The sequence below is a fragment of the Pituophis catenifer genome, unplaced genomic scaffold (assembly GCF_029215685.1).
Source record: "Pituophis catenifer annectens isolate HBS135680 unplaced genomic scaffold, rPitCat1.0.hap2 SCAF_3, whole genome shotgun sequence".
In the NCBI taxonomy this organism is placed as follows: Eukaryota; Metazoa; Chordata; class Lepidosauria; order Squamata; family Colubridae; genus Pituophis; species Pituophis catenifer.
This window is the reverse complement of record NW_027256883.1, coordinates 35152887-35224975: the sequence shown is the minus strand read 5'-3', so window position 1 is coordinate 35224975 and position 72089 is coordinate 35152887. Positions and strand designations below refer to the sequence as shown.

Here is a 72089-nt window from a genome sequence, read left to right as displayed (position 1 = left end):
ATATATTATCTTCAATGTAACTCTTAATGGACTTATAGAGGTTTGTCCCAGGATACTTAAGGGGTACTAGTGGGAAATATTGATGTAGAATATGAATTATTTAAATGAGATGAATGAAAGAGTAGATGGAAAAAAGGCCCTGCAGATGCCATTGTCCATAAATTACCTTTCATTAAGTCCTCTTCTTTTAGCTTGGTATTTCTCTTTATTTTGATTCTACCTTCATCTAAGGCTCCCAAGATCTTAGAGGGTTATTTCTCTGCTTGTTTCTTGTCACAACAGGGTTATAGCCTAAAGTAATAGGTGAGTTTTAAAGGTGAACCTCCCAGTCTAGATGAGGAATGAGCAATGGGTAGGTCCTACCTCTTTGATATTGTTGACTTCAGTTCTATTGTCCTAATTCCCATTGACAGTGGAGGCATCTGGTGGGAGTTGCAGTACCACAGAATCGGGTTCACATCCTGTGATTCCTCAGCCATCTGCGCCCTTTTTTATAATAATCGTTGAATACTCAAAATAAGTTTCAAGATAGGAAATAGGTAAACTCTGTTTAGGCCATTAAATATGTATAAAACAATTTTTAAAACTTCAAGGACTAGGTGGCTCAGTGGCTAAGACCCTGAGCTTGTCAATCAGAAAGGTTGGCAGTTCGGCAGTTCGAATCCCTAGTACAGGTCTCCTGCATGAGCAGGGGGTTGGACTAGATGACCTCCAAGGTCCCTTCCAACTCTGTTACTGTTAAAGCTGTTAAAAGCCGCTACAAAGCCTTATGTTGTCAAATTAAAGATGAACGCACCAATTATTTCTGCAAACAAGAGAAAAAGCTGTTCAAACTTAAAGGCTCATAAGTGATTCCACCCCTAAAAGGGCAAAACTGGGTTGATTGTAATGACAATGTTGGTGAGGCCAATCTATTCAGTACATTTTTTTAGTTCAGCTTTTGTGGATAGCAATAGTTGCAATCCCTCATTTGCAAGTCGAACCACAAATAGTTGTAGCAAATTGCTGAATATTAAATTTACAGTAGATAATGCTGAATTAATATTATGTAATCTAAAGCCATTGCTATCCACAGGACCAGATGGATTATGTGCTTTTTTCCTGAAAAAGCTTGCTACTGTCCTAGCTGAACCCTTGTGTACAATTCTTGAAGTATCGTTTCTAACTAATTCTCTGCCTGATCTATGGTCATCAGCTATAGCTATACCAATTTTTTAAAAGGGTGACCCTAGTTCAGTTGAAAATTATAGACCAATCTCTTTGTGCTGTGTTACATGCAAAGTTATGGAATCAATTATAAACCAATTCATCGTTCACCATTTAGAGACAAACAACTTGCTATGTGACAAAAAGTTTGGCTTTAGGAAAAACTCATCCTGTAATTTATAACTTTTGCATTGTAAAAACATCTGGACTACATATCTTGATCAAGGTAAAGCTGTAGATGCAATTTACATAGATTTTTGTAAGGCTTTTGATACAGTAGTAGGTGATAAACTGCTGTTGAAACTAAACTCTTATGGCATTTCTGGACCTTTGCACAAGTGGATTGCTGCTTTCCTGTCTAATAAGACTGCAGAAAGTCAAAATTAGGAACTCGCTGTCTAATCCTGCATCAGTTAACAGTGGTGTTCCGCAAGGTAGTGTTTTAGGTCCCACACTTTTCTTGCTCTATATCAATGATTTATGTGATCAACTTAAACCCAATTGCATCCTGTTTGCCGATGACATAAAATTATTCAATACTACAGATAATTCTGTTGTTTTGCAAAGTGATCTCAACTATGTGTCTGAATGGTCATCTATTTGGCAACTTCAAATTTCGATTAATAAATTATCTATCTTACATATTGGTAAACGTAATCAGAATGTCAAGTATAACTGTCAATAGTTTTGCATCCTCCCAAACTCTTTGAATTCAGCACAGTCCTCATGCTTTATGTGCACCACACCTGCTGTATTAAATGGTTATTACCCACTTGAAGATTTCTGACCTAGTCTAAATCATCATGGGCCTCTACAGTACCCTGTTTTTGCACCCTTTCCACACACCGTCTGCAATCTGGTGATATTATCTTTCTGGACTGAGTGACAACTTGTCCACCTCTCTGGAAGAAACACCAGCGGTCAGCTTGCTTACAGAACTATTTATGTCTTTAGGGCAGACCTGCACAAAATAATGCCCATGGGCCATATGTTGCCTGTCAAGCTGCCTTCTGCTGTTGGCACTTTTTGAAAAATAGTCTACGGCCACCAAATATCAACACTCCCAGGAAAGACCTGCTGCTTCACAGCCATATCTTCCTGAAAGAAACACTGCCAAGCACCTCCAGTGTCTCGAGGCTCATGGACACTGCCAACTCCATTGCTGTCTTGGAGCCACTGGCTATCAATTAGCTGATTGGCATGCTAACTATTTTCTTGCGGCCTACCATTATTCTTAAGATGTAAATCTGGTCCTTTCCTTCTATAAGTTGTGCAGGCCTACTTAGAGCCTAAAGTTACCACAGTACTGTTACTCAGTATTGCAATACGAAAAGGGATACTGTCTTTTATAAAACTGACAAAACAACTTTGCCCAAGAAAGACTCTGGATTTCATGTGGCATGCTGGTTACCCTCTATAAATACACAGTGTAAAAAGTAAGTTTAGAAAATTCCTGAAAGTGAAAGAATAAGTCAATTGAAAATAGAGGAACTCTAAACAAACATTTGGAGGAATACATAGTTATTACTGTATTAATGGAATTTACTTTGAATTAAAAGTGTTTGGGATTTAGAACTGATGACATAAAAAAATTAATAATTCCTGGTTCTCTAGTATTAATGTCTTTTATTCATGTAGTCACCTATTTCTGAGGAAGTTGGAGGTCTAAGCTGCTTGCAGATAAAACCCATTCTTGTATATGATTACTCAGAAGTAAGTCCTACTGGGTTTAGTTTGGTTTGTTCCTCGAGAAGATGATTTTGCATTTCATGTAACATCAACAGACACAAAAGTAGACTGTACACTATGAAATATTCAGGTAAAATGTCAGTTGTGGGGAGGCTGTTTTGAATGTTTTATTGATCATCCCATTCTCTTTTTCTCTTCTTCCTCTTGTTGCTTTTTGAAAATGTGTTTAAAGGGAGTTAAGATGGAAAACACTTAAAATGTTCTTTTGTAACCTGCTCCATGCTTCCCATAATTCCTCTGTCACTGCAGCTTTGAGAAAGGGAAAAAAACACAGTTTAGATGCTGTTTTCATTGCTTACTACTTGCTTTCCTGTCTCTTTCTTCCTGTCTCAAAGATGCACAACAGCTCTGCCTGAGGCACACCTCATACACATTAAAAAAAATCAAGCGTAGGACAAGATCCCAATACACCTACTTTTTTCAGAACATTGTCTTTCATTTTTATGGCTTGTGCAATTGGAAAACAGAACCATTTCTCTCTTTCCCCCAATGTTCATCAGACTTGATTAGGGATAGCAAAGTAGAAATTGTCTTTCCTCATTTAACACTGAGTAAACATGGAAGAGCTGGTCTGCTTTCAAATTAACAGAAAGAAAGGTTGCATTTTCCACTCTGGGATGAAATCCCAAGTGATATGTAGAGGGAAAGAAGCTATTGGCCAGTATTGGATGTTATTGTTGTCCTTCAGGATAGGTTGGACCAGCAGCTTTAAAATATGTAGACTTCAATGCCCAGAATTCCCCAGGCAGCATTCTGCAACTTGAAGTTCACTGTGTTGGAGTATAACTTCTGTCTTTTCAGAGAATGATGGAAGTTTTAATCCCATGTGTTTTGTTGATGCCAGTTTGCTGAAAGTGTTAATACTTTACACTACTATCAAACCTCAAAGTAGCAGAAACCATGCCTTCAGTTTTTAGTAGTATGGTCAGAAGGCCATAGACTCTGAGGATTCGAGAAGAGACTTGGAGGGCATAGTGTTCCTATTTTGGCAATTGGCCAATGTGACTCCATAAGATATAGAAATTAAAGTCACTTAGCTAATTCAATAAACTATGGTGTGTTTTTTTTTACATTAAATGTAAAATAATAATCTTAGTGTGACTGTGGGTAAATATTTATAGGAATATTGCATTGCAGCTGAGAATTCTTTCTTCTGGATAATCTTTTCTTTTTTTGATGATTTGGTTTAATGGAGGTTTGAACTATTTCTAGGCGAAAATTGATGCTTTAAAACTCTATATGTATTATATCACTCTCTGCAATTCTATCCTAATTGCTATATTTTTTTTCTGTAATTTTTAATAACTTTCAATAAAAATTAAAAAAAAATAAACTATGGTTCAGTTGCAAGACATTACCCTGTTGCATATAAAGCACAACTATTATGAAAGTAGTCTCATTAGAACATCTCATCCCAAATATTGGAATATTTTATTTATTAAGTTTCTATGAATATTTTAATGCTATTCACTAGCATTAGTAGGAGTAGCACACTGGACAGTAGTACTGAATTTCTTCTGGATTCTTCAACTATATTTAAACCATTATTCTGTTTTTGTTTTGTTCTGCGGATTACCTTCAGTGTATCGCCTATATAAATAAGCTCAGTTACAGGGATTTATTTCCATGTAGAAAGGTGGCATTTGATTGAAGAGTCTAACAGTATAATGTTTGTAAACGAGCAAATTCCAGAGAATTTAATGAGATTTATTACCAAGTGGGTAGAGCAGAGATTCAACAGGTTTTAGTGGACAGAGGGGAACAGAATTGTGGTGCAGAACATGCAAGGGTAAAATACAAACAGACAGGTTATGATTTTTGGAGCATCTAGATTTTGGGAGTTGGTCTTTATTTTTAAACCATATTAAACATTTTTTAGACCTAAACTACAATTTTGGAGTTTCCTGATTCAGTATAATGGGGAAAAAAACTGTTTTAAAGAGAGCGTTAGTGCCACAAAAAAGATGTTCCTTACATTGGAGAATAGGATGGATGTTTTAACTATGAATTTAAGCAGTTCACATTTTGCTTCTTCACTGAGGTCCCCAGGTGGACGTAGGCAAACCATTATCTTGAAGGCTCTATTCTCCATTCTTTAGTATGGAAGCTGATAATGGTTTATTTCACAGGGTTGCATTACATTTAGAAGTGTGCTGAATTCTTGCAAGGCAGTAATAACATACCATACTGCTGTAATTTCATAGCTGCTGTTCAAGAAACTCTCTCAGAAAACTTCTTTTTTTTAAAAAAATAAGGCTTTTGTCTTGCTTTATTTTTTACTCATGGATTCCTGAAACAGAATTTCTAAGATAAAGGAAAGTTTCTGTTGTTTTTCAGAGCAACCAAGAGATGATGTTACAGTGGCATATGTATAACTTTAATTGGGACTTTCTGTTTTCAAACAGGGCTTCCTTTTCCCTTCTATCTAGCTATGCAAATATAATTTTTTAACATTTAAGAAGTATTCAGGTTTTAGTTCCCTATCCAAGAAGGTTTTTTTTATTATCTGTCTTAGTAGAGATGGGAGGTTTCTGGACAAAAGCTATATGGCAGCAGGGAAAGAAAGAAAGAAAGAAAGAAAGAAAGAAAGAAAGAAAGAAAGAAAGAAAGAAAGAAAGAAAGAAAGAAAGAAAGGAGAGAGAGAGAGAGAGAGAGAGAAAGAAAGAAAGAAAGAAAGAAAGAAAGAAAGAAAGAAAGAAAGAAAGAAAGAAAGAGAAAGAAAGAAAGAAAGCTCGATCCATTTTTTATGATTGCTCAACCGAGGTCTGGTAGTCTTAGAGAGTAGACATTTTAAAGACTGGAGTTGCAGTTTAATACTGAATACTGAATCAAATAAATATATGTATGCATATAATTTCTTTGGGTCTGGCTAAATGTAATGTGCAAACCCAGCACTGTTTTTTTTAAAAAAAATAGTTTTTGAAATCTGAATTCTATAAATGATGCTGTAATCAGTAAAACTTGCTTATAAAAACTGTACCTTAGCATGTTATGCGAACTAGACTATACAGTATAGGAAATAGTCAAAAGAAAACCCAGCATGGATTAATGTAGAGGAGTCAAACTATTTTCTGCTACAGAGATTTTGTGCCTTCCTTCCCATCCTTATTTATGATTTTTTTTCCACTAATTTTTTTTTCTATCCCAACTTGGTGACCTTGCTGGCTGAATTTTGGCATCAGGATCTCAGTGGGCTTTAGGGCTTGCAAACTAGGGCTGGGGGTTTTGTATTCCTTTTTAAGAAAAGAAATGCAGGCCAGCCTAAGAATGTCTGCACCAAACATTTTTCCTGACTTCCAGGAAATGTTAATTCTCTTAATTCTGCACAGCATTGTAGTCCTTGCCTATAGAGGAATTGCTGCAAATTTTTATCCCAGTGCATTTACTCCCAGGTAAATGTGTATTCAAATACCACCAGAATATCTAATTCTAAATCCTAATCAATTCAATAGTTTTGCATCCAAATAAAATTCATAAGGTTACTTGGAATGGGAGGAATTTTGTAACAGTTACATTAAAGCTATATAGTAAACATTAAGCTGAGAAGCTGTTGCTTTCTCATGTTCTGACTAGTGTTTCAGAAGGTCCAGAAAGAGTTGTGAAGCATTTAATATTTCTAAAAATGCATTTTATTGTTGCATAATTTCATTACAAATCCTAATCTATGGATTAGATGTATAGAGTATATAGGTAGTATTCACTGTGTTCCCATTTTTAATTGAATTACATTCAGACAACATTACTAGAAAATAGATTCAAGGAAAGCTTGGCAACGGAATGACAGTGAGATGCTGAGTGACATGCCACAAATACTCATGTGTTCAGAAAAAATACGAAAAAGAAGTCAGATTTGATCTGAAAATATAAAAAAGTAAGGTTCAAGATACATTGATGTAATTGGAGAAATGTTTAACATGTTTCTAAATAAAACTAAATTTGTGCCTGTTGATTGGAAAAATATTTTTCTTCTACAAAAGTAACCAATTGAATGCAAAAATAATAGGGGTTGCAAATTGGTTGCCGAAGGCAATGAGAATAATATATGATGGAAGTAAACATGTGAGGATAAGTGGAACACTTAGTGAATCAACACCAATAAGGTAAAAAGGCAGGCAAGTGTGATATCATTTGGTTGTTTAATGTATTTATAGAAAAATTATAAAAAATGTTTGCGATGACATTAGACAAATCAGTTAGATATGCAAAAATATGCATACTTTTTTATTTAGACAATTCTGTGATGTTGATTAAGAACCCAAATGATTTGCAGTCAGATTAGATGACATAACGATGAGTAAGGTTCTAAAAATTAATATGTGAAAGACCAAAGTAGTTGTGTTGACAGGAAAAATGGAATGAAGGATTGCAGGTAAAAACAACAACAACAAAACAACAACAGCAAATAGAAAAATATGCATACCTTAGTTCAATGTTTATTAAAGGTAGGAAATCAATGGAAACATTTTACAAAATAAAAAAATGTAATCTTTTGTCAGGGATGAATGTTTATTGAAAGTGAAAGTTACTGTGTTTAAGAGTGTTATTTTGCTTACTTTGTTATATGTAGTTAAGAGTTTGGGTAAAGAGAAGCCAAAAGTAAGTTGAATGTAGCAGAAACGGGATACATAAAAGTACTTAAGAAGTTTTCCAGTAAAAGAAGAAGAGATAGGGTCAAGAATTCAAAACACAGTAAGTCCTGTTAATTTTAGGGGCCATTGATAGTTTGATCCTCCCTGAATATATCCAGTCCCTCTTTAAAACCATGCAAGGTGGTTGCTGTTAACATAGCTACTAGCAATGTACTTGGTGAAAAATAATGGCAGTGTAGAGAATGACTTGGAATTGTAATATTGTAAGAGAGGAAGAGAAAGTTCTTCGTATTGTCTAACATGTATGTGGTTTTAAATACAGCACTTTTGTCATGTTTCTTTACCTTCATTTGTTCCAAGCAGAACAACTCCGGTTGCTGCCATAGTTTTTTTTAAAAAGAAAGAAAGAAAGAAAGAAACCACGCTATCCCCTATTTTTGCTCCTTTTCTTTTTCTGATGTGGTAACTGAATTTGTACCCAGGTCAAGTATGTACTCACTACAGAGTTGTAAAGAACATTATTGTATAAGTGAGCCTGTTTTTTAGTTTCTTTTCTAAGCATTGATTTCTACAAGAGCTGCACATTGGTTGACATTTTCAGTGAGATGTCCACCCTGACTCAAGGATCCCATCTCATTAATGCATAGGCAAAATCTGCAATTTTTATGCTAACAGAGATTATATTTGCCATTTAAAAGTCTACTCACTAGGAGAGATCTTTTTGGGTCCCTGCACAATTGCTCTTTTATTTTTCCACTTTGATTAGTTTGGTACCATATGCAAATATGGCCATTTCAGGGCTCAGCTCTAATTCCAGGTTGCCTATATGCAAGTTAAAACACTTAGACTCAACCTTCCATCTTGCATAACTCACCAATGTGAGAATTATCTGTTTATTCCCATTTCTTGTTCTATTAATAGGCATGGCGGTTAATTTTTACATAGAGGAAAATAACCTGATATTATATTCTACTAATAGCAAAACTAAAGACAGATGACAGATGGAACTTCCTTCTATCAAAAGGAAGTTCAGCCCATTCAATAGCTTAAGCAAGAGAAAATGTGCAGAAATTTGAAATTGGATTTCACTATAAGTAGAACTTGTACTTGAGAAATAGCTAGCTGGAATGTTTTCATAGTTCTTGGATTTTTCTACAGTACAGTTAGTCCTCACTTAATGTTTACTTATTCAGCGAGCATTCCAAATTATGATAGTGCAGAATAAGGGGGATTTAAGACAGGTCTGCATAGTTGTGGCCATCACATGATCATGATTCAGGAGCTTGGCAACCAGCCTACTATTATGGCATCACAGCATAACCATGATAATGTAGTTGACATTTGCAACCTTCATTGCTGGCTTCTGAAAAGCAAGTCAATGGGGAAACTGGCAGTAGGTTGGAAATGGCAGTCATGTGACTGCAAGAGGCTGCGACCACATTGGATTTGCTTATCAATGGCAACTGGGACTGCTGGATCTGCCATTGTAATTTGGTGCAGCTGCACCAATGGAGTTCCCAGTCCCAATTATCATTGGTAAGCCTACATTGATAAGCCTAAGGGGACATGGTGTCTCAGTGGCTAAGATGCTGACCTTGTCGATCAAAAGGTCAGCAGTTCAGAGGTTCAAATCCCTAGTGTCACATAATGGGGTGAGCTCCTGTTACTTCTGCCAACCTAGCAGTTCGAAAGCATGTAAAAAACGCAAGTAAAAAAATAGGGACCACCTTTGGTGGGAAGGTAACAGGGTTCCATGTGCCTTTGGCGTTTAGTCATACTGGCCACATGGCCATGGAGACATCTTCAGACAGCACTAGCTCTTCGGCTTTGAAATGGAGATGAGTACTGCCCTCTAGAGTCAGGAACAACTAGCACATATGTGCGAGGGGAACCTTTACCTTTACCTAAGCCTACATTGGTAAGCAATTGATCAGAAATTTTTAAATTTTTGTGTGATTCCAACTTAGTCTGTGAGAAAGAAGATGACACCAGTTGACAATTAGGAGAGCCCCTGTCCTCTTAGGCCATGGGAGCTAAATTTGCTCAGAGTCTTTATTGAGGGATTTGTCAGGAATCTATTGAAAATCTATGTATACAGTATCTATTGGTTCACTCAGTTAGACATCTCTCTCTCTCTTTCTCTCTTTCACACACTCTCTCTCCAAATATATTACTAATAATTTAAACTCTAGTGTATAACATGAAATTTAGGTCAGTCTAAGGTTACAGCTTTGGACCTAAGAGCAGCAAAGAATGTGATTTGTCCAGTCACATAATAGCAATTGAAAGGTAGGCTTTGGATGCCGAGTGGCTTGCTTCACAATGCTTTGGCTCATTGATCTCTTAACTTTATTTTTTAGTAGTATTAATGGTAATTTTATAGGTAGGTTTGTAGTTTTAAATAATGATTAATTTCTTTCTGACATCTTGTTTAAGTGAACCCTGTATGAGAACCCGTCCTTGCATTGCAACTAACCTGAAAAAACAAGTAAAAGAAATTCCCTATTACAGTGATGTTAAACATGAAGTAAAAGCAGGGTTGCATATCCAGTATCTGTTATATGAAGCCAATTCTCGTTGCTTCCTGATTTATTGTTCTAATAGCTACTTTATTTCAGTGCTTATGCAGAACCCTACAGGACGAAAGGATTGTTATTTGTTTGGCTGATAGGTGAATTCTCCTAGAACATTATCACTGTAACATAAAATGCCATACTTTAAGCAAAGGAGTGCATAGTATTCTCATTTTATTTGTATTATATTTTATATTAAAACTTAAAGTTCAATTTGACGAACACCAGATGCCCAAACTGAACTTTGTAGTACACAAATCTAAGTAAATATTCTCAAGGTTGGGTCATGAATGCATTATTATTGTGAAATTCTGATCTGATAACATAACTGCCATAATTGACAGGTGGATACATCAAAAGCAAAACACAAGTGTGCTAAATTTTTAGGTATTTTGTAGATATTTTAAAATATAATTCAATCACTGCGATCGAATCAGGTTTTCACTTTACATTTTCTTTCTTCCTTTTTTTCCTTTAAGTTAAATTCGGGTTGGAATAACACATATAATGTCAAAGCTGAAATCTATCAAACTGAAAGAGCCAGACTACATTTTCAACCCTTTTCCAATTGTCAATTTAAGTTAATTGAAAGCGAAAGGTCTCGGATTCAGGATTGGGCCATTTAAACACAAGCGTGCTGCTTTCATTTCGTAGAAGGGCAATCTCCCTGCACACACGTATTTTTAAAAGGTTCATTCATAATTCTCCCTTCACACTTCTATTGGAAATGACAGAATTCATTATTTTTGAGCTTCAAACTATTTTCCTCCAACTTGGGTGATGAATTGTATGAGATTTACTTCACAACATGACATGGCAGCCCTTGAGATTTTAAAATACTATGAGCTAGCTGCCTGCCCTTTGTAACTTCTGAGGAGCAAGAGTAAAAGGAACTTTAGACTGGCCCTCTGTGTCTTAGGATCCTAGGAAGGATCACAAAGTATTTTTAGGTCATCATGCGAACCATAATTTCAGAACCTTCAGCACTAACAACCAGAAGCTTCTGAGGGACAAGTTGTCCACTTTGTCCTACTTTATTTCCATGGCAGTAACCAACTGGTTAGTTCCCACTCTTCCCAAATATTCCACTTGTAGGCTAATTGTGAAAAATGGCTTATGATTTGGTTTGGTATCTTCAAATTGTTCCTGACAGATATGGATATGTAGGTATGTGTGTATAATTTCTTTAGACGGTTTTTCTGTATACAAATACATCTGCCTGCCATACTACTATTAATATTTAGATGATAAATATAATGGAACAAAATAGATGAAGTTTATCTCTAGGTTTTGGATCCATTTATGTTGTCTTATTGGCCAGTTTTGGAATGTTTCAATTCTACAGAAATTTAAAAGCATTTTACTTTACTTTCACAGCTATAGGTTTGCTCTTCTGATTTTTCCTTAGGTTTGCATTTTACCTTTTTGACAGTCTAAAATTTGATGACTCCTAATGTGCCAAGGTGCCCACAAACGTTTTCCACCAAGTTTCCTCCTCTACTTCTTTGCCTCTCACATACACATATATTTGAAAGTTGCAAAGTTTCACAGTACCCACTTATTAATTTTATTTTAGAAAATAAAATGATGAAAGTCTGAAATTAGGTTTATAGATGTGAAGAAAAAAAAAATACCAAGATGAGTAGGAGGAAAAAGTGTTTGACTGTAATGGGGGCTAAAAGCTGTGACAGGGAGTATACTAATAAATTGAGGCTTGCATGATTATGATTATGATTAAATGATTATGACAGCCATTCTGTGAATAAACAAGGCCAGAGCAGACCTTCTAAGAAAACACTCACAATATCATCTCAAGATTCCAAATGTTTCCAACACATCAAAAATTGGGTATTTTTATCATATAATTTTAATGTTTTCTTTTGATCTAATAGATTAATTCTACTGCTGCCTAGCAATTGATCTCTCTTTGGAATCCTTGAGCTCTTTTAGTGGGAAAATATTACCATAGAAAGCTTACTGGAACTATCCATCCATTGTGAATAAAAAGCTTCTTTGTCATGATTTTGCCTTAAGAGGGACACAGAAACCATCTTGAAATTATCTACTTTCCTTCTTTCCTTGATCTAGTTTTTTTAAATTGAGACTTTATTAGAAATAAAGTTACTGAGACTGAATTTTGCAATCTTGTTTTACTGAATATTTTGGAAGATTGGCTGAGAAAATAGACTTCTTGTTTATGCTAACTTGTCCTATTGTTCTGGCTGATTATATGCTAAGCAAACAGAAATGCTGTTAATCTTATTTGCACTTCAGTCCAGGTTTTAGGAGTGAGACTACTCTCTATTTTACCACAGGAGCGTGCAGTTAGTACACAGACACATGTTCTAAGAGCTCTGAAAGTGAAACTTATTAGATAGTTCCAGATAAACAATTTAAGTATATATCAGTGAGATGATTTAACATTTTGAATATTGTAAATAACATTCTGATTTTAACTGGGATATCACAAGACGTGCACTTTACAAGGCATTCATCTTGATTGTAGGAGCCAACTGGGAAGCCTTGTGTATGAAACATTATAGCAATTCGTCTCATGATGTTTGATTGGTAGCATTTCATTTCTTTCCTTGATAAAGGACAAATGAGGAAAGATATATGGCTACTCTTCAATTAGACAAACCCCTCATTCAGAGTACAGGTCATGGAATCATGATAATAAATTAAGAAAAACTTTCTAATAGTAAGAGCAGCTTGATAGTTGACTCCCCCATCTCATTAGTGGGATATGTTCTAGCAAAATCTGAATAGACATTTGTAAGGAAAGCTTAAATTTGGATTTCTGCATTGAGCAGAAGGTTGGATTTAATGGCCAATGTGGTCCCATCTGACTTTACGCTATAATAAAGTTATGGGCATGCCTTGATTTTCCTTTCTAAACTTATCAAGTGTACAGAAAGCAGGCTGGGTTAGTAAAACAGAGTTGCCAGTAACTAGACTTGGACAGTAATATTTCTTCCTGTGGTACCTAGCCTCATCTCCAGATCTGGTTCTGGATGCTGTATTTCATCAGATCTAACATAAGATTAAGGGAAGGGACTTTGTAGGTCATCTAGTCCAACCCCCACCCAAGCAGGAGACCCTACACCATTTCTGACAGATGGCAGTTCAATCTCTTCTTGAAAGCCTCCAGTGATGAAGCTTCCACAACTTCCAAAGGCAAGCTGTTCCATTGGTTGATTGTTCTCACTGTCAGAAAATTTCTCCTTATTTCTAGGTTGAATCTCTCCTTGATAAATTTCCATCCATTATTCCTTGTCTGGCCTCCGGGTGCCTTGGAAAATAGCTTGACCCCTTCCTCTCTGTGGCAGCCCCTTAAATATTGGAACACTGATATCATGTCTCCCCTGGTCCTTCTCTTCAATAGACTAGCCATGCCCAGTTCCTGTAACCCTTCTTATGTTTTAGTCTCCAGTCCCATAATCATCTTGGTTGCTCTTCTCTGCACTTTTTCTAGAGTCTTAACATCTTTTTTATAGTGTGGTGACCAAAACTGGATGCAGTATTTTAGGTGTGGTCTTACTAAGACTTTATAGAGTGGTTTTAGTATCTCACTTGATCTTGATTGTATCCCTCTGTTAATGCAATTTAAGATTGCATTGGCTTTTTTGGTTGCCACCACATATTAATGATTCATATTTAACTGGTTGTCCACTAAGATTCCAAGATCCCTCTCACAGTAACTGCTATTCAGCCTGGTTTCACCCAGTCTATATATGTATTTTTGGTTTTTCTTGCCTAAATGTAACACTTTACTTTTCTCTACATTGAATTTAATTTTGTTAGATATTATATTAAATAGTAATATTTCTTCCTATGGTACCTAGCCTCATCTCCAGATCTGGTTCTGAATGCTGTACTTCAAGGAGAATGAAAACATACGAAAGAAACTTGGAGGACAGTGTAGTATAGTATAGCACCTATTCATCAAGAAACTCAATAGATTTAGTCTAGATGTTAATGACCTTGTTAAGAAAAAAGTAAATTTCAATTAAACTTTAGGAAACAGTTACACCACTTCAGCAATGAAGCTAGTTATCTTGGAAGATGAAGTAGATTCATTTTGATGGGGAGCTTTATGTATCAACTGAATCAGTGTTTCTCAAACTAGGCAACTTTAAGATGTGTGGATTTCAACTTCCAGAATTAGCCGGCTGGGGAATTGCTGGGGAAGTTGATCTCAATGCAACTTAAAGTTGCCAAAACACTGAGAAACACTGAACTAGGCATAACTTTTTGGAGAGTCTCTACTTTGGATAGGGATATAGAAATAAATGTACTGAGTCTGAGTGCTATATGTAGTGCTAATGTTTCATACTATTTCATTCAGTTTTTCAGTGAATCAGGTATAACATCAAGAGTTTGGGGGTATCTGCAGGTTTTGACATTTGGATTTTCTGCATAACTTTGCATAATAAGTTTTTTCTATGCAACTTACCTAAATACCTGCAATCCACTTTTTTTCTTATAGAAACAGACTTTATGCATATTATATTTACACAATCCTCTCAAATAAGTGCTGCTTTGCACAGTCTTTCCTTCACAATAATAATGGATAGCAGAAGACTGTTTACTATTGCTGCTCATGATGTGGCTAAATATGTTTTGGAGAATTGTAGCATGTTGAGGTAAAATCCATAACTAGGGGTATCTGTAAGGTGTGGTTAAAAAAAGTCAGTGTGGTCATTGTGATAGGTGGATCAACCACACTGTTATAGCTACCTTTTTAAACCCTTGTGTTTTACCTAGTTAGCTCTGGAAACCCAGCATAGAGCAAGGAAGAAGTAAGGCTGGGAATTCCAGGAGTTGAGTCCACACATCTTAAAATAGCCAAGGTTGAGAAATACTGGGTCAGTGATCTGGGTTAGTTAGACTCAATGAACTGCAACTCTCCATGCCTGTGAGCAACATGTGTTCATGTTGATGTTCCCAAATGGTTGCATTACACATTCAAATTCAGCATCATTCATGTTCTTCAAGAAACAGTTAATGATACAAAATTATCCCATAGCTTCCAACACACGTCTCATACTTTGGCACTAACTTATTTTTGTTTTGTTTTTTCATTTATGCACCTTCTAAATGAAATTGTCAAACATTGATTTCTTCCAACAATCTGCCTGTTTATTTTTGACTAGCCCTGATGTATTTTCTTTTCTAATGTGGCTAAGAAATTATGTGTGTTATATTTTTAAAGAATCTAAATCTATCAGTACCTGGATGGAGGGCTGATGTGTGAGATGAGATAGGCCATTGACGATCTCCTCTCACTGACGAGAAGCATTTAATTCTGTTATTGGTATATGACATTCTAGATCACTGTTGAAAATCAATAAGCTGTTAAAGGTCAGCCTTACAGCTTGACCTAAATCCATTTAGAGCCACTTTATATACCTCATTAGTAATGTAATTTAAAGCTAAAATGCCTTACCCACATACTGTTATATAGTGTCATTAGTATGTTTATTTTTATTTTTCCCGTCACAGAGCGTCTTGATAACTCTGTACGTGCCCAGTGGTCTCTAGACACCTACATTTACAGAATAAATAGATCAGAGGTTTTTGCATTGTGGTCCAGAAAGCTTTTCCTGCTGGTTTGCAAACAACTGATGGATGACTTGATGGTATATCTTCTTCCTTATTTACAATGAGTAAATTGTATTAGTAGAAACTAAAAACCCATTTAAATTTTTCCCTTCTCATATTATCTCTATGAGTAATTGCAGTAATTTCGAAACAATTATATGCACTTTTGAGCATGAGAAGTGAGCTTATGCAGAAATGTCTGTCTACTATGAAATAATTCATAGTACAACTTAATAACTTAATAATACAAGAACATCTTTCCACATTTCTAGTGAGTTTATTGAAAATTCCAAGAAAGTGCATCCTGTTAAGAATCAAGCGATGATTAGCATTTTATGTGAAACCTTTCCTTCTGCTTCTCCCAGATTATTGACATATAATTAAGTTGGATAAAAAAAAAATAATTGCAGACATTTCTTTATTTATTGAACATGGGGATAAAAAGACTGATAGAATTTGAGTAGGTTAGCTTTATTGAGAGGTAGTATAATTGTTCCTATGAATTGATCATGTGCTATCATGATCATATAAAGTCTTAGCAACCACACAGATACATTTTTTTTCTGTGATGATCTGTCTCTCAAGTGATCTTTCTGGTCATCCAATGGAGCAGCTATTGCCATTGTTATTGAGTCCATGCCCTAGTGCCCTTATTGAGTCCATGCCCTAGCTTTGCTGGCTGGGGAGTTCTGGGAGTTGAAGTCCTCCAGGCTTAAAGTTGCCAAGGTTGGAGATCCCTGCCCTAGAGCTTGTTGTCCTTTTCTTTTTTCTTGTCCTAGCACGAGACGAGAGCCTTTCCCAGAAGGCTTTGAATAATGTGTCTAAAAGTACCCTGATGACCCATTATGAACCCTGCAGCCTTCCCCAGTGGTGCAATTCAAGCATAGCTGCATACAGTTCCCAAACTCTGAGGTTAAAGCTCACAGAAGTGCAGAGTTAAGGCCATATAGAGCAATGTAATAGACCAGTTTTTGGGAAAACTGCTTATAGATGGAAAGCAGCTTGCTTTGAATCATGCGTGCATTTCTGTTGAAAAATTTCACTGTTCCAGCCCTGAAATGGTAGAAATATACACTTCCCATGCCCTGCAAAAACAGCCAGAGAAGCAGCATTCTATACTAAGTTCTTTTGATAATATTTTGTCAAGTGCCCCAAATTCTTTTGCATAATTAGCTGGTTCATTATCTTATTGTGGATTCAATAGTTGCTCAATCTATTTTTTTTCCAGTTTCCCAGCCATGTTTATTTGATGTGGTTGCAGAAAATATTCCTCATTCTAACCTGCCATCTTCTAGATCCTTTTGACTATAGTTCCCATCATGTCCCATCAGCATGAATATGAGTGCAAGCCAGGGGAGCTGTAGTTTAAGGCTCCTAAATCACTATAGAGTAATCCTTAATTTACAGCAGTTCATTTAGTGACTGTTTGACGTTATAACACCATTAAAAAAATGACATGACTATTTTTCACCCTTACAACCATTGCAGCATCCCCATGGTCATATAATCAAAGTTCAGGCAATGGACTCATAGTTATGACGGTTACAGTATCCCGGATCACATGATCACCTTTTGCAAACTTCTGACAAGCAAAGCCAATGGGGAAGCCAGATTCACTTAACAATCACGTTACTAACTTAACAACTGTAGTGATTCATTTAATAACTGTGGCAAGAACAGTCATAAAATGAAGCAAAACTCCCTTAATAAATGTCTCACTTAGTAACAGAAATTTTGGGCTCAATTGTAATCATAAGTAGAGAACTATATTTATCAGGGACAGGTTGTAATTGTTTTTTAAAGCTAATCAGTGGATTTTGTTATATATAGCAAATTTGTTCTACCATTTGGGAATTCTTCAGGAAAGCTCAAGAAAGCACTTTTTTTCCCCATCAACAAAAGTGTTTCCTCTATCTGTGTGGGAAGTGCTTTGGAGACTTTAGTTTTATTTGTTGTTGTTAGTTGCGAAGTCGTGTCTGACCCATTGCGACCCCATGAACAACTTTCCTCCAGGTCTTCCTGTCCTCTACCATCCTCTGGAGTCCATTTAAGCTCACGCCTACTGCTTCACTGACTCCATCCAGCCACCTCATTCTCTGTTGTCCCTTTCTTCTTTTGACTTCAATCTTTCCCAGCATTAGGGTCTTCTCCAGTGAGTCCTTCCTTCTCATTAGGTGGCCAAAGTATTTGAGTTTCATCTTCAGGATCTGGCCTTCTAAAGAGCAGTCAGGGTTGATCTCCTCTAGGACTGAACGGTTTGATCGTCTTGCAGTCCAAGGGACTCGCAGGAGTCTTCTCCAGCACCATAGTTCAAAGGCCTCAATTCTTTGACTCTCAGCCTTTCTTACGGTCCAACTTTCACAGCCCTACATTGCAACTGGGAAAACCATAGCCTCGACTATACACATTTTTGTTGGCAGGGTGATATCTCTGCTTTTTAGTAAGCTATCAAGATTTGCCATAGCTTTCCTCCCCAGGAGCAAGCGTCTTTTAATTTCTTGGCTGCAGTCCCCATCTGCAGTGATCTTGGAGCCCAGGAAGATAAAATTGGTCACTATCTCTATTTCTTCCCCATCTATTTGCCAGGAATTGATAGGGCTGGATGCCATGATCTTAGTTTTCTTAATGTTGAGTTTCAAGCCAACTTTAGTTTGATAAGAACACAATATTCTGGAATGGAGGAAGGCTGATATCAGGCTAGAGAATGCATCAGTGATATGCCAGTGTGAGTGTGCCGTATGCACTGTATCTCATTATGTTTAAAGTAGAAGAACAGTAGATCAAGTAATTAGCTTTTTAAAAATGCGAGTACCATATTAGACCTGCTAGATGAAGAGATGGGTTTGTTCTAGATGGAGATAGACCTTTACATATTATGGGAAATAGGTTGTTGCAAGGCAAAAGTTATGAGGTCGATTCTAGATTCGTTCCATTTCAAACAAATTTGTGGAAATCATTGGATCTTCAGTTAAACGTCTTGACTTAGTAGGTTTGGTCTAACTCCTAGAATTTTCTAGGATGGAATTTAGAAATTCTTCCTGGCAGAAGGAAATATTTTTTGTTGGTTGCTTGTAAATATTTGCCAGTCGTATCTGCTGTAACAATCGTCCTGATGGCCGAGATCGTGCCAAAAGAGCTGAACAGAGTGAGTGACTGGGTTATTGCAATAAAAGGTTGAATCATACTATAACCAAGCCTTCTGGAGGCCAAGAAAATACTTGCATTATTGGCATGGTGTTAGTCCATCTGTAGATTGTGTTAATTAGTTTCAACATAATCGAGAACTCTGAATTCCCCTGTCAAATACAAGCCACATTGATCATGAAATTAAAAAGATTAAGATGCAGCCTAGGTCCAGTCAGTTTAAGGTTGTTTCAGTCTCATTTAGGATTCAGCCTCCTGTCTGGATCCAGCTCATAGCTTGTGTATTTCAGTTCTTTCCACATTGTATTACCTGGGTGCTGAGCTAGCAATTGGTATTAACAATCTACTGCATTTGTAGGAGATCTCATTTTATTTAATCCTTTTGTTGTCATTCCCTCTGCAATAGCAAAAACAGCTGCATACTCCCTGAAGCTCAGGTTTGTTGATGAATCAAAAAGAATTTGCAGAACTTGCGAGAATGGGACTTATAAGATTGGTTGTGGTTGGCATTCACATATGTGATTTCCTCCCCCCTTTCTCTTTCTCTTTTCTCACCCCCCATCCCCTTTTAATTTTGTTTGAGATTGAATTTTAGAAAGAGCTTTGTTCCAGGCATAGCTTTTGGCAGTGGGCTGCAGAGATGAGATTTCGTTGAATCATGTACGAACAGAAAATATGTGAAAATTGAAATGACAAGGTAGAGTAGCTTGGCTGTTGAAGTACATAAAATAACTAGGTTTGCAGAGAAATGAGAAGGATTGTATATGTAGGTGTTTAGGAATCTTGAGTCACAGTTTTTGTTAATATGCTTATAGATTATAAACATATAGTTATATATTATAAGTATAAATGAATGAAATCTGTTCACCCCTACATAACTGTTGCAGCTATTTCATTGTCTGAGGGAATGGGGCAAACAGTTGGAGAAAGCTGGCTAAAATATTGATAAATATGCTATTTGTCAGCGTTTTTATTATTCTGTATAATTTCTACATCATATCACTGTGTTGCTTACTCCAGTGATAGGGAATTTGTACCTGGAAATAGCTTTTCCTGCATAGATCATCTTTTCCATGAATATAAAAGGTTTATATGAATGAATAAACTCTATTATTCCCAGCTTTCACTGAGCACAGTATAGCAAAGTTGTAGACTGTGAAGTCTCCATTTTTTTTTTCACTTTCCTCCTACTTCATAGACCTCAAAACTGATGCAGTGCATGAATCTGCACTTATGTAGGGCATATTGCTATAAATTTCAGTAGCGGTGTTAACAGATTCTGTTTTCTTATCATTTTCACATTTGCTATTAGGAATATCCAAAGCCACAAATGAGTGATTTGATTCAAAGGATTTGACCAAGTCATTTCTTCAAATAAACTTTTGAATCAATTCAAAGTATCAAATCAAATTAGGTATATATATATATATTGATATCACTATAATAGTGAGTAGAAGGATCTAAATGGGTTGTTCCTAAAAAAGAAGAAGAGAAAAAGGGAAACCGAGAGAAAAATCTCTTTCTGAGATCTGATTTCCTTCCAGTTACAGTGGTAATCTTAGTGTGCAATGCTGGGAGAGATTCTTCTCTTGGTAGTACATCTGGTGGAGATGTAGGAACGAACCATTTTGATGACATTTCTCTTCTAAGGGAAGTCAAGTTAGTTTCCACTGTATTATTATTTCATCACCTCATAGAAGTTGTGAAGTGCTAGGGTATTTCGTTATTTTGGCTGAGGATTTCCAAAGGAGTTTTGAAAGTCTAAGAATACATTATTTATTAATCTATTGCTATCCACATGCTTGCTAACAAAGACTGGTCTTTCTCTTCAGAAGCTAAATTGGATCTACCTCTGTAAGGTACTTTTTTCCTATGTTCTTGATAATTTTACCCTAAATAAAATTCTGATATTTTTCTGCCTGCTTTCCTGAACCGTTCTCTGCTGGGTAATGGAGATCAAATTGCTGATTCCTGCAATTATTATCAGTGGGGAATTGTAATCGTTATCAGGATTACTGGGGTCATGTGGATAAAACTCATCTCCCACCCAGCTGGCCTGATCACAGAACTGCTGAGGCCTAGGGAAGAGAAAGGATTTAACATTACACATATCCCCTAGTGAATTCCTGTAGAAAAACGTTGGTCTTTAACAGAATCACTTGGGTGAATGTGTGCCTGAGGCTAATGCCTCTCAGTAAGTCAGTGAAAGTATATATGTGGTGTATGTCCTGACCCAGTTCACAAGGCCTACCCATCAGCCTCATGCATTCCTTGAGATCTTTAGAATGATTGTTACTTATCTGTTATTATTTCTTAAACTTTCTGAATATAAGGATAATCCTCTACTATGGTATGAATTAGTATCTAAAAATTACCATAATGAAAGTACTGTTGATATTGGAAGGTTGTACAGTTTAGTTAAAACATTAATTTTAATTGCTGGGAACTATTTTGACATTTGTTAACCGAGGCATGCATTTACGTGACCATTTTATCCCATGAATGCTGCCTTTTCTTCTAATACTCCCTTTCCCGTCTCTTTGTTTTGAAGGTTCACTATTGTCTCTTATCAGGTTGTGGGACTTTCCAGTTCCAAGAGAAGTGGAGATTTCTCAGAATAGAGACTTTATCAGTGTTTGCTTAGAAATGTATTGCTTTTCTGCCATAAAAATAGCTATATAGCTTTCAGTGGCTATAAATATATGGATCAGATTTTTTCCCCCAGGCAAGCTTAACGTAATTTCTTCAATAAAGACAGATAGGAAACTCTTTCAGTGATTATTTTCAGTATTAAAGCACTTATGATAATGATAATTATGAAGGCTATTATTACAAGTTTTTAAAAACTGTTTTTTATTAGGATATGTTTTTTCTTCTTATATCACAACTATTCTGTGATTTTGAGTCAGTTTATAAATGACTGCGAGATGCTTCCACAGAGGTAGACAGCAAAAATATTATCTGTGTTGAGGCTTCAAGGAACAGAAGAAAGGGATCTTTGCTTGGTAATAATCCGCAAATAACCAGCTTTTGGAAAGAACTTTTTGAGCTGGGTTGAGTTGACTACATTAACTGCTTCATGGCTTGGAAGAGTGAATCAAAGAAGTATTTCTTCATAGATATCTAATATACAAGGCTAACTTTATTATTATTATTATAATTTAATTAAATGATAAATTGTATCATATTTCCTTCATTATATTCAAAGGATGTCTATTCAGAAATGTAAATAGAATGCAATAAAAAAAAAACTTAATGAATTGATACATTAAAGCCAAATTGTAATTAAAAGAATATGCTTTAGTTAGTAATGTCTAAGCCAGATGTATTTATCTTCTAAGCAGTCTGCATAACATGAGGTTGGATAATAGCAGAGTTTGATTCTGAGGCAAGTAACATTTTAATTTTTTGCTAGTTAATAACATGGCACTAATCTCCCCCAAAACTTGAATTATAACATTTAATTCAGTTATGAATAAGTGATATAAAGACTCAATTTCATTAATCAGACTAAATTGTCAGCCAGCAAATAGCTTGATTTTTTTAAAAATAATAAACATATTTCTTGAAAGATGCAAATATAAAAGCGTTCTTAAAAGAAGCAACTTCATCCTATGATTAAACTGGTGCTAATACATGTTTTCATCCCCTTATATTAAAGTGTCTTATTGGATCAAAATTACTTTTTAAAATTTATATTCTGACTGAATCTGTTGGTAGATTCCCACCTTTAAAACATTTCTTTTGTCTATTTATATCCTACCATTATCAGGTTTTATAAATAATTCAAGGCAATGAACATATCTCCCTTTTACAAAGTAACAATTCTGTGAGTTGGGTTAGGCTAAGCCCAAAGACAGATGTGAGTGGCCCCAAAGTCATCCAGCTGGCTTTCATGCCTAAAATGGGACTAGAACTCACAGTCTCCTGGTTTCTAGCCTAGTGTCCAATCACTAGACCAAACCGACTCTTATTCCATTAATAGGATGGTGGCCTTAATTTTTTCCCCTCTCTATGTATATGTATATATGGCTGTATATATAATCCTGCAGCACAAAGAAAAGGAATATTATGTATTATTAATGTATTATTCTACAGTATCAAAGAGGAGTGTGATCCAATTTTGTGCTGTAAATTCTATGGTCTTTCTGAAGAGCCTAAGTAATTTCTCCAGCAAGGGGTGATTTCCATCAATGGCCCTTCTCTACTCCAATATATCCCCCAAATCTCTCTAGAATTATGGATTCTTTGGAGCAGTCTTTGAAAGATATGGATTGTAAGGGAAATGGTCCTTATCCTGTTAATCTTAGGACAGCTTTTTCTTCAGATATCTGATCCATAGATTTAGGTAAGCTCTGTTGTTAACAATTGGAATGTATCATTTTCCTCAGGTTATGGGCTATTGTTTTTAACCATTTGGCTTTAATTTTTCCATGTGTTCTGAAGTCATTTTTGTGGGATGAGTGGCCATATTCATTATTTATATTAAATAAATAAAATTAAATAATTATCGCTGTAAGAATTGAAGTCTAGTATTACTTGATTTGTCCCTAATTTTCATACTTATTATATTCATACTTATTAATAATTACTACAAAACAATAGACAGGAAAGTATAGGTTCTATCAAGGACAGCATTTTAGTAATGACTAGGCCTTAAGATGGTTGTTAAATAATACTGTATTTCACTTACATCTTGTTTGTTTCAGTTGTTATAAGACAGTAGAGTGGTTATTTTTAGCATTTTAACACCAAATTTCAGTGACATTCAAGCCCGGCCACTGAAAATCATTTGTTCATATGTGAGAGTCAGAATTCTTTGTGTTAAAAGAGGATCTTGAAATATATTTATCTATTTGCCTTTTCATTCTAGGTAGAGTTGAGATAGAATGATATGGATAAATGTCACTCAGTAAGATTGGTGGGGACTTGAATCTGGATCTTCTTAGGCTAAAAACTTAACTGCATCACTACATCAGTTTTTTTGAGGGCTGAGATGGGTATGGAAAAATTAGTTATATGATATTTTTTAGCTGCAAGCATTGCCTTGTTCCAAGGACTGCCATTAAAAAGCACAGCTAAATAAACAACTTGGGATATGATTACTTTAGTGCATTTTCCTGGCTTTATGCCATTTTATTGCCCTTCTAATGGCTATTAGATTAGGTGTATAAGACCTCTGGAAATGTACACATTGAAATATACAAGAAAGTAAATGGTTCCCACAGAGAATCTCACTTTTCTTTACTACAGATGATGGAGAGACTAATTTACCTTGAATTGATAAGCCATATTATGGGTGATAAGTTTAAAAACAGGTTCATTCGTAGTTTTTATTATGCTCTATGCAACTATGATTTTTATTGCTGAAAAGGGACCCCACGGGGAGACTGACTGTTGTTATAATCGAGTATTTTTATTTTTTCTGTAAAAAGACAAGGTAATGACATTTTTAATCTGAGTACTATGAAAAGCTGCAGCGTTGAATTACTTTTGACATTAATTTTTAAATAAATATATCTGGTATTTCCCAAATAAATTTCAAAGATAGGATTAGCAGCAGTGCTTTCAAAAAACCAATGATAGCTTGGTAATTTTCAGCTTTCTATTTTGCATTCAGTGCAATTCCTCCAGGGCAATAAAAGTAAAAAAAAAAAAAAAACCACACACACACACACAAAAACCTACCCGGTCAATGGAAGCTTTGCTTAGATCATTAGAATTTTGTTGGACCTGATTTACCACATTTTCTTTCTTTATTTAATGTAATGGATGCCTTGTAACTGCTATTCACCAAGCAATGTGCAGCCCATAATAAAACCATAAAAATACAAAAATAAAACTCTGAAACAGCACTAAGACTGCCAATATAAAGATGAGAGAACTAAAACAAGCTCATACCAAGCCTTGATGTTCACAAGATTAAATGTTTCAAGGAATAAATTGGATTTTATTCATAAGTACAGTCATGGTGACATTTTAGCACAAGAGTACAATATATTTTAACAGCACGTATCTTCACTGAGGCTCAATGGCTTGTTTTAGGAAGTAGATGAATATACACTCTGGAAAAGAGAATCAATTTTAAGATTATTGCAATTACAAGTACATCATAATAATTAAAGCAGTTTTCCTGGCACAAGGTAACTGGCCGTCTAATGGAATAAACAAAAGAATTTGTGCCTTTGATATGCATGTTTTATTTTAAATTCAAATAATAAGTTATTACATTTCAGTTACCAAGAATTTAATGCTTCTTGAAAATCATACTTCTCCTGTTCTTGTTTATTTGATAGAGTTCAAATCTGATGTGTGAACTTGGTTCAAATTCTGCCATGAATTCAGTGCCTGACTTTCAAGTTGATTGTTACATTTTTACCTATGTTCCATATGCATAAAATAGGAATAATAGTGATCTAACTGGGATGCTATGGTGGCAACAGTAATAGAGTTTGAAAAATGTAAGTTTGAATTTGTTGAATTACTTTGGCTTAATGGATCCTAGTTCAGTAGATTGCAGTCCTAACATTAGCTTTATGGAAAGCTAGGATGATAGGCAAAAAATGTTAGTCTAATAAAGAACAATTTATTTAAGACAATTTTTGGCATTTTATTTCTTCATTTATTACTACATATATCCCTATCTTTGGTGTCTCCCAATGTAGGACTATAACAGTCAAGTTTGCTGGGATTGGAGATTGCTCAACAGTATTGGGGGTCCTAAATCCCAGAATCACCGTTCTGGATGAAGAAGGATAATAGGTAGCCAAGAGCACTGTGCAATTCCTGATTCTAAAATGCAGTATATAGTACTTGATTCTCAGATGACAACAAAATGTTAGACAGCAAGATGAAATCTAAAATAGAATTATTTATATGAACACATTTGGGACTTTTGACAGGGAACAATAATGAAAGTGCTTGAGGTCTCCCTCCAGGGACTCCACAACTTCCAAGAAATAGGAAGAGGAAGAAGTATTAGGTACATTTGCTGCCTTGATTATTTATAAAAATAATAAAGGAAGATGAAAATAAAAAAAATAACCATTTGAACAATTAGATCAATCAATACTTTTCATTCCAAACAGTAAAACAAATAAGTGAAATGATAGTTCCTAGATTTATTTGATTATTTTTGGGCTTCCACATATACCTACAAGTAGTCCTCAACTTACGGCCACAATTGAGCCCAACGTTTCTGTTGCTAATTGTTGTGAATTTTGCCTCATTTTACAATCTTTCTTGCCACAGTTGCTAAGTGAATCATTGCAGTTGTTAAATTATTAACACAGCTATTAAGTGAATCTGACTTCCCCATTGACTTTGCTTGTCAGATGGTCACAAAACATAATCACATGACCCTGGAACACTACAACCATCATATAAATGAAGCTTCTGAATTTTGATCACATGACCATGGGATACCACAACAGTCAGAAGTGTGAAAAATGGTGATAAATCACTTTTTTTTCCAGGGTTGCTGTAACTTCGAAGGGTCTCTAAATGAACTGTTGTAAGTCGAAGACTACCTGTTTTGGACTACATGGACCGAAACAAAACAAAAACATAAAAGTGCAAGGAGAATAAAGATTAGCTTGTTACCTGATGTAAAATAATTAAAGTAACCAGTATGAATGTGTATCAAATTAGCATTTTAGCTCCAGGTCACATACTGCTTTTAAAAGTCTGTAAGAATTCTGATAATTTTCTTGGTATAGATAATTTCAAATATATGATGCCCTTGATTGCATAAAAGAAGAAGTAATGAAGGAATCTTCTTTCTGTGTGGGATACCTATACCCATAGATCACCTTCAGGTCCCAGGTCCCTTCAGTGCTGAGATACAGTGGACCCCTGTGAGGAAGTGGAAATTTTCTGTAGTAGACCCATGACTTTGAAGCATTTTCATTGAGGTATTCCTGGCACCATATTTACTGTCTTTTTGGTACCAAACAAAGGCCTTTTTATTCCTTCAGAGAATTAAATAGATAAATGTGTAAATTTAATATATATATGTTTCACAGAGCCTTTTAAACTATTATGGTTTCTGCTTTTATTATTTGAATATTTAAATAATTTTGTTTATTCTGTGACAGAATTTAATGAATATTTTAAAAAGTTGCTTTTTTAATGTATTACAACTCTATAAATAAACTCGTATTTGGAGAGCAGTTTTCCCATTTTAATAAAGAAATAAATGAATACCTTATAAATTAGAAAGTTGTGAACACATTAATATTCAGGCACCAACTCCCAAAAATTGCTGCAGATAAAAGGAAAACTAGTTTTTGGAATTCTGAACCTCTGGTTCACACCAGGCTTATATTAACTAATTACAGCCATAACAATTCAACAGCACTAAAAAAGATGTGTGAAATTGTACATGATACTTGTAACAATTGTAACAATATTGCACAGCTGCATAATCCTTCTGTTAATCTTGTGCAATCCTAATAAATTTCCATAGAAGTTAGGTATAAAAAATCATTGCATTCTTGGAATTGTTCCAGTATATACCCAATATAGCTTTTCAAGGGTGTACCAAAAAATCTGGCAACCTGATATTTTGGATGATAAGAGAAAAGCACTGAGAACTCAAATCTTGATCATGGTAGTCAATATTCTCCCTCAAACCTCTTCAGAGCTTGTAGACAGGAACAATATTTAGAAATATCAACATTACTTAAGGAAGGTTAGTTGTACATATTTCCAGACAACTGAAGACTCTTGGAAATCTCCAGAATTGTAAAAACAAGAAAGAAAAATTGCAAGAAGGTCAGAGTGAGAAATCTCTTCTATGTTATGGTTGCCTGCTGGTTAAAAAGGCTGCATAAGTGATCAGACAAGAAGAGGACAAATCCTTCATTGCTCTGGTATATAGTGTGGTTTCCTCTCCATCTGTCTACTTCTAAGTAGTGGTCTGTGCTGTCTATTTAAAAGCACAAACTTATAGCTAATGACATCAGGCCGTAATGTTTCTGAATTAAAAAATACTGAGCTGCTGATCATCATTTCAAAAAAGTCAGTGGTTTTCTTAACCGCTGTGAAACAATCATATTTGGGTATCACCATATTTTGTTTACATATTGGACTAAGATAGAGGTATATAGAAGTACAGCATGCTGCAGGACAATGTAAAATGAGCTCATTTTAGAATTAAATTGAGCAATTTTCTTTAAAAAATGCAGATGAGTTTTATCAATGAATATTTTAACATGGAGTATATTTTTCAACCACAAATTTTCTTCTGGTTATGAAGCAAAATTGATTCTTTGGGCCACAGGAACATAAAATAAGGTGTGAGGTATTAGACACACCATCTTTCTATAACAAGTAAAGCTGCCAATACAATGTAGTCTCACAACTAACTACATTTATGCTATATGTGTATATCTACAGAGTTTACATTTCATTAGGAAAGACTGACAGTTTTTTAAATAAAGGAATTGCTAATTTTTGAATCTTGTATTGCCTGTGTGGTGAAAGCAACTACATTTCCAAAGGTAAGAATCAGCTGCTTTCTTTGTTAAAGAACAAAAATACCCTATCTAAATGATGTTAGACTCATGGGGGGTTGAGTTTGGAAGGAACCAAAGGGTTACTTCTTCCAGTGATTGACACTTGAAAGCAATGTACAGCAAAAGGATATTTTTTCACCTTGAATTTGAAGAGCTTCAGGATATCAAGAGCTTCAGGATCACCAAGAGTAATTAGTCATAAAATAACTTATTAGTAGGATTTATTAGTTAACATTTAATTTTGGGGACTGAAAGAGTGGAGATAAGATGTGATATGCCTTACCATATGAGTTTTATTCTTAACACTATAAAAATCTTAGAGAAAGAGGAGGAGTGAGTATTGACGTGGCAAAATGATAAAGGGAGCGGGAGATAATTTTATTCTGTACATATTTAGATGTAAAAACTATATTTACATTTAAGATACATTGATTAGAACCACTTTTTGTTCTTATTTATTTATTTATTTTTATTGGATTTGTATGCCGCCCTTCTCCCAAAGGACTCAGGGCGGCTCACAATAATAAGAAACAGAAAATACAAAAGTTAAAAGACAAATTAAAGCAGAATATCCAATAAATAAGGTTAAACGTGGGAATACAAATTCAAATTTAAGATTTAAGAATTTTAAAAGCTACAAAATCAGTTTAGAGTCAACCCAGGCCCGCCTGTTGGAAGAGCCAGGTCTTCAAGGCCCGGTGGAAGGTTCGGAGGTCGGGGATTATCCAGAGCTCCAGAGGTAATGTATTCCAGAGGGTAGGAGCTCCCACAGAGAAGGCTCTCCCCCTAGGGGTCACCAGTCAACATTGTCTAGCTGAAGGTACCCTGAGGAGGCCTGTGGGAGCAAACCGGGTGATGGAAGGCTACCGGTGGCAAGAGGTGGTCTTGCAAGTACTCTGGTCCTAGGCCATGTAGGGCTTTAACTGTGATCACCAGCACCTTGAATTGCTCTTGGAAGACAACTGGGATCCAATGCAGACCACGAAGGAGTGGTGTGACATGGGAGTACCAAGGTACCCCCCTGACAAGCCGTGCGGCCGCATTCTACACCAGTTGAAGTCTCTGAGTGCTCCTCAAGGGCAGCCCCATGTAAAGTGCATTGCAGTAGTCGAAACGAGAGGTGATGAGGGCATGAACAACTGTGAGTATGGCATTTCGGTCCAGAAAGGGGCACAATTGGTGAACCAGGTGCACCTAGACAAAGGTCCCCCTGGCTATGGCAGTCAAATGATCTTCCAAGCTAAGCCGTGGGTCTAGGAGGACTCCCAAATTGCGTACCTTCTCTGAGGGGTTCAATACCTCCCCCCCTAGGGATAGCGATGGAACATAGTGGACAAAACAGGGTGCCGGTAACCACAGCCACTCGGTCTTGTTGGGGTTGAGCCTAAGTCTGTTCATCCCCATCTAGACCTGTATGGCCTCGAAGCACCGGGACATCACGTCAAGGGCATTGTTGGGGTGATGCAGGGTGGAGATGAAAAGTTGGATATCATCAGCATATTGATGATACCGCACCCCAAATCCCCGGATGATCTCACCCAGTGGCTTCATGTATATGTTAAACAGGAGAGGTGAGAGAACCGACCCCTGCAGCACCCCACAAGGTAGGGTCCTAGGGGTTGACCTCTGCCCCCATGCCAGCACAAACTGCGTACGACCCAAGAGGTAGGAGGAGAACCACTGAAAAACAGTGCCTCCCACTCCCAACCCCCTTAGCCGTCACAGTAAGATACCATGGTCAATGGTATCAAAAGCTGCTGAGAGGTCAAGTAAGACCAGGACAGAGAAGTAACCCCTATCCCAGGCACACCAGAGATCATCTATCAACGCGACCAATGCTGTTTCCGTGCTGTGACCGGCCCTTAAGCTGGTTCTTTACGTATTGTGTATCAGTAACCTGTAATGAACTTCTCTAAATGTCAAATGCATCCAATATAGGATATGTGACAAACATATAGAAAATATAAATATTAAAAGCCACATATTAAAAAAAGGAACTGGTGAAAAATATAATCTATTAAATTAAAGGCCAAAATTTATGGGAATTAAGAGAAATGCTTATGAACAAATATGCAAATATTTCTATGACGCCTGTTAAATAAAATCAGAAACTGATGTATAAAACAAGAATACACACCAAAGATTTTCAAAACAGAAAGAGAAATTGTCAAAAAGTATTAAGTGAAAGTATATGCAGGAAGTGGAGGGATAACCAACAACCAATATAATACCAACTGATCGCTTATTTCTTTAAGGCATTTTCATTCCAGCCTTCATCTAAAAATGCCCCCAGAGCAATTTTAATCAAATTAATGAAATAGAGGCTTATTCACCCACAGGCGAATATGTGATATGATACAAAAAAATGTATGATATCAAAGGGGAAAGGATGAAGACAGACCAAATAAGCAAGCTCAGTCACTAGGTTTGTTAAATTGTAAGTTAAATTGTAGCACTTACAAGGATTGGTTGTGCTATAATTCAGAGAAAAAGGAACTTGGTAAAACTGAATCTTTAGTAGGGCTGATAACAATGGCCTTGCTTTCTATCCCCTTTTCCCTTGCTGCATAATTTCTGAGTGCCATCTCTTTCAATTCTGCCACATTGGGCAGAAATTCAGAGAAGGCCTTCAAAGACAGGTTCATAAGAGAGAGACTGTGATAACTCAGGTATATTGACCCCAAGTTGCACAGGGATTTATAGTTTATAAGCAGCATTGTGCATTGTGTTCATATATAGAACAATATGCAGTGGAATTGTTTTAACAAGGAATCACAGGAGGGTAATCACTCCCAGCTATCAATCACACATTTTGAACCAGCTGAGATTCTTTTCAAAGTCTGTTCTATTACTGAGCTTTTCACAGGACTCCAATGTGTCATTATAGTCAGACACCACAGAACAAGCACACAGAAGGCACAATAATTTTATCTGTGCAAATGTATTTCTGGCTAAGACAGCAGTTTGGTGTAGCAGTTAAGGCACAAGCTAGAAATTGAAAGACCATCAATTCTAGTCCCACTTTAGGAATGAAGCCAGCTGGGTGACTGGCTTGTCACTCTCTCTCAATTCTAGGAAGGAGACAGTGTGGCAAAATCTTGCCAAGAAAACTCCAGGCAGTCTCCAGGAATCAACACCCAGCTTGAAGGCACAACTCCCCCACCCCTATTTGGACATCAACCTTATCTTAGCATCGATGTTCAAGGCTTTGTCTTCAAGTAAAGTATGATTCAATCCACTCAGTCTGAATTTCTTCTTGTACTGAATTAACCAGGGAGCCATCAAATTTTTGTCTATTTGTCTACTGTTATCAAACATGAGTTTGGTTTAGAAACCTAATATCTTCAGCCTTATCAGCCTATGTTAAATACCATCAAAGATCAGCTAGAATCCTGAAAGGCACCAGAGGCTGTGATTTTGCACTCTTTAACCACAACTTTCTGACATTATCTCCCAGAAAAGGACTAGAGCATCTGCAAGCAGGTTTTACGAGTCCCAACTCAACAAATTTAGAAGGATAATCCAGACAAACTATATTCTCTGTTATGACTTCTTTTCTCTGCAATCCTGTATATCAAATCTCCCCAAATTTATTAGTCTCTAGACATGTTGAAAATCCAGGGAGTTGTAATCTAGAAATTACTAGGTAGGAGAAAACTATTGTACAGGACTACTCAGAAATAAATTATTTCTTTCAGTGAGTCTTTCTGAAGTAGAAACAAGAGAAAACTCAGAATTAGCAATGAGTCTGAACATATTGTACAAGTGATCTGCCAATGACTTAAACGCGTAGCCATATCGGTGGGCACGCGAGCTCAGCTCCAGTGGGACTGGAAGCTGGCAAACGGGCCATTTTCAGCCTCCAGAGTGACTCCGGGGGTGTGGGGAAGGCCGTTTTCACCCTCCCCAGACTCCTAGAAAGGTTCTGGAGCCTGGGGAGAGCAAAAAACAGGCCTTCTGGTCCCACTGGAAGTTGGCAAACAGGCTGTTTTCAGCCTCCGGAGGGCTTCTGGGGTGTGTGTGAGGAAGGCTGTTTTCGCCCTCCCCAGGCTCCTAGAAAGGCTCTGGAGCCTGGGGAGAGAGAAAAATGGGCCCATCGGGCCATTGCGTGCCAGGAGTGGGGGGTGGGGGGGCCTTCAAGCATGAACAGGGGCAAGGTGCATAGAATTATGGGTATGGGCACGCGTGCAACACCCTCCCCCCCTGCGCTCCCCCCGCTCCTGGCACGCGATGGCAAAAAGGTTAGCCATCATTGACTTAGACTATTCATGATATAAGAACTGACCTTTGATTAAGAAAATTATTGGAATCAATTCAATCAGGTTTTACTATACTTTTTGGAATGCCAACTCTAATCTGGATTTTTAGCATTGTGCTCCATAATTACACATGTAACTGTAATTACCACTGTAACAATGTCCTATCTTTCTTAGTGAAACTTTATTAAGAAATTGTATGTTTCTCATGGATAAGATGTTTGTAAAACTTATCTAATCATCTATATAAAATGTTTATAATCAAGCACGAGTTTTGAATTACTGATTATTAGTGAACAGCTACTTACTTAACTATTCTTCAGTCAGGAGGTTTAATTGATCTGAAAGTGTTCCTTAGGTGAGGAGGTGACAAATGTCCTTTTGGAAGAGTTACTTAGGGCCAAATTGTAACATGCTAGTCTTAAAACTGTCAGTTGCTGCTTAATTTGATTTTCTCCGATGGTATGCAGAGAAATAACCTTGATTTTTATTAGTTTGTTTTCAATTTTATATCTTGATCAATGTACATGATTAAATGTAATAAGAAATCAGGATAATTAGCACACAAAGACCTTTTACTGATAATGTTGGAATGCTTCCTGATAGCATTCTTATCAACAAACTAGTTATTTAGGTTCTTTTTTCAGTACAAAATGTTAAGTACTGCATATTTATTCTTCATTTTTAAAGGTAGTATAATGCAGAATTTTTCCAAGAAATGGCAGTTATTCTTGCAGTTCTTACTCTGTGATCGTTAGAATTTTATGTATTGTATTATTGTTATTCTGTACATATTTTTTCTCAACAAGTCCCAATTTCTTTTTTGGTGTAGAGCAAAATGGTAATGAGTTTGTTGGTTTAGTCCAGAATCATTTCCGTTCAAAATTGGGCAGAAAGTTTTGTCCATTATCAAGCTTTTAGGTTAAGACGATTCCAATACTCTTAACTTAATAAGTAGCTCACTCATTATTACATTTGATGAAATAAATGGACAAATGAAAGACCGAAAAATATTTCTATGCTCATTGGATAGTTAATACTTGCTTGATTAACAACTTCAGATATCTGAGACACTTTTTTTTCTTTGAACAAGGTTCAGAATACCATGTTAACTATTAATGAGATGCAACAAATCAGTTTTACAGCTCTTTAAGGAGACTGTATCCTACAGAAAGTACATTGCCAAGTAATGAATTACTTTACTCTTTTCTGGGTGTGGTAGTATGTTGATAAATACTCATAGAACATGAAACTGGAATTCTGATTTCAGGATCTAGTTGTAGATGCATATAGTTATATTTGTAGAATGGGTGTACTAACAACAAAGCATACCCATTACCTTTTTTTAAAGAAAATGTTAAAATAAACCCTTTTCTCCTAAATTTGCTTGAACAAATAATTATTTTTTCTTTTGAGAGGGAAAAGTCTCACACTCCTTTCCTTTTTTTCCTAGGTAAAACCTAGAGTAACCATGGTAATAGAAGCATATACAGTACATCTCCACATAAGTAGGGCCCAGATATTTAAATCACTCACATTTCTTATGGTTGTATTGTGAAGTTGCTGCTACGTAACAAAAGTTCTACATGCTGTGAAAGAGGACTGTCCCATTTTTTTTGCAACTTACAAACTGTATGATAAACACAGGCTTTTGTGGGCGTGTGTAAAAGTTTGTAAAGGTGTATAATAAAAAGTGGGAAGTAGAATAAAAAATACTGAATTAGTATCGTAACTAACTTAGTATCATAACTCCACCCATTGTGCTATGTTATGCAATGACAGTTAATATTTTGACTTATAATCAAAGGGAAAACAAGTATTCATTGCATTTTCTGTACTGTAGAAACGGACCATTTTCAGATTCATGTACAGTAATGAGAATCTCGGACCCAATTCTGAACATGGATATGGCAAATTACTCTGAAGTCTTAGATCCAAGTTATGCTAATTTAGAGTTTGAAACCATACAGGTGTTGTACAATGGCAATGGTGAGTTTGAATTATTGTATTTATGAATGGATGAAGAAGTAAAGGAGACCAAGTGAGCCAACTTTTACTTTTCATAATTCGGATGAGGGTTTAAAAAAAGTATTTTTGTCAAAATCTTTTTTATTTAGATTTTGTTTTATATTCATGAGTAAATGTATGCTAACAAATTAATACAGCTTTGATTGTTGAAAGGTTTCTAGGATATAACCTATCAATAAATCCTACCATTAATGGAGTAATCCTATTTATATAATTGGTAAGACTTTGATACAATTGACTTAAATTTTGGGAACTGTATTAGATGAATAGGAGAGCTATGTAAGATATTCATATATAATGAACCTTCTAGGAAATAATAAAACACAAACATACAGTAAAAATAATTTATTGAAATAATTGGATAAATTTACATATTATAGGAATCAAAAAACCCTACCAGATCTTATGGATGGAGGCAACTCTTTCCTAGCATTAGAGACCTTTCTGAAGATTTAAGTCTTTCCATAAGTGTTCAAAATAGGGTAATTTAAGCCTAGTCATTCTTGCCTTGAGTGAGAACTTTGAAGTGATTTAATACTTTTGTCCATTTGTTTTGTTTTATTTTTATTTATTTATTTGTCAAGCATGTATTAGATAACAGATATAAGTATAAACATGATTATGAATACATAAAATAGATATGAATAAAAGGGGATATTAGGACAGGAATAAAAGGGGATATTAGGTAGGCACGTTGGTGTGCTTATGCATGCCCCTTACAGACCTCTTAGGAATGGGGTGAGGTCAACAGTAGTCTAAGGTTAAAGTTTTGGGGGTTTGGGGAAGAAAACCCAGAGTCAGGTAGTGCATTCCAGGCATTGACCACTCTGTTGCTGAAGTTGTATTTTCTGCAATCGAGTTTGGAGCAGTTTACTTTAAGTTTGTATCTATTGTGTGCTCGTGTATTGTTGTGGTTGAAGCTGAAGTAGTCATTGACAGGTAGGACATTGTAGCAGATAATTTTATGTACTACACTTAGATCAGACTGAAGGCGGTGTAATTCTAAATTGTCTAAGCCCAAAATTTCAAGTCTGGTGGCATAAGATATTCTGTTGCAAGCAGAGGAGTGGAGGACTCTTCTTGTGAAATATCTCTGGACTTGCTCAATTGTATTAATGTCCGATATGCAGTGTGGGTTTTTGTAGGGTAGCAGCATTGTTGGTGGTGTTGAATAGTTTTACATCATCAGCGAAGAGAACACAGTTGCTTATAATATGATCGCAAAGGTCATTTATGTAAAGAGTGTTGGTCCTAAAATGCTGCCTTGGGGGACACCACTGTTAACAGGTGCAGGATTTGATAGGGCACTCCCTATTTTGACCACTTGTTGTCTGTTTGACAGAAACGCTGCTATCCAACTATGCAGGGGTCCAGAAATGTCATAATATTTTAGTTTTAGGAGTAGTTTGTCATGTACCCCTGAATCAAAGGCTTTACAGAAGTCTATGTAAATTGTGTCTATTGCTTTGCCCTGATTGAGTTCTGTAGTCCATATGTTTTTGCAGTGTAGGAGTTGCAGATTACAGGATAAATTTTTCCTGAAACCAAATTGGTTGTTAGAGAGTAGGTTGTTTGTCTCTAAGTGGAGGGTAATGGATTGGTTTATGATTGATTCCATGATTTTGCAGGTGATGCAACATAAATAGATTGGTCTGTAATTTTCAACTAGGCTGGGGTCTTCCTTTTTGAAGATAGGGATGACTGTGGCTAGTGACCATAGGTTGGGCAAGGAGCTGGTCCTGAAAGATTTTTCAAAGATTATGCTTAGAGGTTCTGCTATGGCAGTGGAAAGCTTTTTTTAAGAAGTACGCACATAGTCCATCAGGTCCAATAGATAGAGATGGTTTTAGACTGCATAGTGCCTTTTCAATGTTATCTTCTGTAAAATCGATATGTATTAATCATTGTAATTATTTGTGGTACGGCTAGGATAGGTTGGTTGTGCACAGTATTCTCAAGTGTCTTCTCCAACCTTAAAGTTAAAATTATGCCAATACTCTTCCTATCTTCTTTCTTCAAAGCCCAATTTTTCTTCTATAGAATGTCAGAGGGAATACCACTGCTTGCACAATTCTGATCACAGATTATGACTGCTCTGCCAAGTGCTAATTTGTGGCTGATTTCTTGACTGCTTGTTTCTTTACTGTTGTTAGTTGATCTTAAAAGGCAGAAGGTATTCCTCATTTTGATATCTTCATTGCTAATTCTAAGGCTTGGTGTTCTACCTGTTGCCATTAGTTCGATCTTCTTATTTAATTTTAGTCCCATTTTTCACTTGCGCCTTAAGTTTTATTAGTAGAATTTGCAGAAATTTTACCTATTGAGGTCATCAGCATAGTGCAGGTTATTGATGTTTCTTCTTCCAGGAGTAAAATCATGCCCATCTTCCAATTCAGCTTCCTTCAGTATATGTTCATCATATAGTTTGAACAACTGAAGGGAAAATATGCAGCTTTGTCACACTCCTTTGGCAACCTGAGCAAATCTGTTCTGTCCAACAATGTGGCTTCCTGACCTGTATATAAGTTTCCTATGAAGATAATAAGATGTTTTGGTATTCTCATTTTTCTGAGAACATTCCACAGCTTCTTGTTTTTTCTAAGACCTCTCTGAAACTATTAAGTTCCTTTTTTGAGGTTTTGAGTTTTCTTGGCCTTGGCTTTCCTGCTTGGCAATTTCATGGTTCTGATATCTAATTTGCTTTCTTCTCTTTCTTCATTTATGGCAGTGTCTTATGTCTTTTTTTAGGCTCTTAATGACTTTCTAAGTCTTGCTTAATCTGTTAATAACTTTTTAAAGTTAAATCCATAACTTCTGTGGTTTTCTATCACCGGAGTGGCAGAAATTGTGACGTTAGTCTCCTGCTTCATTTTGGTTTCCTAAACTATGCAATCCAACCACATTTTCCACTTTCATGTTCCAACTTTGGTATTCCAGTCTCCAATCACAAACAGCACATCTTGGTTGCACATTTGGTCAATTTAACATTGAACTTGATCATTAACCTCCTCTTTTTCTACATCGGTGGTTGGAGCATTTGGAGCTTAAACTCGAATGATTGTCATATTAAAGGGTTGTCCACAAGTCTAATCAATATTATTCGGCCATTGATTGCTTTGTAGACAAGTAGTGTTCTTGCTATACCCTTTCTAACTATAAAAGCAACTTTGTTTCTTCTTTGTTTTTCACGTCTTGAGTAATACATAGTGTGATTTTCTGACTGAAAGTGTCTGATCTCAGCCTGTCTCAATTCACTGATGCCTAAGATATCAATTTGTAGTTGTTTCATTTCATCTTTCACTGTGTTGAGCATTCATGCTTCTTACATTCTATGATCCTACTTGTAATTCTATCTATGCAGCTTTGGCATTTCTTTCCCCATATGCCACCATCAGCAACTAGACATCCTGAAGGCTTTAATCTAGATACGTCATAAACACCATTAGTACTCTGATAGATCCTTGTTTCTTCCTCAGTAGCATGTCAAGTGCCATCCAACTTTGAGACCCATCATCTGGCACTATATCATCAGTCATTTTATATTTTCCGTTCATATGGTTTTCTTGGTAAACTATAAGAATGGGTTACCATTGCCTTCTCCCATGCAGTATAAATTAATGCTTTTGCCATTGTTACTTAAGTGATCATCTGCCTCCAGAATCTTTCTATATTGCTGTTGCCCTGCATAGGTTTTTGTGCACTTTTGCTGGGCAGCTGAATGACTTTTACATGGAAATATATACTCTTGGCATATACACCCAATGTTCTTCATGCATTCCTCACATAAGTACCCCCCCTATTATGATGAAGTAGTGCAGCAGGACTTAGGGTGATGGAATTAATGGCTTCTCTGAAAAATATTCTTATGTCTGTTTAGACTGGATATATTTAACATGCTGTACAGTCATACTTCTAGATTTCCAGTATGCCAACAATAGTCATTTATTAACCATGATAAATCTTGGCAATTAGTTGAGATAATTTCTTGCTATTTGATTAGAGTAACTTTTAACTTTAGTTGGATTTGAATTGTCAATGCCTAGATTTATTTTTCCTTCCAATGCAATCATGACTGAGTCAGATATAAAGCAGATTATGTAGATATGGCTGTAAGAGGAGACAGAAGAAAGAACAAATGTTTGATTGAATTACTTTGTTATTCAGTAATGTTAGTTGGAACTTAAATAGTATTGTTGCACTTTTTAAAAAGGATAATTCTGTATTTAAAAATTAAGTAACAAAATAAAAATAGAGCTGACCTTTCATGATCAATAGTAACAGAGAAAATGTGTTCTAGTTATTTTGATGGGTGCACTCATTTTATTTATTTAAATATACCCATATTTCATATATATTTGACCTGCTGATTAACCAAATGAAAGAGGTTTAGAACAAGAGATTGGAACAAAATTGTGGGCAGAATTGGAGAAAAACAACTCAAGCAATGCATTTTCCACTTATATTAAGAATCTCACTTATATTAATAAAATTTGATTAGTTATAAACTATTATAGACTAAATTTAGTATAAGATCAACATAATTCCAATGTAAGTATTAATATGTGCACTGGAAAAAGACAACAAAAATGTAGAAAATAGATATTGCAATACTTGGAGACAACAAAACAAAAGATAAACAACAGGAGAAAATACAAAATACAAAGACCTGCAAATAGAGAAGAATACATGTCACCAAAGAAAGCAAAGATAGCACCAATAGTAATAGGTACCTTGAGGGTAATCAAAAAACATCTGCAGCACTGCCCTAGACAAACCTGGTGTGTAATCTGCAGGCCCTCCTGCACTCACAATTCCTGCTCAAAGAGCAAGTGGCAGTTGTGGCAGGAGAGCCTTTGCTCAGTTTCAAGTTGTGTGTCACTTACATCCTTTCCTGGACGGAGAAGCTCTCTTTTCAATCTCTCACACCCTGTTAATCTCCCAGATGGATTACTCCAATGTGCTTTATATGGGGCTACTCTTGAAGAGTATTTGGAAACTGCAACTGGTGCAGAATGCAGCACTGCAAAAGTTTTGGGTATCCCTAGGATAGTGCATTTAACACCTCTGCTATGTGAGTTGCATCGGGTGCCAGTTTGCCTCCAAGTCCAATTCAAAGTATTGATAATCACCTTTAAAGCCCACTCAGGGACCAGTATACCTGAGAAACCATCTTGTCCCAGTTACATCTACTTGTCCCATCCAGTCAAGGAGTTTCAACTGGTGGGATCTAGGACAGGGGTCATCAACCTTTCGGACCTCAGGGAGCACTACATTCATAATTTTAAATCCCGCGGATCACTAATATGATCTGCCTAATTAGCGGCTGGGTGGGCGTGGCTAGATGGGCATGTGACATGGGTGGGCATGGCCAACTCATGTCACTCATATCAAGGGGCGCGTTGCCAGCCTCTACTCGCCCCTCCCCTCCCAGCCACTCTTCGCCTCCCCGCCCAGGGTCCTTAGGGCCCCAACAGGAAATAGTTGTTGGAGCTAAGCAGCCACCATGAGAAACAGCAAAACAGCTCAGTTCAAATTGGATCTGACTGAGAAGGAGGCTCAGCAGAAGCACCTCATTGAGGGCTATGAGCATAGGCTTTCCAAGCAGATGGAAGAGCTGCAGGAGTGCAAGGCCAGGTACCGGCACCTGGAGGCTCAGCAGGCTGAGATGGTCAGCCAGTTCCAGGCCATGATGCAGTGCCACTGGGACAAGGCCCTCCGGCTCTTCGCCACCAGCGGCGCTTCCCTCCAGCCTTCGCCAAAGTCCTGCACCAGGAAGTTGAAGTAGATTCCAAGTCAGAATTTCTGCCTCCCTCTAACCCACACAAAAAGATCCCAAAGGGGGAGACTCTCTGCAGCAACACAAATGTTCATTGCACATATCCGTCCCAGGGTCCGTAGTTTGAGGACCCCTGACTTAGTGCAATATAAAAAATTCAAACAATTTTCCTGTGGACCACCAAAAATTTTTCACGGACCACCAATGGTCCACGGACCACCAGTTGGTGACCACTGATCTAGAAGAAGGGCCTTCTCACCTGTTGCCCTGCCCTATGGAACATCTTACTTCCAGAGGTGAGGCAAACCCTCACTCTTCTTTCCGTTCTTTAACATAAGAGTATTAAGACTTTGCTTTGCCAATTAGCATGGAGCCCTAAAAGCCCTGGGGATGGCTGGTGTCCTGAGAATACTCCCACTGCACTTTTACCCTTCTACTCTTTTTAATCTGATTTATCTTCACTTGTAGGTTTTGACCAGTGGTGGGCTGCTGCTGGTTCGGACCGGTTTGGGCGAACCAGTGGTTCTGACCAGCCCCTGCGCTATCCCGTCCTATATAATCACCGTGATTTTGAAGCTGCGAGCACATGCGCGCTTACTTTTTTGGTGCTGGGTGAACCAGTTGTTACATTATGTGATGCCCACCTCTGGTTTTGACCTGTTTTTAACTCTGTTTTTAAGCTAAACTTTTATTCATTATGTACTGTATATGATTCGATTATGCTATTGTAAACTGCTCAGAGTCACTAAGGTGAGATGGGTAGTGTAGAAATTTAATAAATTTTAATAAAATAAAATAAATGCTAAGAGCTAATTAAAAAGATGAGCTGTAAAATCTTTAGGATGGTAACGTTTAACCACCATGTTGTGTTTCTGTTTCTTCCCTACTCAGTGCTCAACTTCTAATTGTAGACTTTGTTCTTCTCCTTGTCCAGAAAGTTGCTCAGCAGAACCTTTCAACATGAACAGTACTGACAATGGGATTGGTGGCATTTGTGCAATATGCGGGGACCGAGCAACTGGCAAGCATTATGGTGCCTCTAGTTGTGATGGATGCAAAGGTTTCTTCCGACGCAGCATACGAAAGAGCCATGTTTACAGCTGCAGGTAAGAGTAATATAACTGCTAAGGACTTCTTATTTCTTTGTGTTATGTTGACATATTTCTATTCTATCTTTCCTCCAAACCCAGAACAAAGCACATGGTGAAGACAAAAATAATATTTGAAGTGAGGGCACAATAACACAGTTGTGTATAAAAGGTACCAATCTCAGTCCCTGATATTCATAATTAAAAATATTTGATTTGGGAGCTCATACAAAAAGAACATACATTCTAATTTAAAATCTGAAATTAAGCCATTGTTACTAAAAATGGTAAAGCCAAGAAAGCTTCAGAGCCTTTCAGGAAAGCTTTCTAGAGTAGTTCTGGCCTTCATCAGACAAATCTTGGAATAATTCTAGAAAGTGGCTACAAAAATGATTGCATAGCTAGATTCTCTATGCCATGACATATCTGATGACAGTATTTGGAGCATACTAGGTCCAAGCAACCAGAGTCGCTCATAAACAATTTTATTGACTTCTCCCTATGTTACAAGAATCTCTTCAGATTGCTTGCCTTTTTGTGAGAATAAGAAGATAAGGCTTCCTGGATCTTGGGTGAGGTCAGGCTTCTGCCACTTGTGGCTGCTCAGTTTTTCCAAATTAGGTCCTTGCTTGACCCTTCTTTCAAGCCTAGCTGGCAGGTTCCCAATAGAGAATAAATGGATAGTGTTGCATAGAACATGTAAAGATAAATAAGGTAATCATATGATCTGAACTATTGAGTCTTTGAAAGTCAGATAGCACTTTGAACTAAGCCTCGAAATATGTTGGTTGTCAAACAAGTTTGTCATATTGATGTAATAAATTTTAATTTATTAATTATATTTCCTGCTTTTCCATTGCAGAGAACACTCAAGGCCATCCCACATAAAGCACATTGCAGTAATTATCTCATGATAACCAAGTCATAAATGTCAAAGTCCAGTTTTGACAGAAGAGCCATAAGTGAAAAAGTAGTTCATTTAGCAAAACCACAACATTGTCCAAGATACATTATATGGATTGTGTTTGGTACTTACTGAAAAATTTAAAATGTGATTAAACTGGAAAAAAAGATTAGCAAAGATCTCCATGGATTTGTACCATAGAGGACACATAGCCATATTAGCTGGAAATGTGTAGTGCCAACACATGTGGATAAAAACAGATTGGGAAAGGCTGCCAGGTTAGCATTAATATGTTTAACAAATGGTAGTTTTTCCCTTTTCTGAATTAGATATATATATTTTGGCTGCAGGAGGACAGGAGACAGAGAGACAAAGAGCCTTGATTCCAACAAGACACATGCCTTAAATTAGCTTCCCCCAATTTTGGAGCATTCAGATATGTGATCCTCAGTTCTCAATAGTAGCTATTCTGAGCTAGTGAATTCTGAGAAGTGAAATCAAGAAAGCTGGAGTGGGGTGGAGAAAGCTTTCTTAAACACTTTGTGTGTTGAGCTACATACTAATTAGTGTTGAAAAAGTCACTGATGCACCAAAGGAGCATTAACTTCTGGCTTTTCATCTTTGCTTCATTCTAACAGAACTTTACAATAGAATAACTGAGTTGGAAGGGACCTTGGAGGTCTTCTAGTCCAACCCCTGCTTAGGCAGGAAACCCTATACCATTTCAGACAAATGATTGCCCAATATTTTCTTTAAAATAGTGTTGGAGCATTCACAACATCTGGAGGCAAGTCATTCCACTGATTAATTGTTGTGACTGTCAGGAATTTTTTTCTTAGTTCTAGGTTGCTTCTCTCCTTGATTAATTTCTGTTCATTGCTTCTTGTCCTGCCCTCAGGTACTTTGGTGAATAGCTTGACTCCCTCTTCTTTGTGGCAACACCTGAGATATATTAATGTTAAACTCCATTCCAATTTTATTCCAATTTCCAATGTTAAAGTCCATTCCATTTTATTTTCAAGTAGCACTAAATGTAGATTTTGATCTTCAGAAATTACTCCTCTACCAGCTTTCGCTACTTCTTGTTGCCTTACTGTGAGTCCCTTGTTTTATTTTTTAGTTGTCCTATCTCTGTTATTTTTCTTTTTCCTCAAGTATGACTAGATATGTGCTATAAAGTGCCCTCTGGCATTTTGTTTTACCTTTTTCTCCTTTTTTGAGAAGGTTGACTAGGATTGCTGCCGGGGTTAAAAAGTATTTTTTCCTCCACTATTACTATTACTATTGTAGATTGAGGCCTCCTTTTCAAGATGTTTTGTTATCTTGAGATTCTGGCTCAAGTAATCACAATTTGTATGTGTTACTGTGGAAAATGGTGAGTCTTTTGCACAAATGTTTTTGGATTTCACTTATGGTGAATCAAGGATTATGTATGTGCCTAGTTCTACTGGCTCATTTAAAACACATAGCTCATCTCTTTATACCACTCTTGCTCAAAATGATGCAGGGGTTCCCAACCTTTTGGACCTCAGGGACCACCAAGTTCATAATTTTAAATTTCGCGGACCACTAATAATAATCCAGCGTGCCGCTTGCTGAAGCACCTGGACTCCCAGAGATGGGATGGCGTTCTTCAGGCACTCTCCCTCCTGTCTCTCTCTCTCTCTCTTTCTCCCACTCTTTCTCTCTCATTCTCTCATTCTATCTCCCCCCTCTTTCTCTCTCTCTCTCTCTCTCTCTCTCTCTCTCTCTCTCTCTCTCTCTCTCTCCCTCCCTCCCACTTTCTCTCTCTAATTCTCTCTCTATCTCATCTCATGGGCCAGCCAGTGTCTTGGGGCTGAGAGGAAGTCAAGCATCTCCCTGAGAGACCGAGGTGCGCGGAGTACAAAAAAGGGCCGGAAGAAGTGTGGGAGCGAAGCACTACTTGAACTTGCATGGCATGAGCATTCGCCTTGGTATATTTGCGCCAACCAGTGGCCAAGGCAGCAATCATCTCCTGCTGCTTGGGACTAGGAGCGGTAAACAGCATCTGGTTCGGGGAGCAGCCAGATTTTGCTCTCCATTGCGGATGCCAGATTGGCCCCCTGCAAGCTCTCATCTCTCAAGGAGACCAACCAAAGTTTCCCGCACCACTTCAGGGAGCGCTCCTCGAGAGACAAGAGCTTGCAGGGGGCCGAGCTGGCATCCGCAATGGAAAGTAAAAATCGGCTGCTCCCCGGACCTGTCACCATTTACCGCTCTGAGTCCCGAGCAGCAGGAGATGAGGGCTGCCTTGCGCCACAAATATATGAAGGTGGAATCCTGATGCCGCACTTACAGTGGAGAGAAGAAGCCAGATTTTGCTCTCCATTGCAGACACCAGATCGGCCCCCTGCAAGCTCTCGTCTCTTGAGAAGCCCGACCAAAGTTTCCAGCGTCACTTCAGGGAGTGCTCCTCGAGAGATGAGAGCTTGCAGGGGGCCGATGCAATGGAGAGCAAAATCCGGCTGCTCCCCGGACCAGACGCCATTTACCGAGTCCCAAGCGGCAGGAGAGGAGGGCTGCCTTGCGCCACTGGCTGGCGCAAATATACCAAGGCAGAATGCTGTTGCTATGCAAATGAAAGTAGTGCTTCACTCCCGCAGCTTCCAGCCATTGCAAACGCCGCTTCTTTCTGCTTATGGCGCCCCCTCCCCCACCGCCACAACAGCACCATTCATTTCAGATGGCGAGGGCTGCGCTACTTTTTCCGTATTGCACCACCTGCAAAAATGCAAAAATACGAACCACCAAAATTTTCTCACAGGCCACCAGTGGTCCGCGGACCACTGATTGGTGACCACTGCTCTAATGGTATTCAGTAGGCAAGCCCCATCTCACTCTCTAATCAGGATATTTTCCTGTCTCTTTTATTATTTAAAGAAACTGCATTGCTTTTGCCCATTGTTCTTACATGAGTTTCTAACAGTGTCCTGGTATGAAATAATGATGTAGGGACAGGCGGCCTCAGTGTTTATCAGGCAGGAAATATTTCTTAATTCTGATTAACTCTCTTCTGATGAGAGTCTCACTGACAGATTAATTCATTAATTTGCTTAAAAGATATATCTATCAATTGCTATTAATAAAGATAAATGAATCTTTTCTGATCAAAGAAGTATATCTTGGATCCAGATCAGGGTACACATAATATGCAGAAATGATGCTTTAATCTTTTGAGTGACTATTTTATAGAAGCATCATTTTGACCACTTGAAAACTAACAGCTAAAGTAGACAAGCCTTTATTCTGGTCTAATAGGACTCATTTCTTTTGTTTTTTTGCTCCTGATCATATTCAACAGCAGGAAAGGATCAAAGGGAGACCAAAAGAGTTATCCTAAGCATTCGTGAAACTGAGAGCAGAATTTATATGCCTTGCTTTCAGAAGATGATGAATAACCTAATGGGATTTTACTTGCCCATCAGAAGGAATTATTCCTGTTAGAAGAATGGCAAAGAGAAATGTTTCAAGTCTGATTAAAGAAAAAATACTGGTGAAGGTTGAGAGTCAAAGACATTGTTTTGACAGTGCCCATTAATTGTTTCACTTGTGCTAATCAGGATCCTCCTGTACTTGTACTCTAATATATTTACCCTTGATTCTGTCCAACAGATTTAGCCGGCAATGTATTGTTGATAAGGACAAGAGAAATCAGTGCAGATACTGTCGCTTAAAAAAGTGCTTTCGTGCTGGAATGAAGAAGGAAGGTAATTAAAAAAAAGAAATTATCAGGAAATAAAATATGTAAGAATATGTACTAGACATTGATATATCTTAGCTTGAAAGGAGGGATTTTTTAAAAAGTTGAAATATATCTTTTATACATTGCATTGTTATGCAATTTTTGTTAAAAACACTAAAAATTGGTGTAGTAATTTCAAACACATCTAATCCAGTGATGGGTTTCTACCGGTTCGCCCTGGTTTGGGGGAACTGGTAGTGGCGGTGGCGGGAGGCTCCACCCACCCACCTGTATGTCATCACGGACCCTCTGCGCATGCACAAAAGTTTCTGCGCATGCGCAGAAGTGCTGTGTGCAACTGTGTGCTCACAGTTCCGAACCGGTAGTGAAGGTAAGTGGAACCCACTACTGATCTAAACATATATGATTCAGTGGTATCATAAGACAAAAATACATTTCCCCAAGCTTTGTAAAAATAAGTAGTAGTGTGGTGGCACCTATTGTGACTTTATAGATTCAATGCTGGATTTAGATAAAATACTTGAATTAACTGAGTCTGAGGAAATATCCTTTTAGATGAATTTTAATGGCATTTCTTTTGGCCTCAGTTTTTCACATATAAATTGAGAAGAGTAATGATAATTTATCAGCGATGGTATGAATTATGGTGTATTATTATTAATACTCTTACTTCCTTATAAAAATATTGGTTGTTAATACTTGCATAAATTATACAAAATCTAAAGAATGATTGATGGAACTAGATAGGAATAGTAAAACTATGCATTGAGAATCTTGTCATCTCATACATGGAAGAGAACTGTATGGTTTGGTAAAACTACCAGTAGTAGCAAATATTGCACTTAGATAAGTAAAATATGTGTTTTACTGGATTCTGTTTTTTTTAGCATGTAGAATTCAAAGTAGGATTATGTGGTTCAAGATTGAAATCTATGACCATAGAGTGGATCACTGGGGTCAGATGTTTAGTCCTCAGGCTAATCATATTTCTGAGTATTTACTGTACTTAGATGTTTTCTCCTAAAAATGAATGGCTGAATGATGAAAAGTACACAACAAGGTATTAAAGAGAATTGTGCATCAGATCTTGCTGTAGACTCATCTCAGTGTCTCTTAATAGTGTCACGTGAAAAGATAATTGCTAACAGTTTATCCTACTTTAGGAAAAACAATCCACAGTGGATGGATGGAAATTTCTTATTTTCTAAAATATAAACATGAGAAGTTTCTTCCATGTTTGTTTCATGTCTATATAAACTGGTGTTCTTATAGCAGTATCAGACATTTTGAAGATCACAGTTTTTCTCTCTGGAGTTTGCCTTCTGCCCATACAACACTACAGGATTATCTGGTCATTTTAGAGATTACTGGCATAGTAAAATCTCTCTGTCAAGAATTTGATGATGTCAGGCACAAAACATCAAGACCACATGTAAAGTTCCAGTTAAACTGATTTATTACTAATCAGGCCTATTCACAAGAATTTATTCAACTAGGTTTTAGCACTATCTTGGCATTAGATAAGGGTCAAAGGAATTCAAAAGGGATTGGACATAGTCCACTTGTAGCTATGTAGAGATTGTAGGCTGATTTTCCTTTGACTCTGCCCCAGGTTCTGCCACTCCTCTTACAGATGATGTTAGTATGCCAGGATCTTTAAAGATTAAGCAAATCTATACACAAACTCTTGATCACCCTATTACTTTTGAAAAAGAATAATGCCTCCTTCTCTATTGTCACCTAGTCTGCAAATATGTCTGTGGATTTCTTTAAATTATCAGAAAAATCACTTGAGGTATTATTGTGCAAGCTATCCGTTTCGATATTGAAGAACAATTTAGGTTTGACAATTCATTGCACCCTGAATGTCTCTTTTTTCCAAAAGACTTGCCTTAAAAGTAATTAAGAAGAGACTCTGAAAGTGCAACTGGGAAGACTGACAGGCAGAAAGGCTATTTAATATCACCTGACATCCCCAATTCTCACCAGATTGGAGCAAATCATTAATTCAGCTGCTTTACAGCCAACGGGGAAAATATTTCATCCAGTCATTCGACTTATAAGGCCATCTCACCCATATAGCAATTCTGGGCTATAAGGCCCTTGAGCTTTTTTTCCCTATTAATAACAGAAGAAGCTAGAAAGGAAGTTTTGAACAACAAACAAGAGGAAACTGGTTCAACAGTTCCTAGTTGTAGCCACAGAGCCTGTTTTTCATTAAATAAACAAACAAATAAAATTTTGGGGAAGGAAGAAAGAAATGACTATCCATGCCAGCTGCTCTTTGTATACAAGTCTAAGATTTAACCCTATTAGTAATTGAGTTGAGGAACATTTTGGATAAAGAGGAAGCTTATACATTTTCATCATAAACAAACACAAATCCCATCTGTTCTGAATTCTGTTTGGAAAAGCTACATAGTGGTTTATTTTCAAATCCAAATGAAATAGCAATGCCAAAGCCATTAGTAAAGTAAGAGTAATAACATTTAAATTTCTTTTTCAATTGCCATTGACATATTCAAAATAAAAATGTTGTCAGCTCAGTTTCAGATTATTCCTAGAAAACTGTTCAGTTTGCTTATTCTGAGATGGTGCATGAGAGGCAGTGAAAGAGAGCAATGCTTTATTGCTTAATTTCATATAGTGAATCCTATGCTTGCTTTTTTAGAAATAAGTTCTATTGAGTTCAAGGACTCATGCTGCCAGATACATACTCAATAACACTTTGCCAAATGTATCTCCTCCAGATATGTTGGATGTTCATTTCCATTGTCCCCAGCCAGCATATACATTGCTGAAACATCTGTGGAACACCGTGTTGTAGAAAGGCTGAAATATAGGATTACAACATTATTGTTTTCCTAAAGAAGAATTTCATAATTCAATTAAGAATTTCATCTGTATAAAAGAAATTATCATGACAGTCTTCCAAATAGTCTCTTGACCACATTTTTGCAATCTTTATTGTTCAGGATCTGATGCTGTACAATAGCTATTTGAGATTTAATCATCCGAAAACTTCAGTCATAGAATGGTTTCTTGATATTCCCATGACTCTATTGTTCTTCATATCTTCCCTCTTCACCTCTCAAAGTCTTCCCTACCCTTTCTGACTCAAGGTTAACTTGGAAACTTGCCTAGGATGTGATGTGAAGAACCGTATAAAATTAAAGAAATTTAAGGGAGAAAAACTTACCTGGTCATGAAGAATTATATCAGTGAATTCTATGCTTGTCTTTCATATTCTTCCCAGATTTTCATATTTTAACAGCACTTCATGCTACAAATATGATTTCATGAAACACACACACATACAACAACACTTTCAAGATGAATGATGTGCAAGCTAAGTATTTATTACTGGGAAATTTTTCAGTTTTTTAAAAATTACTTTTTCCTCCCCACACAGCCTTTCTACTTAGCTTGGCAAACCAAAACAGGTGATGATCTCTCTGGTATAATTTTATATTTAAAGCTTTTAACTGCATTTTGTTGTTCGGGTACTGAGTTAAGGAATGAGAAAGATAGCATTTCTCCAGTTAAAAAAAAAACTGGGGCATCATTCTTGATTCATGTCTACATGATCATTTATCACTTAGTGTTTATCACTGTATGACATTTCTTATTATGACCTTAATAAAAGGCCCATCAGAGAATGTCCTTGGCCAAGAATCTAGTGTGTCTTCACCATAAAGTGTGTTCATTCTTCATATAAATTGTGAATACTGTATAGTAAGCTGAACACATTTTTTATTGAAGCATTGGTGCTGCTTATAACTTCTTGGATGCAGATTGCTTCACTAAAAATCACAAATAGATAACTGGAAATACAATCACTGCTCAAACAAAACGTGATGAGGTTCTATATGAATGAAAAAGATACATTGCCTGGAACTATGCTTTTCTGCCCTTCATATGCCCTTATGCATAAACTCCTCGGGGTGTGGGTGAGGGTGGGGAACGTAGCCTTATTCCTTTTAATGGATATTCCTTGCTGCAGTTTCAGTCTCCTTCTGTATATTCTTATATGATTATTGTATCAAAAGTGCTTTTTCAAAAGGCGGCTGGACTGTTTTCTCTTGAGGAAGAGGAACAAATCGTTTCATTTCATCCAAATCATCCAAGAAACTTCATCAGTTGGTGGGGAGGGAGGGATGGAGGATAGGTAAGTCCACAAAATAAAATGATCCCACAGCAAAAAAAAAAAAAAAAAATGAATGAAACTTATGCAAAGTCTTTCTTTTCTTTGCTGTGAAGAATCTAGAATGTCTTCAGTAAAAGGAGTCTGATGGACCCGAGAACTGAAAGGGAGGAAGAAATTGCCACCTTACCTGCTTTCTCTTATGATAAATTCTGCATTATGTTTTAAATACTGAATTTAAATGTCTTAAAAATATTTTGTAAAAGGTAAAGATTCCCCTTGCACATATGTGCTGGTCATTCCTGACTCTAGGGAGCGGTGCTCATCTCCGTTTCAAAGCCGAAGAGCCAGCACTGTCCAAAGATGCCTCCATGGTCATGTGGCCAGCATGACTAAACGCCAAAGGTGCACAGAATTCTGTTACCTTTCCATCAAAGGTGGTCCCTATTTTTTTACTTGCATTTTTTACGTGCTTTCGAACTACTAGTTTGGCAGAAGCTGGGACAGAAGTAACGGGAGCTCACCCACTACATGGTACTAGGGATTCGAACAGCTGAACTGCCGACCTTTCAATCGACAAGCTCAGCGTCTTAGCCACTGAGCCACTGCATCCCTTTCAAAAAATATTTTGAGAAAACCTTAATTTTGTGTAGCATTTCTAACATGTCATATGTGTTTAGTTAAGCTAGTTTGAGAAATGATGGAAAAAATCTGTCTATCATAAATGGTGAAAGTGGAAAGATTATATTGTGTACTGTATAGGGAAAGTGCAATCTGTTTCTCAGACTTACAGCTCTTGGCTTTCAACATGTTTTGTTTTTCTACATACTATGTTCTACGCACAACCATGTAGGATTTCACAATAGTTTCTTGTAGTTATCCATCCACCCTCCTTGATTCAAAAAAGTTAGCCAATGTACTCTTGATGTACTCAGAGATTTTTTAGTGGGGAACAGGATCATTTTAGTTTTCTTGCTCTTTATTACAGTATTTCTTTTCTCTGAAAAAAATTTGAATTTCTGCTGATACTTTTCTTTGTATGTATGTGTGTGGTGGGTTCCTCCTGGTTCGGCCTGGTTCCACTGAGCCAGTAGCGGTGATGATATGACATCACCGAACTGATTCTGCCCCCCCTCCACCCCTCCACCCACCCCCACATTATTCTTACCTTTTATTTGGCCCCACCCCCAATCTATTGCTGCCTCCTGAGTCCCAGCTGATGGCTAGAGGGAAAAAAACTGTTTAAACTCTTGCTGCCGGGCTTCAAAGGGCCACCCTACAGCTGATCAGTGTTAAAAGAAAACAAATGAGTAGACTGGTGCCTGCAAAAATAAATGGTTAGACCAGTGCCTGCAAAAATACATGAGTAGATCAGTGCCTGCAAAAATACATGGGTAGATCAGTGCTTGCAAAAATACATGAGTAGATTCAGTGCCTGCAAAAATAATTCAGTAGACCAGTGCCTACAAAAATAAATGGGTAGATCGGTACAGCTTTGCAAGCAGTTAAAAGCCTGGTAGACCAGTACCTCTGCTAAATCCTAAATAATTGTCACATGACCATCAAGCCACGCCCACAAAATAAGCTACACCCACAGAACCGGTAGTAAAAATTTTTAGAACCCACCCCTGGTGTCTATGCATGCACACATGAGGTAGAACACTCTAGAAATACAGATATATTGTTCATGCATCTCTAGTAGTCACATAGAAGATATATTTCAGCAAGTACAATTTGTCATCACAGGAAATTTTGTCGTCTTTGCCATTATTAAAGGTGAACTAGCCCTCTTTTGCTTGTATCCAACAGTTCTATATTGATTATGTAAGGGGCAGAATTCTTAAACTTTCCTATTAGTTTGATGACCTATAAAACCACAGGGCTAGACTTGTTAAATGTTATAGAAGACAGAAAAAGAATGTTTACTGGCTATTTAATATTTCAGTCTATGCTTCAGTCTATGATTTCCATGCAAATATCTTGGCGTTTTGTGATAAAAAAATATTTACACGAGCCATTTAGATTCAGGCTTTCAACATTAAACTTGGATAATAAACAGGAACCAAAATGAATGAATAAGCATTATCATAGCCATATCAAAAGAGCTTTAAAATTTTCAATTGAAAACACTGAGAAATATCCATTAGAGTAAATACTTTTAAATGTTGAAAACAAAGAGCTCGGTTAATTTTCATTGGAATAATAAAAAAAAAAAGGTAAAAGAGTCGTTGCTGATTATACGGGGTGGAGCTAACCTCCGTTTCAAGACCATTGAGTTAGCGCTGTCTGAAGACATTTCCACAGTCATGTGGCCAGCATAAAGTGATGGAGCGCTGTTACTTTCCCACCAATGTGGGTACCTATTTATTTACTTGCATTTATATGCTTTCAAACTGCTAGGTTGGCAGAAGGTAGGGCGAGGATAGGAACTCACTCTGTCATGTGGTGCTTGGGTCTCGAACCTGGGCTGCCAACTTTCCAGCTGACAAGCCCAGCATCATAATTGCTGAGCCACTATTCCATCTTTTATTGGAATATAATTAGGTGCTACAACTAAATTATCTATGTCCCAACAAGTATCTTTCTGTTTGCAGACAGGCAATATCAGGCATTCGTCAGAAACATGATACAGATTAAAGCAAATCCCGGGCAGTGTCTCAGTTCCCCTGGGGTCTTATGGCATTGGTAACATCTGTGTGTGTCTGTGTGTATGCGTGTATTTAAAAAATTGCTTTTTAAGTGGAGGAATGGTTTCTTTGGTTCTCCTCAAGAATTCAAAGTACTGAGACAGAAGGTATAAAAAATATTGGGTGGTGAAGAATTTATTTTCCTCCAGCTTGAAAAAGTATGGGTAGAGTATATTTAAACCTATTGTAGGAGAAATCCATTTTAGTGCACAAGTATCAGAAGTTTAAATGTCTCTAAATAAGCTATGATATGATCGACTGCTTCCCCAACATATTTTCCAAGTAATTTGCTTCCTTGTGAATTACATTCCTCTGAAATCTCTATTTTGAGATGACATAATTACCTTAAAATATTTTTTATATAATCACCCCCCTTCCCATTCAAATCTTTTAGCCAGTTGATTAATTAAAAGGGAGTAATTGTTAATTCTGTCACTAATGCAATGTACTATCACTGTGCCTTTCATTTCTTCATCAACATATTAGTCAACTTATTTCAATCTTTTTTTAAAATCAGTATGTTTTTCCTGTCTTATGAATCATCAGCCACTAAGACAAATTAGCTTTCATTTGTGTGATTCTGTGCATGCCACCTCGGGCCTCTGTGTGTGTGTGTATTTGCCTCTTAGTCTTCTAAAAACTATATGGACAAGTCCCTGCAGTTTTCTTGGCATGCACACATATACAGACACACAACCTATTTTTTAAAGCGTGCTTGCGTACACGCACGCACATGTGCAGACACACACACACACACACACACACACACACAGAAAGAACACAGCTTCCTGGGTCATATTATCATATGTGGTGGACATGCTTAAAAGCAAAAAAATATTGGACAAAAATACATACATGGCTGGAGAAAATGATAAAGTAGCATATTGATTTAAAGCCAGAAATATTCTTGTTGGGGATTTTACCCAAAAACACAGTAAGGAGAATGCATATTTAATTATTCATATATTAATTGCAGCTAGAATTGTATTTGCACAAAATTGGAAGAATGAAGAGATCCCCACAGATGAGAATGTGATCAGGAAAATATTAGAATGTGCAGAAATGAATAGATTAACGCTTGCAATTAAGGAGAAAGAACAAACTGAATATTATATGACATGAGACTTATTTTATCAATGGTTAGATAACAAAATGGAAGTTAGAAACAGGGAATCAAAGAAAAAGATTAGTGAAATAAAGAAGATATGTTAAGAGAGAGAAGTAAATATGATTATTATGTTTAATATTATCATTTTAACATTATAGAATTAATGCTAATGTAATGAATATTGCTGTAAATAGTAATTATCATTTTACAAATATATTAGTATCCAGACAACACACTGTTTAATTGAAGATGGAATTATTATATTTTTTTTAAAAAATAAATAAATAAGAAAAGAACGCAGCTTCCTGTTCAGATAGTGTTTGCTTTAAGTAGAAATTAGTAATTTAGGAACAATAACAATTTACAATTGCCAGGATAAATGATTAAAACACAGGTGTCCTTCTTCTCCATGGCAAAGTATAGATAAGACCAGTGGTGGGATTTTGGGGGTTCTAGGGGGTTCGGCCGAACCCTTTGTTAAATTGCTGGCTCGCCCCACCCCTTGCCCCACCCCTCCGCACTACTATTTATTGCCAATAAATGGGGCGGGTGAGCCAGCAATTTAACAAACGGTTTGGTGTTTTTTTGTAATTTATTGGCCCCGCAGCACACCGAACCGTTTGTTAAATTGCTGGCTTGCCCGCCCCTCGCCCTGCCCCGCCTCCCATCCATGCGGCGTCAGCCTACCCTAGCCCAGGGCTGGGCAATTGTGGCTCTTTTACAACGTTTGGACTTCAACTCCCACCTAGCCCATTCTGGGGAATTGTGGAGAATTCTGGGAATTGAAGTCCACAAGTCTTAAAGCTGCCAAGGTGGGAGACATCAAGCATGAAGCTGGCCAAGTATCCTCCTTGAAAGACAACAGTTGAACATCAGGAGAGCTGTAAGAGGGCAGGGTTACATTTGGAAATTTTCGCATTTTTGCAGGTGGTGCATTACGATCTGGTGTCTGCAATGGAGAGCAAAATCTGGCATATTTGCGGGACAAGGCAGCCCTCATCTCCTGTCGCTTGGGACTCGGAGCGGTAAACAGCGTCTGGTTCAGGGAGCAGCCGGATTTTGCTCTCCATTGCTCTCTCGGCCCCCTGCAAGCTCTCGTCTCTCGAGGAGCGCTCCCTGAAGAGGCGCGGGAAACTTTGGTTGGGCTTCTCGAGAGATGAGAGCTTGCAGGGGGCCGAGAGAGTAATGGAGAGCAAAATCCGGCTGCTCCCTGAACCAGACGCTGTTTACCGCTCTGAGTCGGCAGAAACGAGGGCTGCCTTGCACCGCAAATATACCGAGGTGGTTTTTTTGCTCTCCATTGCAGACACCAGATTGGCCCCCTGCAAGAGAATGAGAGAGAGAGAGTGGGGGAGAGAGAGAGAAAGAGAAAGGGGGGGAGAGAAAGAGAATGAGAGAAAGGGGGAGAGAAAGAGAAAGGGGGAGAGAGAAAGAGTGGGGGAACAGAGAAGGGGGGAGAGAAAGAGAATGAGAGTGGGGGGGAGAGAGAAAGAGAATGAGAGGGAAAGAGTGGGAGAGAAAGGGGGAAAGAGAGAAAGGGGGGAGAGAGAGAAAGAGGGGGGAGAGAAAGAGAGAATGAGAGGGGGGGAGAGAGAGAGAAAGGGGGGGAGAGTGCCTGAAGGACCCTATCCCGTCACTGGGAGTCCAGGTGCTTCAGCAAGCGATGCGCTGGATTCGTATTAGTGGTCCGCAAAATTTAAAATTATGAACTTGGTGGTCCCTGAGGTCCAAAACGTTGGGGATCCCTGCTCTGGAGGATTTAAGTAGCTTAATTGTGCTTGCTTGCCAGAATTACAGAGTTGGAAGGGATCTTTGGAGGTCTTCTAGTCCAGAGATCTCCAACCTTGGCAATTTTCTCTGCCTGGGCCTGATGCTTCCTGAGAGGCAGGGGGTCTCTCCGAATGGGACCCCCTCCCCAAAAGGCTGGCCTCAAAGCCCTAGCTCAGAGGTTTTCAAACTTGGCAGCTTTAAGACTTGTGGACTTCAACTCCCAGAATTCTCTAGCCAGCATAGCTGGCTGGGGAATTCTGGGAGTTGAAGTCTGCCAGGCTTAAAGTTGCCAAGGTTGGAGATCTCTGGACTAGAAGATAAATAATGACCGGTCAAAAGTGCGAGGACCTGTCAGAAATCACTTTTTTCAGCCCTCTGAGTAGTCTCTATGTGCATATGGACTACTCAGAGGGCTGAAAAAGTTGACCGGTCCTCGCACTTTTGACCAGTCCTTGAACTTACGACTGTCCTCACATTTTATGTTTTGTGCCCTATCTTGTCACCGTGGTGAAGAGAAGTAGTGGTGAAATGATTGACATGGTTGTTAAGAATGTCGCAATGAGTATAAAAGTGAGGATGGTCATAAGTGCGAGGACCGGTCAAAAGTGCGAGGATCAGTCAGAAATGACCTTTTTCAGCCCTCTGAGTAGTCCCTATGCACATAGGCACGCCCACCCGGTCACATGATCAGCTAGTCACACCTACCCAGTCACATGACCAGCTAGCCACACTCACCCAGTCACATGACCACCAAGCCACACCCCCAACTAAGCCACGCCCACAGAACCGGTTGTTAAAAAAATTGAATCCCACCACTGGATAAGACCAACCTTAAATTTATATACCTTTGTAATACTACTTTGAAGCACAATTCAATGCAATTCTTTGCATGCAACCAAATATGAATACCTTATAATTTCTTGTTCTTCCACTTCTCTTCCTCCAGCTGTTCAAAATGAACGGGACCGAATAAGTACCAGACGAAGCACCTCTGATGGCAGTGCTCCTCCTTCTATTAACACACTGTCCCAGGCTGAAGTGCTTTCTCGTCAGGTATAGTAATCTACCATCTGTGCCTAAAGAGTCACCTCAATCTCTTGAATACTCTCGGAGTCCATTATTTATAACCATATCTATTCTTTTTGCATTTGTAATAACGAAATAAGGCAAATTCTCTCTCCGAAGAGAATTCTAATTTTATTCGGCTTATTTTGTAATATCATTCAATGCACTTTTCACATTCAATATAGTTAACTGAATGATTCAGGTGAGAAGGATACCATTATCGCCATCAGGTATAATCTGTTAGGAGTCTTTATGAAATGTTTCTCCAACCACTTGGATATGCCTGAAGAAGTCAGAGGAAGGTCAAGGACTGCAAGATCTATTCTAAATACTGTTTCTCTATTGGTGAAAACTATATTACCATAAAAGTGATATGATGTGATATAATATACAAACCCTTACTATATAATACATACACATCTTCATATATAGCAGGAGATAAAATACTTCTACTTATGTTTCCTTTTTCTTACTCTTTTTCGTTGTGCCTGAACTAACAGACATTTATCACATCTTCTTTCTAAAACATTTTGTTTCCCTTGAAATTGCTTTAGCTTTGACTCCCAACTCATCAGTTTTTTTTTTCTTCTACTACAATCCTTTAGCTGCTTCTGAACAGTTGTTTCTATTGTACTGCATATGAACAGGATGGGTTTCTACCAAGCCTCCCTAACCAAGAAAGACACACAAATATACTTCTAAGCAATTTCCTTTATTGTTCCATACCTATAGTCAGAAATCTTAACCCAACTAAAGTAAACTACCTGCATCATTAAAGATATACTCTGAGAACCTCTAGAAAAGACCTGATTTAACCAGGGTGAAATGCTCCCAGATCGGACCCAATCGCCGCCCGAGTGTCATTAATCCTGGTTTTAACCAGGAAGTAATGTTTTTTTACCTTCTGGGCATGTGCAGAAGGTTTTGAGCATATGCAGGTTTTGCGCATGCACAGAAGGTTTTGCGCATGCGCAGAAGATGTGCGCGCACATGTGACGTGTGTGTGTGCAGGGCACATGTACTTCCGAACCGGTAAGGAAGGTAAGTAGATTTCACCACTGGATTTAACCCTTTTCCTTCCTCCCAACCAAACAATCTAAACTTTGCTGTCTCTTATTTCTGTTCTTCCCCTTTGGAATCTGGAGCACATTTTGCCACAGTATCATCTGTGCAGCTACAGATGCTCTTGGAGCCCCACTGTGTTCAAAAAACAACCTAAAGAGTGACTTTCTATTGAAACAGAATTAATATGTAGGCCTGATCTTTGACCCCATTAAGCACTTTTTGTGAGGTGATGGTAATTTTGAACCATCGTTAAACAAGTAGTTGTAAGTCAAGGGCTACCTGTAATTTTTTTTTATGATTAATGAAATTGTTAACTATTTTTAAATTGTATTTATTTTATTTCATGTTATTTTATATTTCTGTTTTTTATGTGTGCTTTAGAATTGGTAGATTGGAGGATTTTATGAATTTATCAAAAAGTAGATATAATTTTACTCAACCTTTTTCTGTATGTTCAACCTTCATCATCTTTCTGTTTTTTTACATTCTTTACATTCTTTCCCCTTATAGTAAGTCCTCGACTTACAACTATTTTAATGAATGTTTTATATTATTCTAATTTATTTTTAAGATTGTGTTTAATAATGAACAAGTAATTTAAGATGTAATATATGGAGAATGGAATGGAAGCATATTAAATAATAAATACATGAGTTTTGAATATAATTTCTGAATATACTCAGAAATAGGAAGTTAATAAAACAGAATTTCTGAATCCTGAATAATACAGATTTTAACTTATTTAACTTAATTTATATCTACATTTATAAATGGTAACTATTATCAAGCCTGGTATAGCCTTTTGAATATTTAACCAATTTGAATCTTTGTGTCACCCAGATTCCTCTTTCAAGTTTAAATGTTGGCACTACTGACATCAGTGTTAAGAAAATTGCGGGTATTAGTGATATTTGTGAATCTATGAAGCAACAGCTCTTGGTTCTTGTAGAATGGGCAAAATATATTCCAGCTTTCTGTGAACTACGGCTGGATGACCAGGTATGAAATAATTAAAGCACCTGTTTTAGATGCTTTCTCTCAGTTTGGGGAGAATATCATTCTATGTTTTAAAATCAAATTAAGGATCTTTAAGCTTATATTCATGCAGAACTGATATGGAATCTGAGAAAGAAGTGTGGTAGGATTCAGCCCCAGGGTAATGTCAACTAGGATCAGATTCCAAAGTTTCCTGCAACATAGAATGGAGCCAATATATTTACCCAAGCCTTCAGCATAAAGTCAAGGGAAAATATGATTTTGGGGGGAAAAAAGTATGATTTTGGAAAATCCACTGTTGCATTGCAGGGAAAAGAATTTTTTACTTTTTGATTAGAATTTGATGAACTTGTTTTCAGTTGAGAATATAATTCAGTACAAAACCTGCATATGAAAGTTCTATTTTTCATTAGTCAATTGAAGTCAATTGACTGACTTCCCACACTTCAATGAAATCCCAAAATAAGGCATCATGTAGAATTCCTATTATTTTCAAACTGGGAAAGCTTCAAAGTGCTGGAAAAAATGTAATTAAAAATAATACAGCTATATCACCAACAGTCAAATTATTCTGAAAAGAAAATTAAAATTCTTAAGCATGTTGAGAATTAGAAATATATTTTTTCATGTTCATTCCACCCCCCCCCCTTTGACCCCCCTTTGCCTTCTCTCTGCCATGTAGAGAAAAAAGAAAATGTATGTATGACAAAATATACATAGTTGTAAGCCATATGTTAAATTGGCATTTAGTTTTCACTCTATAGCAAAACCCCCAGATTATTTCCTTTGCAAAGAAGGATTTGGAACGTGAACCTAGTATGTTCAGGAGGAATAACTATATCAGGTCTCAGGAGAGCAAGAGGGAAAAATAGTTGAATTCATGTTGGTGTGAACAAACTATAGTTCTATCTATCACTAGTCAACTGTTGTTCATAACTATTAACATTTGTACACCATAAATGAAGATAACATAGAGCAAAACAACATACAGCAAAAAAAGAGATAGAAAGAAAGAGAAATACTAAATTTCAATTCAATTTAAAATTAATTAATTAATAAATAAATAACTATTTTCTGTTTATAAGATAAGTTAATGTGACTATATTTAATATTTTTTAATAATTTCCTCTTGTAGTCCAAGGTTATTTAGACTTATGTTCATGTAGTCATGAATAAACCATGTGGAATTGATTAGGGCTTGCTTCTCAATAGGCAAACATACAGTATGGATATATTCTATTGTTTTTAAAGGTCAGGAATGATTCAAACACAATATATTTATTTATTAAACTTATATGCCACCCATCTCTCTATCAAGAGCAACTCTGGGTGCCTCACAATACATAGCCACTTCCTGCCTCATTAGACAGGAAGAAAATGGCTGTTTGTGATGAGTTTTGGAAGTCTCTGAGGGCTACATCCAAGATTTTATGGGCTTCAAGAAGTTCTATGAATCTAGTTATGATTATATCAGCTATCCACAATTAAGCAAGGTATTGCTTAAGGTAATATGAATTCAGTGTCATTGCCTGATTTTCATGAAATATTTAGGTATCAAAAATGTTCAGGAAACAAATTATCAGGAAAATGAATTCTTTAAAAGAAAAGATAAATTTTCAAATAGATTTTTGAAATGAAGCCTCACCTTCAATATTTTTTTTGAGGGGGAGGAAAGAACAAGACTTTAAACATAATAGGAACTGCTATAAACCTGATTATCCTAATTCAGTTCTGATTTGCTTTAATGTTCTGTTTTAATATTTTATGTACATTTTGTACTGATGTTTTATCTGCTGTTTTTTTTTATCCAAGGTTGCCCTGTTAAGAGCGCATGCTGGAGAACATCTTTTACTTGGAGCAGCAAAAAGGTCTATGGTTTACAAAGACATAATTCTTTTAGGTTAGGTTATATTTATTTTGGCTTTTTATCAATAAAACCCTAACTATGTTTACTGAAAAGTATGCATAGGACTTCAGTTTGGAGTGTTTTAATCTGTATCCAGAATTAACAATACATAACAAAACAGGGTTGGGGTTTTTTTTACTAAATCCTGAGGCAGGACTCTTCTTCTGCATAAAAATAAGAATTCTCCTTACTTTAAAAAATGAATCAGAGTTTACTATTGCTACCATACATTATAAATTTTATTTTGCAGATGAAGTAGTTGATGTTGTTGTTATTGTTGTTATAATTACTCCAAGGGACATTTTACTTTGAGAAAAACACCCAAAATAGTACTGCTTCTGGACCTGTTTTCCTTTTCCACGAGCATGACCCTTGAAATGAGGGATTTATTTCTCCTCATGATTGGCAGAAGAAAACATTTTGGCTCATTCCCCAATCCATTGCATATGGTTTGCATAACCTTTGACTTATTCCTTTTCTCTGCTATTGGACATTTTCCTTGGAGATAAAAATATTCATATGGCCCTGCTAGACCCTGCTGGTTCGTACAGGAGCTCCCCTCCTTTGCCCCCAATACTTAACTGAAAGTTGAAAAGGTTTCTACCATCAGTAGGTAACGTCTTATTCTCAGCTTTGAACATATAATCACAACCTCCAGAAATTGACCACAGGCAAATGGAACATGTAGGATTTTGTTCTTCAGAGCAGTCAAACAAATGCTTTTGGGAAATCTGTGACAGGACATGAATTTGCACTGTATTTGCCTTTCAGCTGTTCTATATATAGATCTACTTTATCCAGATTTGTCTTCAAAAATACACATATTTAGATGAGTACTTAATTATGAGATGAAATGATATATTTGTATGGTTATATAATTAAGCAGATTATTGGTGGCACATAACATGTGGGAAAAAACAAATTGACGTATATTTATTCATTCAAATGTCCTGGGAGGTGGAAATGGTAATTGGCTCTGTAGTTTTAAGCTATAGATATCATTAATAATTTTGACCTGATTTTATTTCTTAAGGTAATGATTTTGTCATCCATCGCAACAGTTCTGAAACTGAGATTAGCAGAGTAGCAAACCGGATCCTGGATGAACTCATTAAACCATTTCAGGAAATTCAGATTGATGATAATGAATATGCGTGCCTAAAGGCGATTGTATTTTTTGATCCAGGTATATTTCAGAATTTCATTTTCAAATGTAACAAGTATAAGTATAAACAGAAATATTATGGGTCATCTAGTTTGTCATCTAGGTCTTTATATGATTGGGATTCACAGGATTTTATTTTAACTTATTTTGAAACATCAGCATGCTGGCTGGGAATTATCTGGACATCAGATTTATAATGGATATTTTAGGTTTTCAGTAAAACTTTAATCCTCATGCCAGTTGAGAAATGAAAAGGTTTTATGACAGCCCTGCCTTAGGTGTGTCACCAACTGCTAAAGAAAGGACTAACAGAAAGAGAAGGCAGCTTTGGAAACTGATGGAGAGCAGGCCATACATTTTGCCCTTAGCTGCCTATGTGTGAGACCTTAGGGTTCCTTCCCTTGGCTGGCCTTGAGAGTTTATCTGTTGCCAGATTTTCTCTCAGTAACATATCTCTTGCCCCTAGCTCTGGATTGTTCAAGATAAATCCTTTAGATTCAGTGTTCATCCTGCTGGTATCCTAGGCAGGTGCAGATGATCGTATGTATGTATGTATGTATGTATGTATGTATGTATGTATGTATGTATGTATTTATATTTCAGCTTTATTATTTTTTATAAACAACTCAAGGCAGCATACATATTCAATGTTCATTTATTTGTTTCGTTCAATCATCTGCAGCTTCATTCCAGAAAGTGTCAGAGCTTTTTTCACAACAACATGGCTTAATATTTTCTGTGACAGAAATAATATTAAAAATCTTAAATTAGGAAAGTGCTTCTAAGCATGTGCAAGGCTGTTTTTCTTTGCTCTTTATAATCGCATGTTATCCTATTTGGATGAAAGGACATAAGCATTGTTGAGTTTATGCAATCTAACTTTTTTAATCAACAAATTCTGTATGTTGCCAGTACAGAGACAAGGATAACTGGGTCTTTAATGCGGTGGCTCTTTTTTCAGTCTTTCCCACTTACCATAAAGGAAGTTGGAAGACTGCCATTTTCTGTCTTTTTTAAAAAATTAAGGGAAAAGAAATTGTGATGAAACTGTCAGGGCTGGTTGGAAGGTCTTTTCTCCCTACTTCTTTCTGTTTTTTTTACAGTTCTTCATGAGAATTATTCCCTCCCCCCCAATAAAAATAAAAGCAGGTAACCGAGTTCTCAGTAGTTCCCCTCCCCCCTTTTTTTCTAAGTCTCTTTGAGGCTTTATTTTTTTCTTATTCAGAACCATTAAGTATATTAATAAACAGCTTATATGACATGGATAACTAGAAGGATTTAGTTTAGTTCAAATTGCCTGGGATTGTTCAAGGCTTAAAATATCGTCATCTGGTTAATTGTGAAGGTTAGTTAACTTAGCAAGTTCACATGATGTGTGAACTCCCATCCAGTTAAACATAACATGGTAAAAGGATCTCTGTGATCTGTTTGTAACACTTCTTCACTCATCTTCTTAGAGCCAGTAGACTCATTACAGGAGAGTAATTCTGAGATTCAATTAAGTTCTCCAGTTATGTGTTGTATATTTATGTAATGTTTCTCTGCCATTTGAAGATGCAAAGGGACTGAGTAACCCAATGAAGATCAGGAACATGAGATTTCAAGTTCAAATGAGTTTGGAGGATTATATCAATGATCACCAATATGACTCCAGAGGTCGCTTTGGAGAACTCCTGTTGCTTCTGCCTACAGTCCAGAGTATCACCTGGCAAATGATTGAGCAAATACAATTTGTAAAACTGTTTGGTATGATTAAAATTGACAGTTTACTTCAGGAAATGTTGCTTGGAGGTGAGTAAGTTGATTAAATTACTGTATTTTTCGGAGTATAAGACGCACCGGAGTATAAGACACAACTTAGTTTTTGGGGAGGAAAATAGGAAAAAAAATCTGCCTACCAAGTATTCATCTGGCTAGAGTCCTTAGTCTGGTCAGCTTCAGCACATTAGTTTGCTGGTTTTTATCCCCTGCTTGGGGAGAAGCAAAGACAAAAGCAGGCAAACCACAGAGATCACTTCACTCGCTAGTGCCTTGTTAGGGTTGAAAAAAAACTTCACAGCTGAGAGTCAGAGGGAGCAGGCAAAGCGCTTCACTCGCTAGCGCCTCATTAGGGCTGAAAAAAAGCTTCACAGCTGAGAGTTGGAGGGAGCAGGCAAAGCATAGATTGCTTCACTTGCTAGCACCTTGTTAGGTCTGAAAAAAAGATTCAAAAAAGCTACATTCTGAGTATAAGATGCACCCAAATTTTCAGCCTCTTTTAGGAGGAAAAAAGCAGGGGTGAAATGCTCCCGGTTCGGACCGGCTCGGGCGAGTAGGTAGCGATGGCAGTGGGCAGTTAGGAGAACTGGTAGCAAAAATCCCTGCCCCCGCCCCCCATGCCCAGCTGAGCCCCGCGATCATCAGAGCCTTTTTTTTCCTTTTAAATGGCTCTGACCAGCCAAGCTCTGACATCCCAGCTGAGTTGCCTGCTAATCAGGCAACTCACCTTGGATCGCCAGAGCCATGTAAAAGAAAAAAAGTTTCTTTTTTTCTCCCCTCCCCTCTCCCAGCTTCCAGCTTGCTTACCTTAGCTGCTGATCGCATGACGATCACAATCCATGCATCAGCAAGCAACTGAATCTCCCTGCCTGCAATCAAGCTAATCGGTGAGCAGCTCTTTCTGCCTGCCTGCCTTCCTGCCTAGACTTGTGGATTTCAACTCCCAGCAAAGCTGGCTGAGGAATTCTGGGAGTTGAAGTCCACAAGTCTTAAAGTTGTCAAGGTTGGAGACCCCTGTTCTATTGGGTAAGTTTTTTTCCCCTTTGGGAAAAAAAGCTCCTTTGGGAGCTTTAAAAAAAATAGTTAACTGGGGTTTTTTTTAATTGTTCTTTTTTTAGACCTAGTCATTTAAAGTTTAGGAAGTTTTAAATTTAGCTGCTTTTATATAAAAATAAAAATAAATTAAAATAAAATAATATTTGTGCAGCTTTCTGAGATTTAGTATGTTTCTGTAGTGTTTCAGTCTAACTACACAAACACATAAAATCTCACAAAGCTGTATGTGGAATTTTGTGTGTATAAAGTGTGAAAGTTGGTTTTTTGGGCTTTTTGGGGCTGTGTGAGGTTTCTGCTTGTTGCAGGGCCCATTTTGGGTCTAGCACAGCTGCTTTTACCTTGTGGGTGAGCCAGTTGTGTTGTGTTGTGTTGTGTTGTGTGTGTGTAAATTGTGAAAGTTGTTTTTTTGGGCTTTTTGTGGCTGTGTGAGGTTCCTGCTTGTTGTGGGGCCATTTTGAGTCTAGCACAGCTGCTTTTACATTGTGGGTGAGCCAGTTGTGTTGTGTTGTGTTTTGTAGGTTAAAAAAGGGCAAAGAAGTGACATTGACTTGGCCACGCCCACCCAGTCACCTTACCACCAAGCCCCGCCCACTAATTAAGCCACACCCACAGAACCGGTAGCAAAAATTTTTAGATTTCACCCCTGAAAAAAAGTACATCTTATACTCTGAAAAATACGGTATGCTCATGTTTATTATACTGAGAGAAATTATAAAAGAATTGGCCAAAGGTTTGAATCAGTACAACATGGTTTATACATATATAACATGATGGCTTCTAATCTTTGTTTTGTTTAAACAAGTTCATTATTATTACAGTACATAGACTTAAAATTCCTCAGAACTTCTAAGTTTATGAACTTCTTTTTCATGAACAACACTGATCATCTGTGCTTTCATGTTTAGCTAATTGTTAGATTGTAGCTAACATATACTGATTTTCATCTTTACCTTTGTCCCTGTAAATGAGATGCTAAATTTCTTTTTGATTAGAGAAACATACTTTGGATAGTCACAACCCATTCACTTGCATTGATACTTATATGATGCCAATGTTACAGGTACATTTAATGATGCTACTAATCTCCAGTCAATTCATCCTCATCTAGCCCAGGATCCAGTTACTGGGCAAACTCTGCTTATAAGTTCAGTAACAGCTTCTGCTCATACAGAACAGATAGGTAAGTTGATTAACAGTGGGTCATTTGGTTATAAATGTATTTAGTTAATTAACTAAATAATGAATTACTGTTTAAATAATTGTTTAATTAATTAATTAATTATTCTTACTTTTGACAGTAATCTCAAGGAATTTTCTTCCCATAATTCCACACATACTCATGTCATATAGAAGAAAGAAATCTTTTTTCTTCAATGCCAGTTGGTCCAGAAATTATACAGAAACAGATCTCTATTTCTGTCAAAATGTCATTGAAATTGTTATCATCCCCAGACACCTTCCAAATTCATTATTTTGCTGTGAACAGATAATTTTTACTCATAATTGCTTTCAACAATAACAATATGGCAGCCTTTTAGTCTGCCAAATTGTGATTTAAATGATTGTATTTTTATTGTTTTGTTGTCCAAATTTAATGAGATTTGGTTTTTTTCCCCTAGTTTTATAAAAAAATAATGTTTTCACATACAGTTTCGGGATTCATCAGGTGATCATTTTCATTTTAGTATTCTGTGGGATTTGAAATTCAAAATTTTGTTGCATTTTTATTATCAAATTGATATGGACATAATCAGACAGTAAGGCTATAAAAAGAAAATATGATTCACAATACTTGCTGATAGTTGATAATTAGATGAAAAACAATAATCAGCTGCAAAATATAACTGGAACTCTTAATGGAAAACAATAGAATTCACAATATATTTAGAAATTTTAAGATTACTGGACTTGGTATTACTAATTTTGCAAAATACAATCCTATTTGGAACAGTGTACATTTTACTGTGATACTTCTGTTACTCTTAGGTTCTTGGCTAGGTCCCAAATCATTAGAGTCAATAGAATCAATAAAGAGCCTGACTCTGATATTATTTGGGTCATATCATCAAGGTCATCATCATCATCATCATCATCATCATCATCATCATCATCAAATATCAACATAGTGTTTCAATAGATGCTGGGCAGTTATGATTACCTCATAACATAGTTAAGATATACTGGAGTGTTTCTTAACATTAGGGATAGACATTATTTTTAGGACGACTCTATATTTTTTCATGTCTAATCTGTTAAGGATTCTAGAAGATGAAACATGATAGGACCTGAGTTAAAAATAAACAGATAAAACCTTTCTTTCTGCCCTTCCACATTGCCCATCTGTTCCTAAAATTTGCACTCTCTTACACACAGAAGAAATCTGAACAAATTTATTTTATAGGAATTTGCCTGCTTTTCATTTCTGTTTTAAGTTCGAGGGTCCTGTTGTGATTGTCATTTGCAAACCATCCAGATTGCAGGATAACTTTAGGTACCGTGATGGACCTTTGATTCTTTCAGTATTATTGCAGCTGACTTAGTGGAATTAGCCAACAGTCAGATTACTTAATTATTGGATTCTACTTCAGTGCTGTACCAAAATGTGTGAAAAATAACAAATACAAGTTGTGGTTATTTATAATTCAGTTCAGCCAATACTGGTTATTGCTCCCACACCCACTCCATACTACTAGCACAGCTTTGATATGATTATTGATAATTTCTTTTCAAATTCTTTTCCAGCAACTCCTGAAACTCCACTACCTTCACCTCCACAAGGTTCTGGCCAGGAATACAAGATATCTCCAAACCAAGTTACAGTTATTTCACAGCACTCGCTTCCAAAACAAAAAACATTGTGATATTGATCAATGGTTCTTTTATATTATAAGCACTGCATTAACAATCTTGACATTGAAAAACTCAGGGTAGAGAACTTTGATCCAGATAGAATAAAAAGAGCTTTGCTTTTGTTTGTTTTGTTTTTTTTATAAGTTTTGCTCAATGCTTGAATTGAGATATTTGTGGATGTTAATATTTGAAAGCTGTGCCTTCTTTGCAATGCCTTTGAATAATCACTGAAGAGCATTAATATGTTGTCTCTTTGTATCGTGTCATCTTAACTATTAAATATGTGTAGCAGAATGCAAATCTGATTTCAATAAAATTACTAGATAAAATATAGAGATAATGAAAAAGCAAAGCAAGCAGTTTTAACAATTAATCTAAACAGTTATTTCATTTTCTTGAATGCAGAATAGAGGTCGACTGCCAAAATGTTTCTACAAGGATTGGCATGATGACTCTATGTATCATTAATGAACCCCTTGAACATAATAATTCAGGGGTGAGGTGCTACTACAGAAAAGGTTGTGACTGCTGGTACTTGTTAACCAATGGATCCACGGAGCACTCATTCCTAATTAGCGGATGGGTGGAAACTAATTAAGGAGAGAAGCAACTTAGAACTAAGGAGAAATTTCCTGACAGAACAAATAATCAGTGGAATAACTTGCCTCCAGAAGTTATAAATGCTCCAACACTGGAAGTTTTAAAGAAGAGATTGAGTAACCATTTGTCTGAAATGGTGTAGGGTTTCCTGCCTAAGCTGGGGGTTGGACTAGAAGACCTCCAATGTCCCTTCCAACTCTGTTATTCTGTTCTATGCTAATCTAAGTACATGTGCAGAGGCTTTTAGCTGTTGGGAAACAAACCTTTATAACTGTTTGCCTTGTGTTTTTCTGGAAAGCTTAAAGCTTAAATATTGAATTTCCCTGGTAGTCTTATTCCACAAGCTAATCTGAACTCATCAAATTTGATTTCCAAGCCCAGCCAACACCTATCAGGGATTGATTGTTTTAAATGCCTTCTGATCCCAATGGCTAATATACGTCTTCCTCAATTTTTGGTCCTCTACCAGAGGCTTGAAAGTATGAGGGTTCTGCACAATATCTTAGCTGTTTCTAACACTGCACTCTTCTGCATAGAGAACTCTGTTGTTGTTCCTTGGATCTGTTGGAACCATTGTCCCATCTTAAAAATCATAGCCCTGAGTGCTCCTACCACCATCAGGACTACTTTGGATTTTACTTTTCACATCCTCTCACTCCTTTGGGTCCTGGCACTTCTCCATCTTCTCGTACTCCTTCTTGATGCTAGTGTCACTTGGCACTGTTACATCCATCACCACTGCTGTTTTCCGGTCCTTGTTTACTACCACAATGTCTAGCTGACTGGCGGGTACCTACCCATCTGTCTGGATCTGGAAGTACCATAGGGTCTTAGCTTTCTTACTGTCCACAATCTTCTGTGGAATCTCCCATCTGGATTTAGGAAAGTCTAGTCCATACACTACACAGAAGCTCCAGTACATAATGTCACCTACGTGGTTGTGCTGCTCAGTATATGCTTTTCCTGCCTGCCACTTATACCCTGCCAATATGTGTTGAACTGTTTCTGGGTTCTCTCTGTACAGTCTGCACCTTGAGTCCTATCTAGTGTGGTAGACATGGCTTGTAGGGATCTGGTGCTTAGTGACTGCTCTCATGCTTCTAAGATCACCGCCTCAGTGCTGTACTTTAGTCCAGCCCTTTCCAGCCACTGGTAGGATTTTCCAGTGACTGCCACCTCAGATACTTGTTGATGGTACATCCCATGCAGAGTCTTGATTTGCCATGGGGCTTCCTCTACTTGATCTTTCTTCCATGTCTGCTGCTACCCCAGGCATTCTTTTAGCAGCTCATCTTTGGGTGCTATCTTACTGATGTACTCATGGATGTTCCGGGTTTTATCCAGGACATTGTTTTTTACACGCACACACGCATGCACATGCACACACACACTTTTATATGATGTGAGATCCTGGTCAATGACCACTATAAAGATATTGGCCCATCTGAAATTCAGTGATTTTTTTAGGATGCCAAAACGTTTTTCACAATTCAGAAATGAAAAACTTGTTCTTTTAGAACTCTTTTGTATTATTACCTATTTTACACAAACCTTTTAAAAAAGAGTATATTGTAATTTATTGAAAAATGATTTATTTTCTAAATGTAGAATTATTTTTGTATGCCTAATTGTATAAAATCACCATGACTAGCTTTGTTTCAAATAGTATTGTGTTAAGTAGTTTGAACGATGATGTAATGTATGAATATAGGCTTGAGTAGCCATGAAATGGTTACCGCAAATGTTTTTAGACTGACTGTTTTTCATCAATGCTCAATAAACATATATTGAAAACATATGAATGTGAAATGGGCCTTGAAGTAACTTTTTCTCCTTTGCATAATGTAAACAGTGATTATTTTTCAGTTGGCTGTCATAGCTGTAAGCAAAAAAAATGTTAAAACTTATTGAAATCAGATGAAAAACCATGTAATGGTTCTAAAGAAATCAGATGAGCTTTAATTAGACTAGATTCTTTCCTATGCTCTACTCTGTTCACTATACCCCCACCTCTGACATTTCTAAGAAGTGGTCTTTGAGAAGAGTTATTTTCAGATCAGAAAAGAATTTGTGATTGACAAGGTAATCTAAATGAGCTGAAATTAGGAAGGAGATTTCATGGAATATTTAGTGCTAACTACAAAGTCCTATTCACTCAATGCAGCACAGGTAGAAAGTAGAGGGACTTTTTATTCTTTTCAATACAATGTGAATGTGAGAAAGAGATTAAGTAAGGGAATTCAGGATTTTGTTCATAAGCATGATAATTATAAAACTGAACAGAACAGGACTGTATTTTATGTAGGGAGAGACACTGTCCAAAAGAAGTTTGAAAATTTATCTTATTTATCTGTGGAGTGTAGAAAAAAGATTCCAGGGAAAAAAAATCCCTCCCTTTCAGAGAGGCCATTGATCTGGGATGTTGGTGACTTCTCTTTTCTAAGCAAACCATCCATTGTACATCTAAAGCTTTATAGTTTAATTACCATATTTTCTGGAGTATAAAATGCATCTTTCCTCCCCCCCCTAAAAGGGGTTAAAATTTAAGTGCATTTTATACACTGAATGTAGCCCTGCCCACCCACTGGCCCCCACCCTTTGGCCTCAGCCTCCCAGCAGTTTACCTCCTTGCAGCAAGCAGCAAGAAGAAACAGCTCGTTTCAGCTTCAGCACAGCCTAATTAGCACAAGTTGATTGGATTGGCCTGACTCTCAGCTGTTTTGCTCTCAGCTGTTTTGCGGGCCTCTGCTGCTTGCTGCAAGGAGGTAAATTGCTGGGAGCAGATTTTTTTTTCTTGTGCTAATCAAGCTATGTTGAAAATGAAAATGAAAGTAAAGCAGCTATTTGCTGTTTGTTGCAACAAGGTAAAATTACTAGGAGACAGAGGCAGATTTCTTTTTCTTGTTTTCCTCACCAAAAAAGATAGGTGCGCCTTATAGTCGGAGCGTTTTATACTCTGAAAAATACGATAGTCACATTTTCTGTGACTGAATTAGTACATCTGAGTTACACGACCCCATGTATCTTCTGTTCCCAAGCACAGAGCAATGTAATACAGAGAGAAACATAGACACAGTTGATGATGCAACACATCACATAGAAGAAAATATGATCACTTCAGTTAGAAGCTACACACTGCTTTTCCTATTAGGACTTAGAACACTGGAAAGGCAAGAGTGACATTAGTGCTTCACTGCTCTAAAGACATCACTCTGAGTGATGGTTTTCATTCTCCAAGAGAAAATTGATGTCAACTGAGAAATATCAATTAAGGTGACTTGTTCTGTAATGGTATCATGAGTGAACAGGATAGGACCTGGCAAACACTTTCCCCAATTCCTTAGGGTTTTATTTATTTATTTATAAAATTTATTTGCTGCCCATCGCACGTTCACTAAAAGGCTTCTAATTGTATGGAGGGGGTAGAATCTAATTTTGATTGTAAATACCTGGGAAGAACTTAATTGGGCTAATGCACTATTATATTTTAGCAGAAAAGTAATGATATCACATGATCTTTTAATACTTCAATGTAACTGCTGCTACTGGCGTATCTTGTGAGTTGGATCTTTGATATATTTTGGTTTTGCTATTAGTTTTGTGAACCATTTTTAGTTGGAAGACTGCAGAAAATATAAACCTGAGGATTTCCTAGAGGGCTTTAGAGAATTGTAGTAAGGAAAGTGAAAGAACATCCTAACAACTACTGTATGCTCTTTTTTTTTCATTTTGAATATTTTAAATATTATAAATTATTCTA

The 72089-nt window shown here is 37.0% G+C and overlaps 1 protein-coding gene across 1 annotated transcript; it reads left to right on the top strand.

The window, feature by feature from the left end:
• Positions 1–26610: 26610 nt before the first annotated feature.
• On the top strand, positions 26611–67740 carry HNF4G (hepatocyte nuclear factor 4 gamma). The gene is made up of 10 exons (XM_070942196.1): positions 26611–26778; positions 41378–41549; positions 46069–46163; positions 56815–56921; positions 58839–58997; positions 60807–60894; positions 61934–62086; positions 63620–63856; positions 65940–66059; positions 67622–67740. The coding sequence occupies exons 2-10, from the start codon at positions 41404–41406 to the stop codon at positions 67738–67740; spliced, it is 1224 nt and encodes a 407-aa protein (XP_070798297.1). The 5' UTR covers positions 26611–26778; positions 41378–41403.
• Positions 67741–72089: the final 4349 nt, after the last annotated feature.

Coding starts and splice junctions, on each gene's coding strand:
- HNF4G (XM_070942196.1), top strand. CDS start 41,404: ATGAACAGTACTGACAATGGGATTGGTGGCATTTGTGCAATATGCGGG. Junction 46,164..56,814: donor TGCTGGAATGAAGAAGGAAG/GTAATTAAAAAA, acceptor CTCTTCCTCCAG/CTGTTCAAAATGAACGGGAC. Junction 62,087..63,619: donor GATTGTATTTTTTGATCCAG/GTATATTTCAGA, acceptor TGCCATTTGAAG/ATGCAAAGGGACTGAGTAAC.